The sequence below is a fragment of the Ambystoma mexicanum genome, chromosome 7q (assembly GCF_040938575.1).
Source record: "Ambystoma mexicanum isolate Mex_15411 chromosome 7q, UKY_AmexF1_1, whole genome shotgun sequence".
Lineage (NCBI taxonomy): Eukaryota > Metazoa > Chordata > Amphibia > Caudata > Ambystomatidae > Ambystoma > Ambystoma mexicanum.
This window is the reverse complement of record NC_090941.1, coordinates 25,420,651-25,492,739: the sequence shown is the minus strand read 5'-3', so window position 1 is coordinate 25,492,739 and position 72,089 is coordinate 25,420,651.

Below are 72,089 nucleotides of genomic sequence, written 5' to 3'. Positions count from 1 at the left end.
ATTCCTTGTGTCACCACCACTGTCGATAACACCATGTTGTCTTCAAGCCTCATGTCCAGCCCCATCCCTTTCCTGCCCATACTACGACTTCCTGCACCGCAATGCAGGACAATCCCAATGCAGACAACATCATGCAACTGGCTTCCACACATCTCTAACAGCCATAGCATCAAGGTACCCAAAGAGTTGCCTAACACACCTAAACCACCCCACAGACCCATTGCCACAACTAAGGCACGCACATCGCCATGCCCTATCACCACAACTAAGGCATGCACATCTGCAATGCCCATAGGACTCCCACTAACCTGGAGTGCATATCTACACAAGACCACCCACATGCAACTGACCCCCCTCCACAACTCCAAACTAACATTGAAAATCCAGGCACAAGACACTGACACCGAAGCCCACTGCACGCCTCAGAGCCATACGTTCCAAACATGCTTGCTCACCTCCCCTAACCAGCAGCCATCTGCAACCCTCAAATGAAGCCACAGCAAACCCTCAAACCAAGCTCAGCCCACAAATGTCAAGCTGCCTGATGATCTAGACACCAAATCACACTCAGACTCAGACCCACAACCCCTCCCGAGCCGCCTACCAACTTTTAACCTTGCACAGGCCTAAATAGACTACACAGGCTCTCCATTCGCACATTCGCACATCCACACATTCACCATGCCTTCCCACTGACACCCAGTGAACGTAGAATGCAGCTCAGAATGTACTTCTATGCACATACTGCTTCCCTAGATAATTCCCAGAATACAACTCCCTCACCACGCCAACTCACATGTGCACTCATTAACACACGGTCAGTCACAGCGCATGCTACTGACATTTGAGAACTGCTCCGCAGTGAGAATATTGACATACTCGCTATAACTGAAACATTGCTCCATCCAGCAGCTGGCCCATCACTCGTCATTGCCATCCACCAGGATACACCATTCTTCGATGCAACTCCCTTTCACACAAAGCAGGCGGGATTGAACTCATCCATAAGGAAACACTACCAATTCACATGCTACGCATACCACCTCCTCCTCCCACGAATCACTCACTGCCAAGCTCCGGACCACCTCCACATCCACCATAACCATCTACAAGGTCTATCGCCCTCCCACCTAGCCAGGCCAAATCATTTGAAGATGATCTCCTTCAACACATCCAGACTGTGATGCTGGAAATGCACGGAGGGACAGGGCCTCCGTATCCTTGTCCTTGACTGCTTTTTATCGTGTGTTCTGTCGTGTTTTCCACGCAGGAGTTCATGCGGGACTCCTGGCGGTGCAGCACTCTCCTTTGGTTTTGGTGAACAGACCCATGGGATACCCTTATGGCACCCATGGGTAGGGGTGCAACCCTGTGCCCCTAGTGTATGTATTTTGTCACCAGTGTGTGACCCACAGAGCAGGGTACGGGCTGGTGGCAGCTCCGTGTTGAATTGGCAGGTGCCCTGAGCGTCCTCCATTTGGGGATGCCCAGGCCCTGTCACTGGAATTGGTAGATTCCTGATGGAGACAAAATGGCCCCCATGGCCTCTTGCCTTCCATCACCTGTTACCTTGATCTTCCCGAAGTCCCAGGAAGCCCTGACTCTGTCCCTTCCCCCTGACTGGCTGTTGGGTGGAAGTTCCATATATGGTATATGGGGAAGTGCTGACCAGACTGGCTGGAGCCTTCTCAATGACCGTATGTTGTGGGTACGCCTGTGGGTGGGACCTGGGTGAATGGAGTGTGTGACGAATACGCATTCTGTGTTGTGGGTGTCTAGTATCTGGTGTTTGGCACAATGACTGAGACAGCCCTGCCCGAAACCGGTATCAATGCAGTGCAGAGTGTTGAATGGCTGGGTACTTGTCCCAATACACATAACTTGTTGTGAGTGTCTGGAGAGAAGTGAATGGCCAGAATGCACTGTGTGCCTGATTGGCTGCCTGCCTGAATGCCATTAGTCGTGATTGGATGCTTGAGTGTGCCCCAGCAGAATGAATGGGAGATCTACAGTATATCTGGGGACCTCTCACTGCTAGGAATCGTGTTGAGAAGCTGAAGTCCACTACGACGAGTAACTGGAGTAACTGAAGCTTGTCCTTGAGCCCTGCTGGACGAGAAGAATTGCTGTTGCTCTCCTTCACAATCTGAAAGCTGCTGTGTCTCCAAGGACTGACCCAGAGAGGACCTGGTAAGGCGCCCTCTTCCCGAGCTACGAGGGACCATCATGCACCAGAAGATCTTTGCAAAAGCTCCCTGGTAGACAGACCTTCGACAGGCTGCCGACCCGAGAAGGGGACCGCCGCGGAATCACAAGGAGAAACGCCCGGACTGTTGTCCGCCACTGTCGACGACCGCCGTCACCGACTGGAGCCTCTGTGCTCCCGTTGCCTAAGAACTTCATTGATCTAAGGACGCTCTCGTCTGCATCATCGCCGCTGTATCCTGCTGGAGAAGGCCTGACCGTCGACGCGCCGAGGAGTATCCACCAGTGGGTTTCCCGCCACCCAAAGACCACAGAGATGCAGATGACTCGACGTCCTTGCTGGGCCACAGTTCTTCAAACTCTTTGCAGTCCAGAACTATCGACACTGAGGTGCCCCGCACGCCTCTTCCTTGCGGGACATTTACGCTTCCCCGTCAAAGAGCGCCGCTAGGAACGACGCAGCCACTTCACCGTCGTAGCTCAACCTGTTCTCCGTCAGACGTTCGACAACCTGTGACTCCTGCCTTAAAGGGAGGGCACTCAAGAAGGGCAGTCGATTCCCCGACGAGGAACTGTACAGCGCCAGGTACTTTGGGGTTCCAGAACTATTGGGAAGTCTAGTGTGAACACTATATGGACTGGGCTTGTATCTTTATTCTGCAGGTTGCCCAGGTAGGGGGGATCTCCACACAGAGCTGTGTAACGGTAGTGACCAGCACTCTGCCAATTGTTCAACCATCTTGCTTTCCTTCCTCTCTCTACTGCTGGTTTCTCTTTATTGATCTGTGTGACATTTTGACCTTATAGTTGATGCACTTCAATGAGATCTAATAATCGTTGTGGTATCACTTTAGAACTGTACATATTTACCATTGTTGATTTTCCAAGCACACAGTATGTTATTGTGATATTGTATATACCTTTGAATAGTAATTATATAAAGACTGTGTTTTAACCAATGCAGTGTGCGGACATTCCTTTGTGGATGCTTGGGGACTACACTGTACTTAAGAACCAACCCGCATCACCTCCTGAGAAGCTAGGCCTTGATTGCTCATGCATTGCTACCACAATAGAGAATCTTGGCTGGGGTCCTCTGTGCCTCTCCTCTACCATATAGAGAGCAGAAGTACAGACACCCCCCTCCAGTCCTTTATACTGGTGGCAGCGGTGGGATGCTTATGGTTTTAAGAATCAGTGTATAACTGTGCCACTTACGGGGGATATCTGCACTTTGTTAAATTAAGGTTTAGTTGTGTACAAGATAACTGCATTACAAGCAATGGAATATATTGCAAATGGTGAATTGACTCGGATGACCTTAGAGGCTCTCCAGAGTGCTTGTGAAGCCAGGGAGTTAGACTTTGTGGATAAGTCTAGGGCTGAGCTGAAAGCTGCCCTGGTGGACTACCAGATTGATTGTGAAACTCTTGAAGGGGGGGATCCAACCAATGAGGACTGTACCCCGGGGTTTGACGCTGAATCTGATCCTGGGAATACCACCATTCCTGCTGCCTCTGTTCCTAACCGCAGCAGTTCCTTGGAGCTTGAGTTATTAAGGATGAAATTGGCCTTTGAATATCGCAAGTTGGAAATAGATGCTGAGCTTAAGAAAGAGGAGTTGGCACAGCAAGTGGAGGTCAAGAATCGAGATCTTCAACTCAAAAGTAGGGATCTTGAATTCAAAGACAAGGACACTGAATGTCAGCGAATCCAGTTAGAGAAAGCTGAAGTGGAGACTTCAGCGAAACCAGTTGAGAGTGTCAGGTCCCCAGCAACCAAGTTTATGAAAGATTTGGTTGGTGTGTATGCGGAGGGTTCTGATATCTTCCAATGGATTGAAGCTTTTGAAATGCCTAGTGTAATTCACAATGTTGATAAAAGAGATTGGGCTAAGTGTTTGTTAGCAGAGTGCCACAGACTGGATATGACTGTATTCTGAAACTGAATGTGGAAGAAAGGGGTCAGTATGAGTGCATGAAGTCTGCTTTAATTGCCAAGTTTGGAAAGACGCCTACCCAATATCTTAAACAGTTCAGGGATTTTGAAAGACAAGAGAATGTGTCTTGGATTGACTGGGTGGGTGCTGCGCACATGAACATGATGGGGTGGATTGATGGTTAGAAAGTGAAAACGTTTGTTGAATTGTCCAACCTCTTGTTTTTTGAGCATTTTTCGGAAGCCTGTTCACCAGAGCTGCGTCAGTATGTTGCTGACCAGAACATTTTGGACCCCTTTAAGCTGGCTAGGTTGGCTAACAAGTGGGTATCCCACCGGGTGTCTCCTAAGTACTCCAGTAGGAAGGACAAGGACAAAGAAAAGGGGGCCCCTCAGAAGGCTGAGGGGTTCCAAAAGCAGTCACAGTCAGATAAATCAAAACCTTCCTCTCCGAAGACACAAAACCTAGTGGGGATAAGTCTGTTGTGGGTGGGAGTAAGAGTAGTGGTCCGCCTGCTGCAAAGCAGGGCCCCATTGGTTCCAGTACCATACCCGAACTCCCGGCACATGTTGGGATTGTGGGGCTCTGGATCACCGAAGGGGTGACACCAAGTGTAAGGGTAAGGCACTTGGAGTCCAGGCTGTCAGCCTGACCTATCCCTACTCCATACCTGAGGTGGAGGCCACTGTCCTCCCCATCTCTACTGGGATCACCTTCAGTGCTCCCGTAGAGATTTCCTTAGTTTCCCTTGGGGCCTGGAACCAGTACGCAGAAGTACTGGCGACTATCCCACAGAACACTGGTAGGTTTTTGAGAAGTGTCCTCTTGAATGGCCAGCCTTCTACTGGTTTGAGAGACACTGGAGAAAGCATGACAGTGGTGGACAGGACCCTGCTCAAGCCAGAGATCCTCTGGTGCTCCTCTGAGAACCACCAGTTTAGCTGGTGGGCCTCCCAAATGATTCCCTGTAGCCTTAGTCAACATTACGATTGGAGACAAGACAGCAAAGCTTCCAGTGCTGGTTCAGGACAACGTGCCTGCGAACATTTTGTTGGGAAATGATTTAGTCAAGTTGGGGATGATCAAGGATGGTCTACCCATGGCTGCTGTGGTGGTCACCTGATCGTAGGTCACACAGGGTCCGGCTGCGAGCCCGGTACCCTCGCCGACGGGGAAACCCAAGGCGTGAAGGAAACGGAAAAGTAAGAAGGCTACCTCTGTGGAGGGGCCCCTGCTCTTCCTGCTGTTCCGACAGCACCCATTGGGATCCATGCTCTGGACGGGCTGGGTCCAGTGGTGAATCCCGTCTCAACTCCTATGGGAGAAGAGCCAGAATACTTTCCTGTGGGAGAGGCTCTTGACCCAGAGGATCATCCCGACCTTCAATGCTTGTTAGCTGAAGGGGGACTCTCCTGGGTAAACTTCTGTAAGGACAGAGAGAGTGCCACTCTCTTGAGGGTCTGAGGAAACAGGCCCTGTCCCAGGCACAAGAAGAAGTGCCTAGGACATTCCAGATTTATTGGGAGGGTGAGCTCCTTGTTAGTGAGCCCACTAAGCCTGAACCTGGTGCCCTCAAGAGGTTGGTGGTACCAAAGGTTTACAGGCCCTTCCTGCTTCAGTTGGTGCATGAGGTGTCCTTGGCTGGTCATCTTGTCACCAAGAAGACTAAGCAGAGGTTCTCTGCCCATTTCTACTGGCCCCGGATGGGAGTAGAAGTGGAGTCCCACTGCAGGATCTGGCAAGACTGGAGGCAGTGTCATTGCCCCACTGCAACCATTGCCAGTGGTTGGCACACCGTTTGAGAGGGTGGGCATCGACATTGTCGGTCCCCTTGACTCTCCCACATCAGGTGGACATCGGGTCATGCTGGTCTTGGTAGATCATGCCACCAGGTACCCTGAGGCTATACCCCTTTGGACTGCAACTCCCAAGGTGGTTGCCAGGGCTCTCCTGGGCATTATCACCCGTGTTGGATTCCCTAAGGAGGTTGTCTCTGACAGAGGATCCAACTTCATGTCGAGTTGCATGAAAACCATGTGGAAAGAGTGCGGGGTGACCTGTAAGTTCTCCACCTCTTACCACCCCAGACTAAGGGTCTGGTTGAGAGATTTAACAAAACTCTCAAGGGCATGCTAGGCGCTTTGGAAGAGCCCCTAAGGAAGAAGAGGGATCTTCTCCTGCCATGCCTAAGAGGTACCTCAAGAGGGTGTTGGTTTCAGCCCTTTTGAGTTACTCTTTGGACATCCCATGAGGGGGCCCCTTGCCTTAATCAGCGAAGGTTGGGAGGCCACCCCTCCAGGTCCCGCCAGGCAAGTGGGAGACTATGTGTTAGGCCTCAGACGGAGGATGGCACAGATGATGGGTCTGGCAACAGTGAATCTCAAGGCCAGCCAGGAATTGGACAAGTACTGGCATGACCTTAAGGCATTGCAAGTGGATTGGACTCCGGGTCAGGAGGTTCTCGTGATGGGGCCTAACAAGCCTCGGGCTTTGGAGGATAAGTGGACTAGACCCTTCAGGATAATCTCCAAGATGGGCGAGGTCAATTTGGTTGACATGGGAGCCTCGGGGGTAGCCCCTCAGGTATTCCATGTCAATAGGCTCAAGCCTTTCCACAGGTGAGCCGAAGTCTCATGTCTCTTGCTACCTTCAGAGCAAGAAGAGGGTGAGAGTGAGCCCATTCCTGATTTGATGCATAGCAACACTCAGGTTGGCTCAGTGGAGGGAGTACATCTCTCTCCCGATCAGATGGTCGAGCAGCAGAAGGCCTGCAGGACTTTGCTCCGGCAATACGCCTCTCTGTTCTCACTGACACCAGGCCTTACACCGTGGTGTAGGCACGAGATTGACACTGGTGACAGTGTGCCTGTCAAAAGCAGGTGCTACCGTATTGTAAGTGGTTTCAACCCAGCACTCCACCTAAGTCAATGCCTAGTATGGGATGCCCAATGGAAACCCTTATTTATATATTTTTATGTCAAAAGTTATTTTATTTCTGAATGATGTACCCTTATATAATGCCCCTCTCTTTGAATCCCCCCGGTCTCACTGAGCCAAGAAGAAGTTTTGTTTTGCAAATTAAAAGATTTATTTGAAGAATTGACCAATATATATATGGAGCACGCTTCTATAAATATGAATAATATCTGAATATCACACTTATGAATATTTATGCAATGATCAGCGATGGGTAATATTTCAATATCAACAATCTCTTTAATCAGTTAGGAGTAGGAATAGGAAAAATAATGTAGCAGAGAATAACTTTGTATGGTTCAAGGAAATGCAAAGATAGGAAAGAATGCAACACAGAAATAAACTTGATATGAATTCAACCAAAGACAATATAATCACTCTTTCCCCCTGTTATTACTCACTCCCCCCAATATGCAATATGAAGAGATGGAATGAGGGCACACAGGTATCAGGAATAACAATCAACAATTGCAGTTTCAATCCCGATTCCCCCCAGCAAGCTTAGAGAGATCAGTAATGATTTTAAAACAGGTCAATTGTTTTTAAATGTGGTTTGAATTGGATGGAAAAAATGCTAAAAATGATTTTAATTCGATAAATGAGATTCAGAACTAGTGAGAGTTGCTTTGGATAGGTTCAGGGAAATACTAGCAATGATTGTAGAATGATTAGCAGATGGAAAACGAAATTCAGAATTTGAAAGCAAGAAATAGCTGTTTTTACATGTGGTGAAATTGAGCCAAATGCAAATTCGCTGCAACTTTTCCGTGCACGAGAAATATGACTATGGAAAAACTATAAGGAGTTGGAATTGTTCTTAGTTTATTTGAATGCTGAGGATGTTAGCTTCATAATGACATTTAAATTTCGTTCCTAGCATGCACGGTTCAGAAGTTACAGAGGTTTTAGTAAAGGTTGATTTTTCTCAAAAGTGCCAAGATTTCAAAATGAAAGATGCGCTGTTGAAGATTTGGAACAAAGATTTCTTAACACTAGGGAGTCTATGGAGCCGCAAACTACACAGACAGCACAGCCACCGATCCGGAGGCGCCTCCGGATGGCTTCTATCTGCCTGAGACGATTGCCTTTCTCCAGAAAATATATATCAGCGCCAAGCTGATTATCACTACAATTATCACAGGATTATGTGAATGAGAGAAGAATTCAAGATAGACAAAATAGATTCAATAATGCAGTTATGGATGTGTGGGAATGGTTGGATGGGATTACTTAATACTAAGAGGTTACTATGGGCAGTTCTATGCTAAATACTCACTACTATGGTTTTGGAATGGAATGGACCCATGGGCTGCTCTTAGCAAGGCACTCTAGTCTGCACGGCCTCTTGGACTGGATCTGACGGGTTCTGGGTTACAGCTCTGCTAGACTGATCTGGATCTTGGGTTTTAGCAAGGGTTCTTGGCCAGAAGTAGCCAACACAGCACAGCCAGGCTGTTGAATTGGTTAGGCCCTGTGGATGCTTAGGGGTCAAAATCAGGTTGCAAGGTTTTTAAAGGCCTGCTGAAAAGGGTTCAGCTTTTTGGGTTGGGCCTCTGTTTCAGGGTTCTGGAGTCTGGTTCTGGAGTCTGGTTCTAGATATGGGGTCTTCCTGCAGAGCGGTTCGCCGGTAGATCAGTGATGAGTGAATGTGTGTGTCTCTGTGTCCTCAACAGTCCCTATTTATCCATCTTCCCAAGGGGTGGGGAGGCAGATTATACTATGCCCAACCCTCTAAGGATCTGATAGGTCAGAGAATTCCCTCTCTCCTGATTTGAGAAGGGATCAGTGTGTCATGATGTGTCATCATGTGTCAGAGTGACACTGTGTTTAGGGTCCAGAAAAAATCCCTCCCCTTTGTTCTTACCCAAAAATCTATTTTTCCCAAAAAACACATTTCCAATTTGCACAACTTGTTAAGAATACATAATTACATGACAGATTGACTAAGGTACGTTTCTGTCCAAGCCTCATCTTCCTACGAGTTTTGGTTCACAATGACAATTTTTTGTGCTTTTCGGCAGTTACTCAGTGTCAGTTCTGTACTAATTTTTACACATGCATACACATACCATCTGGGCATATTCCTAGAAATTCTCATGTTCCTGACATAACCACAATTGCTAGAATATGAACTTTTTCGTGGTTCAGTCTCTGAAAGTCGCAACATTTCCAGAGTAGTTTCTACTTGTTAACAATATTTTCATTTTAATAGACAGAACCACAGCAAGCTCCAGATTCTCACTAACACCCTGCGTGGAGCCCACATCACCCTGGTGCTAAGAAAATTGGACTGGCTGCCTATGAAGAAATGTGACACTCTCTACCTCATACACCACTTCAAGTGACATACATCATCATGGCCTCAAAGAACCTAGAAGGCCTCAAAGAACCTACAACAGAGGTGCAATGCACATAAATTAATTTGAACACGTAGGGCCTGATTTACAAAAACCCTATACAATGGTGCAGTTCCATTAGAAAACGTTTTGTAAATCAGGCCCCTACATGGTCTCAGGTGAATAGCTCAGGAGCAATGTGCTCGCCTTGGAAGCAAGACAACACAGAGCACCACGGGATCGATCCCCGGGTCCGTGCTTAGAAACCTCTGGGTATTAAGCACGTTATAAATAACCTATCATATCATATCATATTCTTTGAAATGGTGAGCTCGGTTTTGCTGCAAAACACTGGAAGACCATTCTAGAAGACATTTACCATACCATGCAATCCTGTTCTAATTTGTCAGACATACCCCTGTCCCGGGTGTTGAGTATGAGTACTTGTATACTCTTCAATTTGGAACATAAACAAGCATATCCTGTCATCACAAATAAGCACTACTAATGCTTTAGCAATTCCATCTGGGGAAGTTCCGCTTGCTGCCGCATTTTGGGGGACACTCAGCAAAAACAAGATGCTTGTTTTCATAATAAAGTGGTAGAAAATATATTTAATTGTGTGAATTTGGATTTTGAACACAAACCCCCTAGATACATTTTATTAGTGTGCCGTGCTACACCACTACCTGCCCACAGCAGGGGTGTTGCTAGGTCTGGAAAAGATCCGGGGCTACGCTAATGTTGAGGCTGTCAGAACTCGCGGCTAGCCAGCCTTCTGGTTGTAGCCCCTGAGCTTCTATCCGGGACTACAACCAAAAGACCTGGGGCTATAGCCCCTCAGCTCCCCCCCTAGCAACGCCTCTGGCCCACAGAACCATTCAGTAGCAGTATCCAATGGGTGGTAATGTATGTACAAACCTTCTTCAGACGTTTCCATTTTACCGTGGTTTGAGCTTTACTTGAAACTTGGTCAATTGCACTCAGAAATGTTTCACTGGGAAGAACGATGTACTAACATACATTTTCCTAAAAGGGCATGCACGTTTACCTTCAGACAAAATGTCACACTACTTACAATCAGCTCAATCATAATGAAAGCGTTCATACCTATACTATCCCAAGTAATGCTCACACGAAGTGGATAAGGCCCATTATGTGAACACATCAGTTAAGGGGGCTCTCTGGACTTTGATTTAGAATTTGTGCAGCATTGTTTGAGGCTGTGCTAATGAGAAAGTGAATGTCTGGAATACAGTATGGTGGCCTGCTCTGGACATCGAGGCAAGGTAAAGGAACAAGCATTGCCCATACCTTTCTTTCCATTGCAGTTACTCGCTGCACTGAAGAGGTTCACTCGTCATAACTTAAAGCAACAGATTTGTTTTGATCAATAAAGTAGAGAACTTAACATCTACGATCCACGAACAGAAAGCATCTGTACTGCATGCAGGATTTTTAGGGCCATTTTCGTTTTTGTCTACCCTACCAGTTGCACATGCTTGGAAATTGGAAGGTGCTGCTCGCAGTGTGGCAAAGTTTAACAGACCGAACTGCATGCTTATACTCAAAGTTGACTGTAGGTCTAGAGCATTGTATTGTATTGTATTGTATATTTATATAGCGCTCTTTCCCCACGTGTGTGGCCTCAATGTGCTATTTTCCTATGTTGAGCACCCTTGGTGACGATAGTCGATGTGGTTGGAAAGTTCTACGGGGTTTAGTTTGAGAGATTCATGTGTGCATGTTGTTGTTCTAGGACTTGGGTGGCTGGCAAGGAATGACTTAGCAGCCCAAGAGAGGTCAGACACGTGGTCAGGTGCTGGTGAGGGTTAAAGATAGCTTGCTGTTGGTGAGAGAGTCTATGTGAGATCAGCTACACCAAGTTCCTTTCGGGTGGTGGTCGCTGTATGCTAGTGGCAGAGGTGTTGAGGTACGTCAGATGTTTCAGTCTGGACGGCTATGTGTGCACTAGACCGGATGTACTTAGCCGTAGGCGTGTTCTATCATGCATGGATGCTTGGCCGATGCATTGCTAGAGCTTAATGTGGGGAGGTTGGGGGGAAAGCTTGCCAGGGCTCAACCCGGGCACTTATTTCTGAGCTCGGGCACTTATTTGTTAGCCCAGCTTGATTATGTTGTGGTGTTTTGGCAACATTTATTATTTTAACTGTCAATCAGTCATAGTAGCATAACAAACAACAACAGTGTGCACTGGCCAGGGTCTCTGCATCCTGGACTGGATTACTGTTTATTTTACAAACCTGATGACCCAGGTTTGCAAGCAAGACTATTTATTAATTTTCATGAAAAACAATGAGCTTCAAAGTGACACTCCTGGGCCCTGATGCTGGTCATGTCTACACACTGCTCCACTCAGCCTGTATGACATTGCTGCCAATTATCTAGTGTAATAACCAGCAGGTTGGGTTGACAACAACAGGACAGTCATCAGCCAAGAGCCCCAACACAGGGGCAAAGTCAGTGAAAAGACCCATACCGAACAGGAGAGCCAGTCATAAGTGGGTACCTATGCAAGATGATCTTGCTGCAGTGTTTGACAGGTGAATCATCAGTTCTGTAATGATTTTGCCTACATTTGTCCATCAATTTACCATAGGAAGAAAGCATTCTTGCTCTTGTTTCCTATGGTTAGATGGTTAACATGCTCCACTTGACAATAATAGGATTTGAACAAAATATTAATGATGATGTGTTTTAAAGAAACATTTATTTTATTTCAAGACATAACTAATATGTTACGTTGATTACACCCCCATTGAACCAGTGGGAGTTGGAGCTTTAACCCCAAATATGTTGACACTGTATGAAGAAGCCGTTTTACACTTTATGTGGCAACAGTGGGTGGTGTCAACAGTAGACACGTAACTGCCCCTCCCCCATACAAAAACATATTTGGACCCTTGTAACTACACTTTTATTGCAGGATCCTTGACCTGGCACCATAAGACCTTAGACTACACTAGGCACACACCATGTTTTGTAACACTGAGAACTGGATATGCAACACAATAAAGAATAAATACAATAAACACCACCACACACTTGTATAATTATGTCCTCGGGCACCTTTATGCACAGTCATCAGAGAAAACATGTATCATCAAAACATTGGTTTTACATTTGTATCGAACATATGCAATAAACAGGAAAAATACTTTGCAATGGATACTGTTTGCAGATCAGCAAAGTCTCAATTCCCATTTACCATCTCTTTCTTGCATACATTTAGCAGACGGGATGAAATTCGAAAATGCATTAGCATGCTATTACATTGTTCAATGAAGCAACTGAACTTTAGGAACAATCCCCATTTACTATCAACCCATTTTTACCTATAGCGTTAGGTCGGGTTAGTATGATTAGCAATGATGGATTTATTTGAAAGACATAGTTATTCACATAATAAGTTTTGATTTAGGCAGACTTCCTTGTTCTTTGGGTTCCGTAAAGAGAAAGGGAGTCGTCCTTGGGTCAGTTTGACCTTGCCAAAAACCCTTGCAACAAAATCCAAATCTTTTTGAACCCTAATAATACTCACTTGTGACTTTACTTGATACTCTTCTGACCCAGTCCGCCAGCCTGGCTGTGGCTGAGGCTCCCCTCATCAGTTACTCCCACATTCCAGCCCAGGACTCTTTGGGGACCCAAGCCTGTCATGATGCCAGCTACCCAGATATCCTCTGCTCATAGCCTTCAAAGCCCCAGCGATATATGGCCAGATTCCTTTGTCCCGGCATTCTCTCTCGATGTCACAGGAACTCACAAACGCTTCCTGATAAGCCCCAGGTCTTTTTCAAATTCAGAAATCAGAACCCATTACTTCCTAGAAGTCTGAGGATTGTTAAACCTCTGCAATGTTCAATCAGCCAACGCTGAGCCATAGACTCTGAAATGGCCCGCAACAGCCGAGACCCTGGCAGATCTCCTTCTGAATGAGAATCCAGGCCAAAGACCCCTCCTTCCTAAGACAGTCACTTATAACGAGCTCAGCCCAGGACCTATAGATCATATGGAATCTTCACATATTACTCACCTACTTTTGCTGATGTCACTTCCTTCTGTTCCAGCTGTAAGGAACTCATGGTGGCAACAGTAAAGACACAAGTGATCACAGTTCAAGGGTGTTTATTAAACTGTATATGTGGGTTGGAAAAACGCCTAATCTAAACCTAAATCTAAGATGGGAGCAAGCTACAACCATCAAATAATAATAATAAGGCAGTCCTAGTGGTGTCTTGTCAAATAAAAGGGCCTATACTAAGAAAAACCTACTGCCAATCCTTACGCTAAATACAAACAAACACTGTGGGATAGGATTCACAGGAAAGAAAGAAGTGCATTCAAATAATAAGTCAGGATGCACCAGTCAGGGTGTGCCTTCCCATGTTGTGAGCACGGGAAAAGGCGGGACTCCGGAGCACAGCCCATGCTCGAGCTTACCCAGCACGAGACTCCAGTTCCACTCTCAGCTATAAGGGCTTCGGTAGTTAAGTCTCTTTTCTACAAAATGTCTCCTGCATCAGAGGACCTGATGTATGCAAAATAATAAACATAAATGTCCTTTCTATATGCTTGCTAGGTGATGACTTCTTACCGCTGGATCTCCCTCTTCCGGGCTCATATCCCTAGAAAGTTCCAAGTGATATTCAGTGTTCAGTGTTTCATTCTCTTGTTTCCGAGGGCCTGATATATTCAAAATCACAAACACAAGTTCTTTTCTGCTTATCTTTGAGTGATAATGCTTCACCCCTGAGTCCCCCTCTTCCGGGATCAGACCCTTCTCACATATCAGCTTCCCTCTTTCGGGTCCAATACGGCCTCTTAACACAATCTCAGCTGTGAGATTCACGAATCTTGATGTCTTTTTAAACAGTTGACTGTGGACATCCCTCTGCCAGGTTAACTCTTGTCAATACACTATTTATCAGGACTTTTGGCTTCACCCCCTCATTATCGACATCCCTCAGGCGGGCTCACTCTTGCCAACTTTGTCACTCACACAATTCCTTGAACAGTTCTTATGATGCAGGATTCATCTGCCGGTCAAAGACTTTCAACTGTACAGAGGATTTTACAAGACCCCTGTATGACCACTTTGACCCCTTTCTCGCGCTGGTACCAAAGCCTTCTGGTAAGGTTGCTTTCAACAATACGGAAATCGCCCAGAGATTCTCAATTGAACACCCATGTGGTGCCTGACTCCTCTGTAGCTGGTTTTCCCCTGTCATATTGAACAGTTCTTTATACTTTATTTCTTCCAATGTATTTATTTATTTTTTTATTAACAAAACATTCTTCAGGGAAGCAGCTAAGCGGCAGCAGAAATCCGTAGGACTGGTGGAGCTTTTCTCTCAGGAGCTTTCTCAGGCTATCTTCTCCTGACGAGTTGATGGCGTGACCCTCCCGTGGAGCTTCTTTTATGAAAAAGTCTGTTTGGAATGTCTTAGAAATCCTTTTCTCACCCTTCTCCCTAGTTTTCTCTGAACTTAGGGAATATCACTTTGCATTAGTCTCTTAGAGGGTCTTGATGCTTTGTTTCAAGACCTTCACATTTTGCCACGCCACACAAATCATCCTTTAATTTCTCAGTTTTTATTTTCTGCTTATTCTGAATCTAATCCTTGCAAGCAAACTAGTTTACAAGCAAAGCTGTCATGCACATGGAATGTTAATGCTTCAACTCCTCATATCAACCCCCCTTTGTTTTACCCTCAATGCCACATATCAGTACTGGTATTCTAAATTACACACGTAGCACATGAAGCAACGTTAGCATAATTTGAAACAGTGCACACTGTCTCTGTTGACATGAGTGGCCCCACTGAAATTAGTGCACGGTTGAAATTAGTGCACTGCATTTTTCCAACACCTTGGCACTTATTTTCTTACAAATGAAGCACTTAGCATTGCGCCTTGTGTGACTATCTTAGTTGAAATATCTGGTTAGTAGCTGAAAGCCAAAGAACCCAGATGTAAACCTTTTTTTATAGAAGACAGGGGTGACACACTATGACATGCACCACTGAAAACTGTGATATTGATTGTATATTGCATAGCTCCAAACCTTGAAGTTTTCAAGTACAAGGAATAGGAAAATCCAAGTTAAACCCTCACTCATTATTTCAAAGAACACAAAATACCTCGAGGTCTTCGTATATTAATCATGCCGGATTTTGAATATCCTGCTGATAATGACCTTGCTACGGAATGGGAAGCAAATTTATCAGCTAGTTCTATTAACATGCTCAAACTCCTCATTGAACATGCGAGTAGGGAACACGAACGCATTGTCATTCAAATAGATGCATTAAAAGAAGAAATAGGACTCTTTGACGCTCCCAGTGCTACTATTGATAAAAACTACAAAAGTCCATACACCCATCTACGCAGACATCAAGACCAGGTTAAACTTCGCAAATCTCATAAATTCTCTCGTGACGATAGAGATTATCATGATAATAGGGTGTATACGCATCAACCAAAATATCACAAAGTCTCTCGGTCAAGAAACAGTAGCACACTGTCTACACCTGCCAGCTCTGAAGTAGATAGTGATGGTGAAAGACCGGACAATGACGGAGACCCCACCAATGCCTCAAATAGTACAGATTTTAATCTCTTTGATGACTCTGAGATCACATCAGGTGAACGTGCCACAATTACGCAACCCACTCCTTTTTTAGAGCAGATTCGAAGATACAAAAAAGGCATGAAAAAAGTCAGGTTCCAGACACCTCTAGTCACAAATACCACAACCCAGACCAAAGCCTCGGGGCACAAGGGGTGGTCAATCCCATCGGCGTAAACGCACCTCCCATGCAACGCAGAGTAACCAGGGCATCCTATCAGCAAACATTGAGGAATCAGACAAGATAGATCTGATACACAATTTGAGTAGCTATCCTCTCTCTCCTGATGAACGTTCTGTCCTGAACAAGGGATTGTCGTTCGCTCCAACTGGTTCCAATGAATATGTTCAGATCCAGATAGATCTGTTCAAATTCATTTGTAAAATAAAATTTAAAAAATACTTCTCAACCCAAGTTAAGTACTTCAAAACCAAGCCCCAACCACCTCTCCTTTCGGATGTTACACTGCAGACCATGCTCAGCACACATGTGCTCATGTCCCTTGACGAATGTGAGCATGATCCTAGTATTAATGTCATGGATCTATTTCAAGATTTGAACATTCAGCAGCAAAGTTTGAAAATAAAAGAGTTATCAACCAAATTGAAATTTGTACCTGTGTTTCCTAAAGACAACCTCATTGACACATTTCACCAAGCAGTCCTTAATGACATCCACAAAATGCAAGACACTTCCAACAGGAAGAATATATGCAAACATAATTTATCAAATCAAGAGCAAATGGCCTTGCGTAAGCTAGCATCCAATGATAACTTAATCATCAAGGAGGCAGACAAGGGGGGCAATGTAGTGATTATGGACAAAGTTGACTAAATTGCCATGGGAATCGAACATCTGAACTCCTTTGGATGCTATGAGACAATGGCATCCAACACCACACCTCACTTTTAAGTAATAGTGAACACACTTGTGTCCAAATGGCATATCAGAGGTCTGATAACCGATGTTGAGAAACAATTCCTAATTGTTGATGGCTCAGTAATGCCCACAGCCTACTTTCTACCCAAGATACACAAATCCTTCACGAACATACCTGAAGGGAGACCGGTCTTGAGTGGTGGCGGTGGCATTGTTGAGCCCATCTCAATCTACATCAGTGAATGTCTTGCACCCCTAGTAAATACCATTCCTACTTTCATTCGTGATACCATGCATATCTTACATACACTAGACCAGCTTTCTGTGTTGCCAAATCTGTTATTAGTGACGCTTGATGTGAAAGCGTTATACACCTCAATCGACCACCAGCAGGCAGTTGCCTGTGTTGATTGCATTTTCTTTGAACATATTTAATTGGTTAAAGAATTGTTATTATGCGCACTCTCTAATAATGTGTTTTTATTCAACAACACCTATTACAGACAACTAATAGGTCTAGCGATGGGATCTGGCTATGCTCCAGCTCTTGCAAATATCTTTATGCACCACTATGAGCAGCAGATTGTCTTCTCCAATGTTACATTTCTGCCGGATATTCATATGTGGAAAAGATACATAGACAATGTGATTCTGATTTGGAAAGGTTCCATTGATGGTCGTAATGAATTTGTGCTTTATCTTAATACCAACAAATGGGGCATACAATGTACACATACCTTCAGCCATACTAGCATTAATTTTGTGGATCCATCAATTGGCATCTCTGATAACAAATTTGCAACTAAGACTTACCGGAAGTCTACATCAGTTAATGCTGTACTGCTTGCGACTAGTTGTCACAAGAAATCAGTCTCAACCAACATACCCAAAGGTGAATTTGTCCGTGCCAGACGGAATTGCTCATTAAATGAGAATTTTATTACGAAATGGGCTTTAATCCGACACAGATTCCTGGCAAGAGGATATGACAAAAGCCTCATTGACAAAGCCGAACGGGAGGTTTAATGTATGAAGAGAAAGGATTTGCTTACTCCTAAAGTACGTTCACACAGTACACACAGTCACAAACTCAAATTTATCACTAGATACAATGCAGATAGTTCCAGTCTGTATAACACAGTCAAAAGACATTGGTACATTCTCCAGTTAGACAGAGATATCAGTCCATTGTTAGCACCTAGCTTCATTTACACCAAAGCTAACAACCTTAAGAACATCCTTTCACCCTCCTTTATGTCTATTCAAAAACACAAACACACTTGGCTACATCAACCACTTAATAAAGGTTTTCACACATGTGGGGGATGTTAGATGTGTGCATTTGCATATGAAACCTCTAAAATTGAATTTGGTCAATTGGGCACACATAAAATCAATGCTTTCATTGACTGCCACACTAAATTCTGTGTATACTGTATTTTATCTATATGTGGATAGCGCTATATTGGCAGTACCATCCGCCCATTGAAAATCAGAATAAGGGAGCATGTGTCATCCATTTCTCAGGTTGATTCCAAACCCCTTGTCTGTACATTGGCAACAAGTCCACCAAATGGACGACAAAGCACTGATCCAATTTGCTGGGATGGCTAAAGTCACCTTACCTCAACGAGGGGGAAACCTTGTCCTTAAACTAAGGCAATTGGAAGCCCTCCTTATCTGCCAATACTGTACTGTTGCACATGGCCTCAATACGGACCATGAACTATCTGTATTTCTGTGAACATGCATATCATGTTTTTTCAATAACCGGTTCCTTTTATCGTTTAAAATATGTAATTTTATTCTTTACTGAATGTTGGCCATCCATTTAGTTCATTTGATCACACTCAAAACTATGAATTCAGGAATGCAGATTGGAAACTGATCAGGCATGTATAATTAGCACTCAGACTATGGGCCTCATCACGAGTTGGGTGGTAATGCCGGCACTATTAGCGCCGGCGCTAATAGCCCTACCGGCAAACCCCCGGCGCTATTAGTGCCGGATCACGGGTTTGGCAGAAGGGTTATTGCCCATTCCCCATTGTGCCCATTCAGGAATTCCTCATTCCCCATTGGGCCCAATGGGGAAAATTTGCGCTATTACCGCTGGCGGATTTCCCGCCGGCGGTAATAGCGCCGAAAATTGGAAATCCGGCAAGGCCATGATCTGGCAGACCCTTAAATGTGGCGGTAATAGCGATACCGCCGCATTTAAGGGTTACCGCCAGACTCGTGATGAGGCTGTATGTTTAACACGCCTGTACCAGTTGGACACATCACTACCCCAGCAATGGGTATTGATTCATCCATTAGACAACCATATTTTTGGCAATCATGTATATATTGGCCAACTCAATTTGTCCAGATTCATCTAACTTTATGCCGTTTTGAAACCAACTCTAGGCTGGTAGACACTCAGCTTTTTTTATTTTCACACGAGCTAGAATTTATGTGTCTGGTCTTAAGTAATCCCTCGTATAATTGTATTTTTTCAAACCACAAATTGGTTTTCCCCTTCTGTTATTACGGCCTTTTCATTTCACATTTTTGACATTGGCGCCTGCTTTCCAGCACAATCCAATCAGGTACCATTCTTACTTCATTCCTGTGGCTCAATTCATTTTAGTCCTAAGTAAACGCACCCAAGATGGCGGATATGTTTGCACGCACAGCCGCTCAAGTCTCTGCGTCAATGCAATCCTGCTGTTATAATACACAGCCGGAGCCACGGACGGCCAGCTCCTGCTCCTCGTACGAAGCGGTGATGCTGGTAAGTGAAGCACTTTTGCGTAGACCCCTTGAGTGATCGGAGGGTCTACGCGTGTACACCTGACCGTCTAGACGGTCTTCAGATTAGCTAATTGGCATGTCTGTTTTCTTTTCCTTTCTGCCTGGAACGGCTGACCGCCTATCGATACTCACATCCAACTCTTACCCTTAGCGGGTCCGTTGAAACGTCTAAATTAATGGCTGCCTTGCAACTGCACAATATAGGTATGAGCTTATGAGTCTTCACAGCCTATAACAAAATCAAGTACCAATTTGGTTACACTACGCTGTCTTTCATATCTTAGTACACCGCTAATGTACACCATTTCTAATTGCAGTGGAGCCCACGTTATAATTAAATGAATCTCTTACCAATTAACGGGTAAGTGTGCTCAGTTTTGCTGTTTGCACTCTACTAAAATTCAAGTAACCTACCCCCTCCTCATGTTCTTTCTGCCACGTTTTACCTAATAGGTGCTTTCCAATTACATTGTTTCCCCTCTAGTGATTGCAAAGGGAAGTCCAGATTTCAGGTATCTTACAATGCTATTCTATTCATTTTGACTAACTGCAAGGCCTACATTGTCTCAAATGTTAATTGAGTTTTTCTCTACTTTCCCCATTTTTTGCCCTCAACTTCTGGCAATGCCCGAATTGGATAAATTCACACCATATGGGTCGTATATCCTTTTAACTAAAATGTTGTTTCACCTGTCAAAATGCATTTATCTGCACAACTTTGTTGACAACCCATGGTTTTAATGGTTTTTTGTATTGGTTGGATTCCACCACCTAACTGATTTTGTTTTGTGTTTGGGTCTGCTATACGTACCACGTTTATAATTTTGTACTGTATTACTTTACTATACATCTAACATGCAGCCTCAGTAGAAGAGCCAGTCGCTCGAAACACGTGTCAGGCTGCATCACCTTTTGATTAAACTACAAATCAACTGATTTTTATACTGTTTGTGTGCGCAGTGTGTTTGCAAAAGAACCCTTCTTTGTAACACTTACCTGGTGTACAACTTGGCAGGTTTCCTGCAGCACATCCAAACCATACAAATCTGCTTAGTCCTTGCGCGGAACCTTGCTGTCTTTTTCTGCCAATCTTCTGCCGTAAGTAGTAAGTAAGAGGACAGTCTTGTGTTTATTTCAGAATTTCCTCAGGTTGTATTGTATTCCAAGAACAAGTATGAGATCTATTTGCAGAAAGGCTTTTGCCAACACAGGCCTGTAGACTGAATGTATGAGCTAATAAAGTGCAAGTTCCAAGAGATAGAATTTGACATATGATGGAGGGTTTATTTGGAATATGATTCTGGAACTGTTGTTTCTCCAGATGTTTTGGACTACAACTTCCACCAGCCACTGCCAGCATAGTCAGTGGTGATGGATCACAAAGGTTGCAGACCAAAACAAAAGGAAAGGTTGCAAACTCCTGATTTTGAAAATCTTGTGTCTGGATAGTGAGGAAAAAGCAGTGATGGTGTGTAAGAACACAAGTTAATAGGTCAAACTGAATACTAGCTTGCTCTAATTAGTTGTCAGTGTTTGTTTCTAGGATTGTGGGATGACATGATTTCTTCTTCTTTGGGATCCAATACTGGGCTCTGGCATGCCTGTGGATAAAACAAATGTGGGAGTTGCTGAGTCCAAACAATTGCAGTAATTTCATCTGGAGGCAGTTATTGCACTATCAAGGAAGTAACTATTGATTTGTCTATTTATCTATTGGTTGATTTGGAATGCACCATAGTTAAGGGTACTTCAGAGCACATTAAAGGACATTAGGTGGGATTTGGCAGTTTGGGGAGTGGGATTGATGAAGGGTGGATAACCAACATGTCACAAGTGATTCTATGTGATTCCATCGACAATATTTATTTTATGGTCTTCTATGCTTTTCCTATTTTTTCTTTTAATGGGGCGTCCATCCATACACCTCCTCCTCTCTTCCCCACCCCACCACCATCATCCCCCTACTACTTCTGCACACACGCACACAAACACACACACATACATAGTTAAAATGAAATGAGGTCAATGGAATCACTGTGTACCGTTACAAAAATGTCCCCTGTTAGCAAGGAATATTAAATTGCTGATTCCCTACTTGGTTGGCAATATCATTGTTCTAAAGTTCAGACTAATGGAAGTTCAATTGTATTTTGTTTCCATAATTATCAGGTGGGAACAGCCTTCTTCAAAAGCAGAGTTTTTAAGGATATCTGGAATTTCATACAGTTGAACTCCACTTTTAGGTTTTTGGGTAAAGAGTTCCACAGATCTGGGCCTTCCACTCCCAATTTCCTTTTCCCATATTTATTTCTTCTGTATGATGCTAGGGATAGATTGTTACAGTACTCGCTTCCAATGTTCTTTGAGGCACATCTTTAGTGAAGCAGTTGGAAAATGACTTTGATGCGAGTTCCAGTCAGCTCTCCTGGTTATGCAAATTGCTTTGAACGTAGAGATAATGTTGGCTTTTTAGGGCTGCATTGACATGGTCATGATTTTCCGACGGAGAAGCCCAGTTGTGGTAGCCTGTTCTAGATTGCCTGGAGCCGTGCAATTTCTTTCTTGGGTTGGGCACTAACAAGTTATTGAGAGAAGCCAGTTTGGTCATGACCAGTGACTGGACAGGTTGGGCCCCAACATTATAATCTGGGAGGATCTTCGGTAGCAATCTAATGGTTAATTGTGTAAGTGATTTCAACCCGGCACTCCACCTAAGTCAATGCCTAGCGTGTGATGCACAGCTGGAACCCTTAATTATTTATTTATGTCTATAAGTTCTTTTATTTCTGAATGATGTACCCTTATATCACACCCCTCTCTTTGAATCCCCCCCGGTAACACTGAACCAGGAAGCAGGCTGTTTTGCAAAGTTAAAATATGTATCTATGAATTTATATATATATATATCACACTATTTGAATGGTTATACAAAGATCAATGGGGTGATGTCATAATAAATCTCTTTAATCAGAAGGAGTAATGATAGGAAAAATAATGCAGCATAGAATAATACTTTGTGTGGGTTCAATCAAAAAGGCAATGTGATTACTCTTTCCCCCTTCACACTACTCAATCCGCCCAATATGCAATATAAAGAGATGAAAGGAGAGAAAACAGGTTTCAGGAATACAGAATTCAACAAAGGAATTTCCCCCCCAGCAAACACAAAGAAAAACAGGAATGATTGGCAAACTTGTCAAGAATGGTTTTGAATGTGGCTTTGAATGGATGATAAAAACACTGAAAATGGATTGAATTCACTAAAATGGTTTCAATACTAGTGAGAGCCGCTTTGTATGGTTTCAGATAAATGCTAGCAATGATTATTGAGTAACTAGCAGGTTGAACACTTAATTCTGAGGTCGGATGCAAGGAACAGCTATTCCACACGTGAGAGATTTGAGCGATTGTGGAATAACTAGAAGGAGTACGGATCCAATTTTGGGTGCGTTGGAAAGCTGAGGATGTTGGCTTCAAGTAGACACTGAAATTCAGTAGACACTGAGAGTCAAAATAGCAAAATCAAGATGCCCTTTTTAAAATGACAAACAAGATTTCTTTACACTAGGAGTAGACTATGAAGCTGCAAACTACACGACAGCGCGGCCACCAGCCCAGGACTGGTTGATTTGGCCTGCCAAGACGCTCGCCTTTCTTCAGAAAATATATTAGCGCAAAGATGATTTTAACACACCTATTACAAAGGACTATAGGGATGAGATAAAGAGTTCAGGTAAGACAAAAGAATTTTAATAATGCAGTCTGGATATAAGAGAATGAGGTTGGATACGATTACTTATGGATAATGCATTTGCGAGTGACAATCCTATGCTATGGATACTCACTACCACTGTTTGGAATGAACCTGTCAGGAATCTGGTCAGAGAGACTTTCTGGACAGGAATTCAGCTAGCACACTCGACTGGACTGAAGGCGCTCTGGTTCTGCAATCAGCACGGCACTCTGGATACTGCATGGCGGGATTGGACTGGGTCTGACGGGTTGGTTCTGGTTCGCAGCTATCTGGTCGCAGCTCTGCTCTACTGGGTTGGATCTCTAGATTCTGGCAATAATTCTTAACAAGAAAGCAGCAACAGCACAGCCAGGCTGTTCTTTTGATCCCCTTAGAGGTCTGGGGTAAAATCTGGTTTCTGGATTTTTAAAGGCCAAGCTGAGAAGGGTTCAGCTTTGGAAATGGGCCTTCTGCTTCCAAAATTCTGGAGTCTGGAGTCTTGGATATGGATTTCTCTTGCAAAGTGCTCTGCCAGCAATCGGTTGGTGGGTGAATGTGTGTCTCCTTCTAGGTCCTAAGCTGTCTCTATTTATCTATTTCCTAAAGGGGTGGGTATGCTCGATTCTACTAGGCACACCCCTAGGTATTCTATTGGTTAGGGTATTTCCTTTCCCCTGATTTGAGAAGGAAATAGAGTGTCATGATGACGCTGTATTTTATGATCGAGGGAGAACCTCCCCTTTGTTTCTGCACAGAAAATCAATTTTTCATACAAGACATATTTACAATTTTACAAACATGCTAGCAATATCATATTTTTATCCCATATTTATTGGATGAAGTATTCATCCGAGCCCCATCGCGGTGAAAGCTTGGGTCTAGATTTGGCAATTTTTCACACTTTTGGTCTGGTACCCAATGTCAGATTTATCCCCAATTTTACACATATGTGCCCATGATATCTGGGCATAATCATATGAAGTTCCATGTTTCTGACATCACCACAATTGCTACAAAACTACAAATTCTGTAGTCATGTCCCTGAACATAGCACAGAGTTCTGAGTTTTAATACGTGACCAGAATTTTCATAATTTTCATATTAACAATACTGTCATTTTAAAATTTTTACAATTTCGCACAGTTCTGTGTCAGTCCTTTTCAAAAATATACTTTTCTGTCGTTTCAGAATATACAACACTGTCTGTCCCGCCCCCAAGGTTTTGGTGGGTCAAGAGCAATCCCCGCCTCTTTCCTCTGGCAGGAGTTTCTGTTGACACTTGTATCTGCATATTCGTTTTAGCCAAGGAAACCCTTTGTCTTCCCCAGGAGCAACAGACCAAAATCTCCTCCCCTCTCCATTAACACCTGAATGGGAGTTACTGGGGCAGAGAGCAGAAGGGAGGTGCCTTTTTTTGGGGCACGCTGTGGAATTTGCTTTGAAGTTCTGTGGCTGGCATCAGAGTTTACTTTAAAACTCAATTTGTAAAAATTGTCTTTGATAAAAAAAAAACTTACATTTTCAAAATAGGCAAACAGCTCTCTAATTCCAGTCTTTTTAAACAGAGATTAAATAGTTGTAACCTATATTTTTTTTATAGCAAGTCACTTAATTTCAACCATGTGATTTTAACTGCACAAGTTAAGCTTCCAATGTAATTAACTGACAGCTGTCACACAGGCAGCCAGTGGTACTGCACCCATTTCTGACAGATTTTACAGACCAGCACACATTTTAATGTGGATAGTCTTGTGATGGAATTTGCTTTTCCTGAGATTGTGTTGGATATTTTCTGATGCTTGGAATCATTATTTTGTAAATTCAGCAACCAAGGAAAAATGAACTTCAGAGCACTTCTGGGTTTCCTTGCAATGAAGCACTGCCTTTCAGGTAGTTTCCATTTCACTCTGTGGGCAGCCCAATGACAGGTTTCAGCAGTGTGGTCTCCTGTTCCACCACTGACACAGGCAAAGTAGATTGGCAGCCAACTTTCTGGTTTCCCTGCTCAAGGTTTAGCGCGCATGGGGCTTTTTGCAGCCATTTTGTTGGTTCTGGTGCCGCCAACACCCAGTGATGTCGCAGGGCAGAGCCTAGTGGGTCAATGCATCCCACAATTGGCAGCTAAACAACATGGATGAGATGTAGGGGAGGTGGATAACTGTTGATCAAAGGTGACCCCCAGGAACTTAAAATTGGTGACAGGGTGTGAGACACCATCTTCATACCACAACTTAGGTATGGCTGTTGTTGGCTCCTGTAAATTAGGAACTGACAAAACCTTGTCAGAAACTAATTCGAACACTATGGTAACCCCATTAATCAAAGGTTATATTAGCTCAGAGATGTATATACCATTTATATGCAAGTAACAAATACAGTGATTCAAAATCGCAGGCTGAGACAACAAAAAATGAAACTCAAATAAGAATCTTAGAATGGAACATTTGTCCTCATGTGACTATAAAAATATGAGCTCAAATCTGTCTTACCTGCCTGGACCTTGCCTTCACCCATGAATACTGACAAGATTTTTGAAATACAAAAGTGTGAACAAAGTACCCCGAAAACAACATTATCACTCATTATAAAAGATACATACATGAACCATTCAGAATAGAAAGCTAAACATACTTTAAATCTACCATAGTCCTAAATGTTGTTTAACATGGCATAGCCCACATGTAGTTAGTTGTAGGCATCTAAAATAAAAAGATGCACAGCCAACTTTCTGGTTTCACTGCTCAATTTTCATAGGTTTAATGGGATGCCATCAAAAAATCTGGAATGCATTAACAAAATGTGTAGATGTCAAGACTACAAAATGAATATATAAATGATTACCCAATGTGATGGGACAGATACATGACTCTAAAAAATTACCAGCTGGTGCTTGTGTGAGTAGATAGTGCTTGTGCATATGGTAACTCAGTAATACAATGTATGAAGCACTGTGCACAGTGGCGAGAATACGAGGTGATGTCACTCACATGATGATATCACCATCCATGGGTGCCGCAATGATATGTGTATGTTCTGTAAATAAAGAGGGGTGTGTGACACCATAAGAGGGTAAAAGCAACTCTGCGTACCTGCAGGAATGGAGTTTTGTGCTTCGGTCCTGAGACTCCTTCCAACCCACAACTGCCACCACAATAGAAATAGAAAAGGTACTAAGTCCCTTTTCTATTTACTATGATGTAGCCATCTTGGTTTATATTTTATTTTGTAATGGGAGATTGGGCCTGTGCAATACGTGCGGAGACCGTCTCCCAAATAAATAAAATGATTCTTCCCCCTGCCGAACTCTGGGGTGTGAATAGCAATCACCCCTGCTTAGTGAGTGTACTAGGCAGGTACTGGCTCTATGCCATTGGCAAGGCCCTAGCATCGCTCAGGCCTACCTAGGCATGTCTGCCAGGCCACCACTGGCACTGTACAACCCCCTAAGTTGGGTTAATTGCTCCATTAAATGATATGTAAAATAGATCAAAGCCACAAAGTTGACTGTGGCTTACTAATGATGGATAGTCTCCATCCTCCCCCAGCTACTAGTAACATCCTAATACTGAGAAACGAAACATAAGATGCAAGTGCAACAGTCAGCACTCTTGCCAATGAGGGTAGTCAGTCAAGAAAATTCCATAGTCCACAGTGTTGGAAACTCTATGCAGATCCATCATAAAATGCAGTATTTTTTCTCGCTTGTCTGTCTTCCACAGACAAACAGGTTTGGCCTTCTTTTACATCCTGGGGCATCATATTTATACATCCACTGGATGAAATCCCAGTTGCTTTCCCTAGACTTTGGGCTAAAAATGACTTTGAAGTTGCTGAATTACCATTTTTTCAATACTTCCATTGAGCGTATTGGCAATAAAGCAATAACTAGAAACTACATTTTCTTTACTCAAGTATGGCTCCATCTCCTGATTCGTAGACCTATGAACATTGCTTGAAACATTAGTGAAGAAATGGGCTATACATTCTGAGAGATAGCTTCTATGGCAAGAATAGCAATGCAAATAATTCTGTTGCTGATTCATTGGAGTGGGGTAGATGTTGGTAGTGAAAGATTATATGAGATGTTTTAAAGATCGATTTTTTGGATATCTCAGAACTTAGAATTAAAAATGTTGTGGAATGTTTCTGCCTTTTTTTGAGTAGCAGACATATGCTGCTGGCTCGTTCAGTTTTTTGTTTTCATTTGTTTCATAACTTTCTTAATTGCTTTGGAGAAATTACACTTATAAATGAGAGGAACAGCCAAAAATGTTTTAACAGTACATTCTAAAAAAAATGAATTTAAAAGAAAGGCTTGTGTCACATAAATTGCCATTATCTTATCAACCACAAGAAAGTGTTTCAATTAAAAATGAATCAGATATATAGACCTTACATTAAGGTGACCATGAAAAAAGGATCAGATGGAGGAACAGAATACAGTGTAAGACTAGACAATACAACATAAGGACTTGGCAAAGTGTACATTGATGTGTTTATTTGAACTCAACGTGTAAACCTGCTTTTGTTTTTCTAACATTCCTATTGCACAGTAGAATTCTCTGGATGAATTTTCAATATGTACAATACCTTGATACAATGATTTCTTTATCCATAATCACAGTGTATCTGTCCTCTTTGTGGGAGATAAATGTTGTTGTTTGAGTGTTTCACTTTCAACAAGCAATTTAAGGTCTCCTCATGATCCTCTGCAATAACTTTAGTGAAACAGGCCTGGTGTGGAATCTGTATGTGTTTGATGCAGCTATGAAGTGGATACCAGGTCTGTGTGGAGTTATACACTTGGGATAAACTATTGATGTAAAAAAGTTTTGTTAATTAAGACATCAGTGCTGCTTCTCAGATGTTGAAATGTGGCTTTCATCAAGGTGACATTTGTTGACATTTCTTATGTCCAGCATATTTATATCTGACTGTTATGCAAGTTGGTGATAGCTGCTTAAATGAAATGAATGGTAATGTGAACAAATGGGGGCTTCACTTAGATTCTTGCTTTCCTTGATATTGTTTTGGTGTGTATAAAACGATTTGCTTGCATATCGCTTTTTCAGTAAGTGCCAATCCCTGATCTAACATTCACTGGTATGCAATCCCACCCTCGATTCTGGGACAACAAACAGGCTGTGTTTATAATTAAAACTCAAATATATTGAAATGGAATCATATCAAAGGTGATCTCCTAGCTTTATGTAATTGATCTTCAGTATCATTCCTATGCAGATGATACCCATATCTAAGTTAGCTTAAACCAACCATTGGAAGCAACAGAGTGCATTTTACAGTGTGCAGAAGGAATCTGTCTTTTGATGGTTGAAAATAAACTTCAGTTGAATCCGAGTAAGACGGAAATCAATATATTTGGATCGAAAAACAAATTAGCTAATATCTGTCCAATACTCCCCTGTCCAACTCTTTTTGGAATTGTCTCCAGATTTACTAACTCTGTGAAGAATTTCGGATGCATCTGGCAATACAATTTGGATAGAAAAATACAAGTTAATCAGATCATTAAATCTGTAAACTTTCAATTAAATACTTTAAAACCAATTCTCCCCTTGATAACTGAGCATGACTGAGGGTTGGTGGTGGGCACCCTTGTTAATGTGAGGCTGGACTACTGCAATGCGCTCCTGGTAGGTAGCCCTAAATATCAGCTAAAGTGCCTTGCAGTGGCCCAGAATTCAGCAATACGTCAGATTTTTTGACCTGCCCTGGTAATCACCAGTGTCCGAATTTTATAGAAGTCTTCACTGGCTCCCGGGTTGAGCAGCAGATTCAATTTAAACTACTGTGCATTCATAAACTTGCACCCTCCTACTTGTCATAAAAAATGAAGACCTATAAACCTACACGTTGTTTACAATCCATGGATCAGTGTCTGCTTATGGTTCCTTCATCTAAAACCAATTGGGGCAACAGATGCTTCTCGGTGGCTGCTCCTCGGGCTTGGAATCTACTTCCATCATATCTACAACAGATCGAATCTATGGACATTTTAGGAAGAACCTAAAATCCTATCTGTTTATATAAATCGATAGTAACTACATAACACTGTTGTGCCTCTCTGATATGATCTGTGCCTAGATGCAGCTTGCTGCTTGGTTGCTATGCATATGCGCAATACACATTTCTAACATAACATAACATATGCGGCAGAAGACACCACAATCAGACACATGAATCCTAACATTTCTAATCCTAAATAATACAATGCTGCCTCTAAGTGGCACACTTAATTCTATGAATATAATGCTGTTTAATGACCAGTGGTATTTTATTTTTTAGATTTATAAAGTGCACTAACAACCCGTAGGCATCAAGGTGTTGTTACAGTAAGTGTCTTAGTTACAGCTGGTGTCTTAGTTGCATACAGGTATCACAGTTAAAATCCAATGACTTAGTTACAACAAGTGTCTTAGTTACAGAGCATCTCATTACAGCATTTATCTTAGTTACAAGCAGGTATATTAGTTACAGCCTGTGGTATTAAAACTCTCTTCAGTAAAGATTAAAATAATACAAGCTTCCTTAATAAATAGCATATTACAACTTTTATTTTCTCTACTATCAAAAAAACATATTGGTATAACAGAAAATATGCATAGAAAAATAACATTTATGTAAGCACATGTACATGAATGTGCCCCCTATGTGAATGTGTGGTTGTGGTTTTCTAGCATATGCATGGAAGCACTATAGACACTATGATAGGTTACATTAGGATCCAGAGAAATGTGTTTAGGAAAACTGAAATATATATTTAGAACATACAGGATTGATGTATCTACTCTATGTTTCTACCTCAGATTTTGACTATGTGACCATATCACCCCGTCCCCTTAATTTACTTGGCTATATTTAGTTAGGGGTCCTCTTACTCCAGCACAAAATCATTGGTGAAATAAAATTGTGTTTACTTGGAATTGTTTCTTTTCAATAGGAATAACAATGCTAAACTCATTTACATTCCAATATGCCTTTTAAAATATCTATCGCTTTCACAGGTGTTGATTACCAGCCTAAGGTGGTTGACTGCTTCTGTAAAACACTATAGGTACAATTTGATTGGGTTTTCTCCAAAAAGAACTATACTTTATCTGTACAGGAATGTTATCAGTTCTAAACTGTGCACAAAGCACAGATAATGCTATTAGTTTTCTTTTAAGTTAAAACTCACCTGGCTTTAAATACAGTAAAAAAGCATTTCACCCTATAATATTAAAGTACACTATTGGAAATGGGCACCCAAGTGGCATCACCTTCTCAGGTCCCTCTCACATCAGGGACTGAGCAGGACAATGATTCTAGAGAACATAGCTAATCATATTTGGGGGACTTTTTAAACTCACTTAATTTCAAATATTTATTTAAGACACTGGACCAGGATGATCCTTCAAGACTTTTCAAGACATTCCCTGTCAAACGCTCCTCCCATTTGGAACGGAGGTCTGCTCCATCTAATAGTCTCCTCATATATAGGGCCTAATACTGCAGGAAATATACAGGCTCAGCTCTCATCCATTCTGAATAGGTGCTATCCATTCTATGAAGCTTTTGATTTCAGAGTGAAATCCCTGTTGCCTGTGTGTTTCCCTTTTTTATGGGTGATAATCCCATGCTTTGTCATTGATGACATTGTACCTTTTGATTGGTCAAATCTTTCCATTGGGTTGCCTAATAGTCAGGCACTCCCAGAGAATACACTCCCTTAAACTGCATAGGAATATCATAATTATGACATGTAAATATGGGGATAATATGATTTTAGCATGTTGACTGCAAAATAATGTTATTGAGTATTTCATCATAGCAACATCAATGAAATGGAGATTTCTGGGATCCTCCAGCACTCACAAACATTGGGATATGTGGCATGAGTTTGCACGATAATGTCTCATGAAGTGATTACTATACATAATTGTTTTGATTATTAAAAATTTAGGCAATTCAGAGTTAGACTCATTTGATAGAAGAAAATATCATAGTCATAATGCTCCGCTCTTGTTTTCTATGTGTTGTATGATTGTGGTTTTATAAGAAAATAGTTTTTCAATTTGAAATTTAAAGCTGCAAAATATGATGTGCTTTCAAATTATGAGCAGGCTGACATGACAAAGCTTGTCCTCTGCTAATGATTAGCCTGTATCCAACGGAAATTGACTCTTTTGTTTGAGTCTCCATTAGGCTGACCATTTGGCAGATTTGATGTGGAGCACAGGTTCACAGGTGGCACTCTATGTACAATAAGGTTTCTTTGAAGCCAAGAATTATGCGAACAGTCTAGGTTGTCATGTGAGAAGTTCTGATTCTTAACAGCTATGGACCCCATAGATTCAGCCTTGGTGGACTTTTAAAATGTATTTATCAAAATATCTGTTTGAAATGGACTCAAAAGGATGGTATCACACCATTAACACACTGATCATTGTGCAGATGGAGATTTTTCTGGGAACCCAATGCATTTTCATGATTAAAGGCAAACACACTTTATTCACTCCATATGGGCCAACCAAATCACCTGGAACACTTAAGACTCCCCATGTGAACATGTAGACAGAGCTTAAGTAGAGTGCAACCTCTGGCAAAGTCAGCAAGAAAACAGTATTAGTCAGGCCAACATAGAGCATCACATGATTTTGTATATCAGAAAGGTTCTTTTCTCTTCTATTGTATTGATGCGGTATAAGCCATTCTTTATAAATACCTTACAATGAAAGCACTACTTTATGTTCAACATATTCCCAAGAAGAATCATACTGCAATTTAAATGCTGTCAATAAAATTAAAAGCCTGAACAATGTGATGCCTCATTTTGAAACACATACCAACATTTCAGTTTGTAACATCAAAATAGGATTTGCTTTTACAATTGCAATTACACTTGCAGTTAGATGGTGAACCCTTTTAATAATGAAAGCTAACATTTCTTATGTGCTTGTCACCATTTCCCACATATTTATTTTTGCAATGAAGTATTAATGTTCTGATCTGCATTTTCCTTTCTTCGTGTGTAGCAGGAAGCAGACACTTATATTTACTAAAACCCCAGTATTTGTGCTTTGTACACATTTTCACCTTACAGTTCAGTAATGTTCCTTATATCTGCATTGTTTAAGGATGATGGCTGCAACAAGCCCGAACACTCTTCATATTGGCATGCTGCCCTGACAAAAGTCTGTTGGCCAGCTCGGGCACCAATACCAAAGGTTTGCTACATCACAAATGCATTTTGTACATGTGCACACCACATTCTCCCATTCCCAATTATATTGGCACTATTGCAAATTAATCTGGACTGCACTCACAAATCCACTAAGGCAATTGTGTATGCATACATTTAATGTGCACTACTGCTAATTGGAAATAATGGTCCCTTTGTCATATATATGATCCAGTCATGGTTTACGTGAAGTGCAATTTGAAGATTTTTTTTGCAAGTCATTTTCACATTTGCTTTGACATAGAATGTGGTAAAATAACAGAGGATGATACCCTCAGAAGTTGCATGAAATGCATAAGCAATGATGTGAGTAATATAAGAAATATAAATGTCAAGGAAATGAGAAAGCAACGTGTGGAAGAAATCATATTTTTAAGGTATATTATGACAAAACACCATTAGAGTTGTGGCCCTATATAAATGAAAAAAAGCTGGCAGCTTGAAAGAATAATATAAGTGGAAGAGCCAGCAAATTCAACACACAAGGATTTCATTGTAGTCCACCCGGCAGCCACTCAGAATGCTTAGAATGCAGTCTATTATCTCTTGTTTAGACCTCATTCCAAATGTGCTGACGAGCTGCAGCCGGACAGCAGCCTGACAAGCAGCACAGAACAAATCGCCAGCTGTGTATAGGTGGAGAGAAGCATGATCAATCCCCCACACTACAAAAACACCAATGAATCACAAAATGCCTAACATTCATTGTTACTAGTTCCATGTTCATACAATTAGCTCTAAAAGTTACGTGTGTGTGCTCATACCTTCCTTTTCAGTTGCATAACTCCACATGCTAATAGCATTACAGGCCTTTAGATGGGCCATTATTACATGGGTAAATGACCCTTCGCCAACCTATAGTCCTCAGTTTCATCTCCAACAATAACATGGGTGCAGGTCATTATCCCACAACAATGATCCCACCTTTGGTGTGTAAAATGTAAAAGAAAAGGTAAAGAAATAAACTGTTGTAAGGAAATATCTGATTGAGTGCAATGTGTCTATTAAAAACACAAAGGATAACATGTTTGGATACTGAAATATTATGTAAAGTAATGTCAAATATGTGATATGAGAAAGGGGAACCTGCAGATGTACATAACTTTTAGTTTTGTATTTTGCAGGGAAATCATAATCAGAACAGCACAAATAACATCAAAGTTTAGGATTTGTATGAACAGAACCATTTATTCTCGAAGTAGTATTATAAATATAGACAAGATAAAAAGAAAATTTCCATTACAACGGACAACATATTTCAAATAACGTTTAAGTACTATGAACCTAAACGTGGGAACTCTGGTTAATTTAAAATGTATGTTTATGCAGAGCTCACCATAACACAAGGAAGGTGTGGCCCACTTACCCATCAATGTGACTAAGCCAACAAAGAGGAGAATAGACAAGCTGTGTTTATCCAGAACAAGGTCCTGTGTGTAAAGTAATAAAAAGCTCCAATTCATTCTCAATCCAGATTTTTCATGGTCTTATTTGTTTAAAACTGATTGGAATATCAACAAGTTCAGTGTCTGGTCAATCAGTAATGACACCTTCAAATAGCAGTTGCCTTAAGCAGACCCTTACCTCTCACTTGGCAGAGCAATAAGGCCTCATCCAAAATACATGACTGCTCAATTAAAATCGGCTTATTAAATTGGCCTTTTGTTCCTGGCAGCAAGTGTTTCTGATGATACCAGTAGTTTAAGCTGTATGGTACAGAAATGTGCAACATTAAAAATGATCTGTTTTAAAGTGACAAATAGGAAATATCTGCACATCTCTAGTTTTTTAACCCTTTGTCCAGTTTGAAAACCAAAAAAAGACATAAATGTGTGACGAGGAGGAGATCAACAACCATAAAAATATATGTTAACATGGGTAAAGGATTAATTAATTTGCATATTTTAATAACTATGTTATGCATGAATTCATATAGCTATGACGAATGTCTCTAAATTCAGCATTTCCTTGTAAGTCAAAATATGTAATGTGCATTCATAGCACAGATCAATGCAGAGAATTACACTGGAAAAATAAATTTTAGTCCAATTGTTTCAGAATTCCTAATTGGAGGGTTAACTCGCAGCTAATACCTTATGAAATTAAAATGAAATTTGCCAATCAAAGCAAAGAGGAGGTTACAAGTCCGAGTACGTAAAGGAAACCTATCACAGGGCCTGTCCAATCCAAAATTGCAATGTCAAGTGATGTTTCTGAGGTGACATTTGCTGGGTATTTAAACTCAAACAAATAGTAACAGAAGAGTTTTGGGAAAGTAACAAAGGAAGAAACCCTGTCCAACAGGAGTTAAAGCAGATTGTGGTTCCAAGAAAACAAAGCTGGTGGAAAATATCTAGAAGAGGGCCTTTTCAGAGGGAGCTGAATGATGAGGCCTTTCCCAAGACAAGCCAGATTCCAAGAGAGGGATTTTGGGAGTAGATGGATAGACTGAGAGAAGGGGCTGTCTGGTACTGATTTCGTGAGCCATTTGATATGCCTACCAGTCTTGGGCATTTGAAAGACAAACTAGAAGCTAGCACAATACTACCAGAACATTTAGATAAATGTCCCAATAATTAAGCTAAGTCACTCATTGTCACTGAGATTGGGCCTGTAAATTAAATCTTTTGGAAGTATATTTAAAATATATTTAAAATAGATTGTCCTAGAATCTCAAATTGTACAGGGCATATTACACTTTGACAGTAACCAATTAGTAATGTATTACCTTGGTTATCAGAGGAGCAAAGTTTATCTGGGATTGCGAGCGTACAATGTGTCTCACAAATTTGCAGGGACTAATAAACATATTGACCTGTGAAAACTGTAGTTTACATAAAAGAAGAATCCTGAATAGAGATCTCTACTCCTCACAGTGGAGTAGGCAGGAGGTTAGTTTATCCTTCTCCTTTTTATTCCCAAAAAATAATGTAATTTTAAATAACCATGATTCCCAAGTACCATTGTGCAAAGATAGAATCATGCTGCCTTACCTGGAACTCTTTGCCAATACAAATGTCCTTCCTGATTCCATTTTGATTTAAATGAAAATAGGTTGCTCTTCAAAATTAAAGATTGTACCAGCTAGAGATTTCAAGATAGTTCGACAGGGAAACTTGAGTCACTTCCTCAAGCCTTGCTTAAGGCACTAATTTTCAAAAATGTGTGCTTGGATTACCATACACTTGCAACACAACGTATTATTTGTAATATAAATTATTTAGACATTACTTTATGAAATTTCAGGAACTTATGTCTTTCTTATTAGGCACCATAGGTTGCAAACATCATTGAATACGTGCACGGCAGAATCATTTTCCTAATATTATTGAACTGTTTTTTGTTTTTTCAAACCGTGAATAAAGTTTTTAGTATCAAGTATCCACAGATATTAGTAGATTCATTTTCTGTCTAGAAAATAGTCATTCATGTTTGGATAATGTTTGTGCGGAGTGGAATAAGACCATTAACAAGACAATAGCAGGCAGTTTGTGTTTCTTTACTGCAGATAAGCTACCTGTATTTCTGCAGAATATTGTGGGTGTCTTCCCCATTATTGAAAGTTAGGGGACCACTTTTAATTTCCTGATTCACTATCATAAAATAAAATAAAATATATAGATTTAAAACTGCCTGTTTTTGTGATAGATTTTGTGGTGGGATTGTTGTGGTGGTGGTAATTGATATGTGATATTTTGCTGTAAAATGCAGCAGTGAATAAAAAGAAAATGTATAGTTCACAGATAGAAATAATTAAACTCTGCAGTCCTTCTCTAAGGGCTTTCTACAGCATAAATGTAAAGTCTGAAGGCATCATGCCTAACCTTTTTCAAAACATCCTGACATATAAAGGCCCATCCACTGACCACAATAAAAAAGATGTGTTTCTATGTAAAGGTCTGACAGCCAAATGCCTAATAGAAATTGAATTCAATTGGCATGCTTGTCCATTCCTAGTTCATTCATATGAAGCAAATTCCTTCCCATATAAGCAAGTCATATCAATGATATGTGTGATGTCATATTTGATGTCCTGGGTGTTAGTCTTAGCAATGACGTAGATGCTGCGAGTTATGGTTGCTGAGCTTACCATAATGGGGGAATGTGCAGTGTTTTTTGGTTTCACTGTGAAGTCTAACATCCCTTTAACAAAGTTTTTTTACTGAATGTACATATATATATGTGGCAGGGAACGAAAATATAGGGGCTAAACATGTGATGTCTTCAGTGATGTCATCAATAACATTTGTGATGCCATCTTTCATGTTCTGGGTGTTAGTGTTAGCAGTGCACAGTGGTGATGGCAAGTATGGGGGCTTAGTTTACCATAACTGGCGAATTTCAGGGGGTTTTGAGTTTGAATTTGAACCATAATGGGGAGGGCGAACATTTTTTTTGTGTGAAGTGCACAGATTTTTGGTAGGGCAACTTAACCATAACGTCCCCTCAACAAAGTTTTTTTTGTAGTGAATTTTACAGGTTTTTGGGAGAGCAACGTAAGCATAACGTCCCTTTAACAAAATGTTTTTAACTGAATGCCATAGGTTTTTAGTAGTGTAAGTACATCAAAAATGTTGTACTATATTTATCAGGGTTCTAATAGTAACACATACGCATACTACTGTAAAGGAACATTTGAAGTAACTGCCCACCTTTCGAAGAATTCCACATTATCATATGCTGGTGCACAGCATGGGGGCGTGTTCGAAAAGTCATACGCACTTCACAATGACATGTGTAACTGGGTGATAGTGGAGAAGTACATTGTATATTCTTGTACGAACTTGAAAATGAAAAATTTCCAGCACAGAACTCCACAAGGCAAGCGTGCAACACAATATAAGCAAGAGTGCATACCGACGTATCTGGATCATTAAGCCCCATTCCCCCCCAAAGAGTGGGGGATGAATGCCATAAGCAATCGAGATTTTACAGCAGTAACCCGTGCTACCAAGAAAGAGGAGTTTTTGTCTTTGACCGGAATGCCTCCAGCGTTCCCGGATGAAGAAAACAAATCCTTCTTTAAGATGGCCACCATAGAAAGGGAAGAGGGGTGTTGGATAAAACCCCTTCTTCGCTTTCCATTGCAGGCTACAGAAAGCAAAAATGAAACTGTGTGACCGTAAAGGCAGCACCACATTTGTGTTCCTTGAGAAATGTATGGTTATAAGCAACACCTTCACCAGAAAGGCATTCCCTGGTGGACATGGCACCACATTTGTGTTCCTTGAGAAATGTATGGTTATAAGCAACACCTTCACCAGAAAGGCATTCCCTGGTGGACATGGCAACCTCAATGCAATGTTTTGTCCCTTCCAGTAATAGCCAGTAGCCACATCCCTGACATTGTGGGCACTAACCATACATATATGTTACCCCTCAGAGATGGAAGCTGTACCGTTGATTTTTTATGTACATGAGTACACTTGTTAAACATCAAAACACTATAACAAACACACATAAACCTTTTCGGATGTTGGCAATGACCTTTACTTACATGTGTAGTAAATGTACTCATTTTCTTCTGTAAAAATGTGCTTACAAAACGCAAAAGAGTACTCTACTTACGGTTACATAAAATCTGAAACAAACTCTGTGATGGGAAGCACAATGACTTTAGAAGTACTGGAAGCAACACCATCACCACTCACCCTTCGACACATAATTTCGTAAGTGGCACAGGTCGAAAGGTGTGAAGATATGTGTATTGGGAGGGTGTAACCATGTATTATTTTACAAACATTTCTGTGCACCAAACACTTTCAGTGCACCTTACCTAATTTTCCCGCTTTTAAGAAGATAGTAAGTATTCTGAACCAATATTGGTTAATAGCACATCTGGGTGATAAAAATTGGTCTGACGTTGACAAAAATTGGCCTGACAGCACTAAAGCATATGATATGGGCCTGAGCCTCCCATAGCCAAAGCAGATGGGGTATGCAGTACCTTTCTCCATAACGTTCCTTGGCAGCTTCAACAAATGCATCCATATTGACGTACGTGCTGTGATGTAGCACCTACAAAAGAATACATTACAACATACAATGTAGCATGCCACAATGTGAAAGCAGAAAGTAAATTTGTAAAAAAAACACTGACATTTTAAAATGAGTACAGTAGTTTTATTTCACAATAAACAAAGCGAAATCATCGCCCTAAGCAATTAGTATAGTAGTTGTGTTTCACAATGAACTGTGCAAAATGATTTCCCTATGCACATTTCCATACAAGTAGTAAGTTTCTGTCTTTCGTCGACAATGAAAATGTTAATGGGCACGTTGATTTCTTTCACACACAGAAAGTGAGCGTTGTCGCCACAATAGTCGTTTTCCTCCCACATTGATGTGCAAGACGACATCAACCGCTGTGATCTACACCACCAGAAAGGATGGAATGTTACTTCTTATTGCGAAAGCAGCGTACACACAGATAGGTCCAACACGATCATCCCACTCAATTATAACGCACAGACAACCAGTAATGAACAGTTGCATTTGAAGGTTAAAAAAGGCATCACTCGGCAGCTGTAATCCGTGACATTCACAATAGGGAAATGTACTGGCACCATACAAACGGCGACAATGTGCAATATGACGCACAGACAAGTGGCAATTAACAGTTGCATTTGACGGTCCGGTTAAAAAAGGTGTCACTCGCCAGCTGCAATCCGTGACAATCACAATAGGAAAGGAAGTATCTCAGGGGAGAAGCGTGAATTAAATGTATATCAATACGCAACTTCTGCACAAAACAAAGTTGTAACACATACTTTTACTACTAAATAATAATTTAATTTCGGTATATGTACAGGCACCCTGCAAACGGCAACAATGTGCAATGTCCATAATGGGGAAAAAAATGTGAAAGGCACTTCAACGTTGTAATACAGTAGGAAAAAATATGTTTTTTTCCTCCAAAGTAAAAATGTACTGTCAATTTCGTATAAAGGCAGGAAAAATACACTTACATGATGTGGACCGGCTCCATTGCGTTAGCTGCAGTCAGACAGTAGTGTAACCAATACTTCATGGTTGGTGCAAACATTTTTGAAGCATAACCTTATCAAATGATATGTTTTTCTGACTGTTAATCCCTACAGTCTTTCTGCTCTTTCCCTGGACCTCAAGGTTAAAAAACAACTGCCCCTTATGGCAGTCGACAAATTTGTGGCTGTACCAAGCTTGTATTTCAAACGGAAAATGAAGTGACCTTCACTGCGAATGCAAATGCATTCTCATTTTGCAACAACATATCAATGGCTATTCATGAGAACCGCTACTCCCGTACACGGGCGGAACTGCTGTGTGTAGGAAATAGAGCATGTGGCTACCTCAGACTCCCGCCAGTCTGACCGCAGTAATGTTGTTTATGTATTGTAAAATGGACGCAGTAAATTCATTTCGTACAATGAGTATTAAGTATTTAAGTACGACAATGCTAACAAGAATACTTCAATGGTTCACTTTCTACTATCAAATCTCATTAACGCTCACCCTTCGAAACAGTGTTCCATAAGTGTAACAAGTGCATTGGTGTCTTCTTCGTTTAGGTATATTAGCGGCGATGGCCGCGTTCAAAAGAAAACAAAGTAAACATGGCGGACGTATCGAAAGATTAAGACGCACTTTGCGCTGTGCCACAACCAATCGGTGAAAGCACAACATGGTCACGGCCAGCAGGCCACTGAATAGCCAATTGCAATCTTCTCCACAGAGCGAAAAGGGAAGTGTGACCGCGGAGCAGACATAGATATCATTAATTTGTAAACACATACTTTTTGATTGTTTTTGAGGAAACTACTGGACTGATTGTCACCAAATTTTCAAAAGCACGCTTTTGGGACCAAGCCCCTGCCGCAAATTTGGTGAAAATCCGTCCAGCGGTTTCGCCTGTAGCCGTGCGCAAAGTTTTTGACCTATGCAGTCTAGGGGAAAAAGAGACATTTTGGGACCCCCTATAACTTCCCCCCGCAGACGAATCCTCACCTAACTTTGCAAGAAAATTCAGAGTGCCCCACATACTTTTTTTGCAAAGTTTGGTGAGGATTCGTCCCGGGGGAGCGGAGTTATATGCCACCCAAAAAGTGCTCTTCCTATGGAAACACAAACTTAACCATAACTACACGGCCACTAGCGTGGCTGTGTAATACAGTTCTAGCTTCCCTTTTTTCCCCCGAATAGCTCATTATAATTTTCAATCAGTGATATTGCAGCAAGGATAGCTGACTATTTTCATCATTTAATTGAAACAAAATAAACCTGCAGATTTGTAAATGTTTTTTTCTCTGATCATGACAATGTCAGGTGATTTTAATTAGTTGTCACTACCTTACAGCGTTCTTCAGAAAAGCAGTTGTCACACATGGATGTTAACTTAGAAATACGAGATCATGGTGATGGTGCAGTATTTACAGTTAGAGAAGCACTTCGATATATATATATACAGGTATTATTGTGTTCTCATTAACGGATGGTATTCTTGAAAGGTCAACGTTTTATGTTTTTGTGACTTTCCGATCTGAAAATAGGCAGTACCTGTTCTATTGATAGCATAGTGTTTAAAATACAAAATTTTAAATTGGAATCTAAATGTTCTGGCAGCCAGTAACATTGGTTAAGTTCTCAAGTGATGTGTTGTCTCTATCTAATCTTCGATCAATATATTGATTAGCTATAGGCGGAAAAATAATGAAATATAATTTACCTGACCCTTCTGGGACACAAAAGTATGCTTTCACCCCCACTTGTGTCAAAAGTAGGATCAAACCTAACTTCCCACAACACCCTATTCATCAATTCCACAAATCATTTAGCTGTCTCCACATTGACACAGTACTTAATAGTCCCCTTTTGGCAAGAATGTTAAACTGTGAGGATCTACTGGAAAGGATAAATACATGTTAAAGGTGACCCCGTGAAAAAAGACCAAGGGACAAGAGACCATGTCCAACTCTAGTACATAAATCAAACATTTGGGAAATCTGAAAATAACCATGTGATAAAATAGTTGTGTTTATGTTAAAGTGATGTAAAATGTCTTCCTTAAATCCTTGACTTTACAAATCCCCATCACTTTTTACAATTCGTTTCTTTGTTCAAAGGACGCCAGGTTGGACAGCCCATAGCTTTCCATACTTGATGGTGTGGAGAGAGATCTTCAAATGTGGACACTTGTGCTCGTCCTTGGCAGATTGTACCTCCTGGAGATTATCCCCTTGCTGTGTTTGGTTGATAACATGCACAAATACACCATGTGATGATGTGTGTTGCATCACAATGCAAAAAGTCTTACACTGGCCTCCAATGCCACATGGAGCAGTGGAATTCCAGCTGACATTGATGGTGTATTTCCTTTCACCATTCTGTCTGCCACCAAATGTGCACATCACCTCGCACATCAGACCTGTACTCTGCAATATAAAACACAACTTGTTCATGCTTTGTTTAGTTGAGTTGGGACAGGTTGATTGTCCCTGGCAGTGTCTCTGTGTATATCATTCCTTTTTGTAGCATTGCTGCCTGATCGCCTACGAGTTAAGTCCAATAAAAATCATTGCCCACACGCCACCGTCGCAAAGGCAGCCTGCTTAAAATGATGCATCCTTTTGACGTGAAGAAGAGTTGGCAAAATAGCTAATTTCCCTTCATCAGTGCTGATTTCCATAATAGATACTGAGTTCATTAAACATGTTCTCGGCCGCGCATGTATTATTAAAGAACTTGAACTGATTGATTGATTTGATTGATTGTTTATTTCTATCGTGCTCATACACAAGTGTTTCAGAGCGCAACAAGGCAAGGAAACGGGAACAGGGGAGAACAAAAAAACAACGATCTTACTAGGCCCAGTGACAATGAGAACGTGCAAGTGAATGGGAGAGGGGCAGGGGGAGTAGTGCATGGAAGGGCGGAGAAAATGAGAGTGCAGAGCAAGGAGAAAAACAGATAAATAATAATAAATTAATAAATAAAAACAGTCAAGAAACAATGGTAGTGCAGCCAGCGAGTTGCAAGTGCTGGGTTTAAGGCAGAAGGCTGGGTAGGTCTGATAAGTGCAGAAAGAAAAATGGGGGGGGGGGGACAGTATGGAACTGTAAGTGTACAGATGCAGACCCCAGTGCAAGGGGTGGCCATGAGGCAGTGCGTGAGGGTGGCAGGGTGAGCAGGTACCTGGGCCCGGAGGTGATATGATAATACCCTATTATATAACTGCACGTTATATAATAGCGTATATAGCTTGGCTGGTCGCAGAGAACCATGTTCATTAAAAGGATTCTAACCAAAGTAGTAATGGAACATATGCAATACAGATCGCTGGTCTAGTGACAATTGGGCATCATTACAAGGTTGGAGGTAGCCTTGCCGGTTTTACCAGCACGGCGACCTCGAAACTTGCATCCGGGTCCGGCACCCGCAGATGGGCTATTACCGGGCTATTCCGGCCCAGCCGGACCCGGTAATTGCCTTTTCGTGGGCACCGGGCCCGATACATCCCCATTACCATAGGGCTCAATGGGAATGGGAGGGTGGTAGCACTGGTACCATTAATAATGGTACCTGTGCTACCATCATGTTCTGCTTGCGGGTACCGGTACGACCACCAGGTCAGACCTGGTGGCTGCAAGGGCACCCGCAAGCAGAACTCCTAGTATGGCGGTACAGTAGCAAGGGTGCCGGTAGCGATACCAGCACCATTGTTGCCTTCCCGCCATACTTTTAATGAGGCTCAAAGTCTCTGATTTTGCAAATAATTGCATATTTAGATCCAACAACCTGAAAAACGTTGTCCTAGGAAATATATCAGTAACATGAGAAAGGGAGCAGAGGGGAAAAGATTACGTAAAAAAAAGAAATGGTATAGATGGGGGGAAGCAGTGGTTATGGTGACACCGTCTCTTACATGAAAAGAGTTTTAAAAATATAAGGGGCCAAAATACAAAAATTGTCAGATTCAGTCAGTCAAAAATAGACGTTGAACAAACAGGGTCAGATTGGCTCATCAGCCACTCGGACCGTGGCCAGGCTGAAATCATGATTAGTCCATGGGGGCCGGTTTTTGCCCACGCCTGGACCGGTTTGAAAAAATATATATATAATTGAAAGAAAAAAATGTGAAAGCATGTTTTTTTTTCTGCCGTTGTCTCTGTTACGATCATCACAAGACATTCCATCTCGGTGTCCTTGATCACTTGACAAAATCCAGACTTCTGTACAGTGTAGAAATATTTTACCATAGCACATGAAGTGGCCATTGACTTCATTGTGCCACAATGAATGCGTTGTTGTAATGTGTCTATCTTTCCCATTTCCCTGGCATGCTGTTCAGGATGTTTGTTTGCATACTCTGAGCACTCCTTACCTCATACACTATGAGATAACAAGTGCTCAGAGTATGGGATGTCCTGTGAGTGCGCTGCTTTCCCTATTTTGCCAGCCTCTGAAGCCTGAAAGTAGATGCACGCAGGCTTGACATGCGGCCAACTTTGCACCAGACATGCAGATGAACTTAACTTGTCTGCTGTTAAATCTCAGTTACCAGTTTAATGGTATCCACTACAGAATAATTGCTCATTTTACTATAGCTGATACGATAGCTCAGTGGGTTGAGCAGTCGCTGCAATGTGTGTGTGCTCTGCAGGTTGCAGGTTCGAATACCAGCAAGGCCATCTCAGCTCTTCGTCCTTTTGAGGTTGATAAATGAGTACCAAGACAGGTTGGGTGATATTGTATGCATATTTGTTCTATAAAAAAGAGTTTAAGCGTAAGTGCTATACAATAGCATATTATCATTCAGGCCTTGGACGTCTGCTTGCATTCACAGTAATTTGACAATGTGATCTATATACACACAGATATTAATGATAAATACGGTGATCCATTCTTGTTTGAAATGTATATCACAGTAGTGAACTCATAACCATTTTTTTCGTAGTGTACTTAGGAACAATGCTATTTGATGGCACTTCCTGTTTTGCCAAGGGGTGAAAGGTCATGTTTCATTGCTTCCCAGGATGTCACTTTCGGGTGGGTTCAAAGAACATCACTTCCGGTGATGTCATCAGAGGTCAAGGATCGTGAGGCGAGAGGTGGGCCACTTTTTCTTGGTTGTCCGGGCCTTTTTCTTGTCCCAGTCCAACCCTGGTTACAAATGTTCTTGCCACAACGAACAAACATGCACGCTTGTATTCAATTCTTGCAATAGACCAAAGTTGTGCTTTAAACTGTAAATGTGTAAAAACATATTTTAAAAACGAACAGTAAAGTAAGCTGTACGTTGTCCAGTATTGTTCGAGAGACACATACTGAGACACATACTGGTTTCTGTGATCCACTCTCAACTACAACCCACACATCACACTTTTTTTATGGACAACACCTCATGATCGAGCTGCAGCTGCTCTTGTCGGGGAAGAAAGCTCTGATTTTGCTAGCTTTGTCCGTCATAATTTTGAGCACCTGCACACTCCAGGAATTCCGCTGAAGAATACATCAATTTACTCGTGTGCTAATGCTTTCTTGCTCGTCCTCGCATAGCATTATCAGGGTTTCAAATTAAAATGAATTACAACTGTGAAAAACATAGCATGTTGAGATAAAATGTTAAGCTGACAGAAGGTAAGGCACGATTAACATGAGGTACACAGTGTCGCCATGGGCCATAAATCACGTCGCTAAATTGGAGAATTCAGCAAATTAATGGGTAGGGACTGCTGTTTAAAGCATAAAAACTGAAGTGTTCCTTTTTGAGAGCATCAAAAACAGGCAAGTATGAGGAGATTACACCGAAAATACCTGGCTGTGGGGAAGCAAATCTAAGACATTCTTCTTATAATGTAGTACACGTTTGCTTTCTATAAGGTACTACAAAAAGATGTGGAAGCCAGCCAATAGCAATTATATGTTTCCATTTTAACTGTACTTATGCCAATGCACGAAAAGAAGTCAGTATGAACTGTGTCGAATTGAAACTCATTTAGATATGATTGTAAAAAGTGTATACACCATACACATAGCATAAAACAGTTCATTATTTGAATAAGACATAAGGAATAATACCTATGTAGAGTCGATGACCGAATAATGAATATTCAATTTTGCATCATAAGTTTAAAATGTAATTAGCACATGGTTTCCATTAAAGATCTCCTTTCAGCCAATCAGAATGCAGTCTATAATCACTGACGTAGACTTCTTTATATAAAAAAAAGGCCTGACTTCAGCAGCAGCCAGAAAAAAACAGCACATAAATATTTTTTTGTGGCTGTGTAAAGGTAGTGCAGCGCATGTGCATCCCAATTCACCAATTCACAAACAGCAGAAGAAAAACAAAACATGCAAAGTTTGTTATTTGTTTATTTTAATTGTTCATTTATAACGCACCTAAGCGTGGATTGGTATTCGAACCTGTGTGGCGCTGCGTTGTCTTGGTTGCAAGACAAATGTGTTGCCCCTGGGCTATCCTTCCTCCCCATTATTGCTGGTTGCATTTTCTTTAAATGAACATGACAAGTATTTTTGTGTGTGCTATTTTTCTAACAGTAAAATGCTTTCCTTTTTATTTGCACAGCTCCATATGTTAATAGCCGTGTATGCCTCAGAAGGGGTTGTTATCATTTAAGATAATGATACTTCTGTATCTTATAGCCCACGACTTTGCCTTAGGCATTAAACTATGTGAGGGTCACTATCCTGTGATAATGACCCCTCTGCAATCTATAAGGGACAAAGTCCAGAAGACTAAGAAGATGATTTAACAAAGGCATATTTACACTGGGCCATGTGTACTCTGAAGCCAATGAACTCCCTTCAACAATGTCATCAATAAAGTTATTTGAGCATGTCGTTCTTTTACTCCATGAATATTTAAAGAGATGTCTCAATTCAATACTCAATACAATAATCTGTGTCTCTAGTGTGAGGTAGAGGATACAAAATAAAATTCAAGTGACCAAAAATGTAATTTACACCGAAGTGAATCTAATTGGTCCTGTTGTAAATCTGTTCATGGTTTCTATGTATTCTCTATTCCGACTATTTCCAATGCATGTTTATGTAGGGTGGGGACCTAAACATGTAATTGAAAGGTTATCATACGGAAACGCACTTTGTTTGAATTACCAGGCAGGAAAGCATGTAAGCATCCTTAGCAGTCAAATAATGGTCGAAATGTATGGGGCTACATAAAAAAGAGTTCTAGACACAACCAAAATGTAAAATTTGATTTAGCCAATTCTAGTTTTTCAAACCTCACCCTACACTCTTTCCATACTTTTAAGGCTCATTGGTTTAGAAAAGAATCTATAAATGTATTTGTTACATTTCAAATTATCCGATAGCCAACAATGTAAAAACACATTGATCAATGTTTCGTATCCCATTCTTTTCACACACATTCAAAAGTTTTTTTTTTTTTAAATAAAGAGGACAATACACAATTACAAAATAAATTAAGAAAGAAAGAAAAAATAATTACAAAACGAATAAACTAATCTTATAAACAACACCAAATTAGTTTGATGTGTTTTATATTGAATTCGTATTAGACTAATGTGTACATAATTAGCATAATTTGTTTTATTACCCGAAAACAGGAAAATCATCTGGGTTTATTATAAAGCAAATTAATACATGAATCACCAAGCATCTAGGTTTATTACAGTGCACATTGTTACAGGTTTAACTATACAATTTAAAGTTAATGCTTTACTGATTCAAATTCAGAATTTAGCATCATTTTCTTCTAGTTACCTTCAAGTTGTCACATGCTTTTTAGCTCATCTCCCCACGCTGGCAGCAATATTTTTTCCAAGGAATTTTTCACTGGCCTAATAAGATAGGTTAAAACTGGTCCTTCATTTAAGTGCACTGTTGTACACTTGTGTCTGGTCTCCTACAAGAGGATTTCACAAGTACAGTTTAGTTGGGTTGGTCCTTATCCCATATCACCCACATTTTGAAGAGAGAATAGGGAGTTTGTATGGGCCAAATCACACACCCTGCTCCAAGCATTTTAAAGCATTCATCATCATAGATGTATACGTTCTGTAATGTGAAGCAGGACATTGAGGTGGCATGTTCAAGATGTCTAGTTCACTAGCATGCATGATGATAATACTCAAATGCCATGTGCACGATGAGAAATTAGAGAAAGAGAATAAAGCAGTCTATATGGTTGTGCTGTTACTAATTTGTCATCTAGGTCTTTGCTTTGGCCATGGTGGATAGTCTAGTTCCAATCCAATAGCATGCATTGGGGAGAAATGTAGCCCTAAAGGTCCTTTCTACAAGATGACCTTCAATGTATACAGGGTAATTTTGAAAAGGAATTCCAGGTTGCACTTCCTTACTTAGTTGATCACAGTGTAGAACTTAAGAGTGTAATTACTGGTAAGTAGCTCCATGCAGCCTGCTTCCGGTAAACAGCACAGGCCTTCCATGGTCACTCAAGCTTTGTGTTTACTGTGCTTTGGTGCTATTGCCAGGTCAAATCAGATGAGATGTTTCACCAAGATACAGCAAGGTTGAACTGGCTTAAAACTGCAACCATTAATAAACCATGCTATTTACTTTCGATTTGGTTAAAAGATCATAGTTTGATTTTCTTTGTATTTATTAGAGTGGTGCACTTTGCCATAGGTCGTAAATGATGTGAAGGCTTGTTGCAGACGTATTGGTTGGAATCCATATAAACACAATGTTGTCTGCATGCATGCACATCAAAGGATAAGGACACCTAAGGCACGCACCCAGGAAGATCTATCCACCTCCACCCTAAAATCCCCACCCTTCCTAATCTGCTAGCTATCAGACCGTAAGACCCCCCCATCCCCATCAATCATGCCCTCATGTCCATAACCACAGGCCACTAAAAACCACAACGAAGTTGAAGGACAACTACAACCCCAACATAACTCAGGAAAGTGCTGCCGGTGGGCAATAGCCCCTGCCACCCAAACACAATATTGTAAACTCATTAAACTAGAAGACTCCAAAGGACGACAATATGCCACGACACAGAATTGGAACCACACCATGACACCATGCCAACAAACACAGGCACGTCAGAGGAACACAAGCATGACAGAAAATAGAACAAACTCTAAAAGAAGGGAAACATCTTTATACCTGACACCATACCCCGCAAAGGACCACCCACCAGAACAATTCATGACCGCCAACGATGCTAGACACTCCAGCAAGATACCAGGCCCACACATAAAAATACCAGAAACTTCCAGAAGGAACAAGAGGGAAAACAACAACCTCACTCCATATTTCACCAAAACCCTATGGCACCAACAGCAATGGCAATGAGATACAGAAGAGGAACCAGAAGAATTCAGGAATCCAATACGAAAGCTTGCCTATCTGCTCAATCATGAAACAGACCCTACAGAGCACACCTCACATCCTGAGAGTAATGAGGAAACTCGCCAACAAGACCACCATAAAACGAAACAAAGAACAAAACAATGCACTGCTAAAAAAATACATTGAAATCTAATCAATGCAGGATCAATGTCCAAACACGTTACAGAGATCTACGATCTACTCTAAGATGGTGGAATAGGCATCTTATTCATCACAGAAACCTGGTTAGTTAAATGACAACTACAAAGTCACACTACACACCTGACCTGTCTACCCGACAACTTCAAATGCACACAGGTAAACAGAAATGGAAAAGGAGGAGGGGGACTTCCAATAGACTACAAAGAACCCCTGAAAATAAAAACAAATGACCCACTGAACTTCAGAAACTGTGAATCCCTCGACCTTCACCTGACAGGGAACTCAAAAATAAACCTCACATTCATACTCATCTATAGACCACCGGCCTATGATGCAAACTTTGTAGACACTTTCATAGAAGCCATCATGACCCTGGCCATCAAACACGATCACCTAATAATCCTCAGGGACTTCAACATATGGTTTGAAGAAGAGATTGCAGACTCACAAAATTCACTTATAAAGCAGTCTGAGAGGAAATAAAACAGCAGGACATATTCTCGATATAATCTTCGCCAACAAAAAACTGATCTCAACTGCGCCGCCAGTACAAATACTATGGAGCAACCACCTCATCATACTATGCGTGAACCAACTACCAACTAAAACACCCAAACAGCCCCAAAAACAGCCCGCAATCTGGTAAAGAAACTGGAATGCAAACTTAAAAGAACAACTGGAATCCTCAAACCATCAACCGCAACCCTGGAAGAAGCAGACCTAATCCAGAAATGGATTCCCGAAAACAATAGACAGCATCTCCCTGGAAAAACCCTTCATCCCATGACAAAAGAAAGCAGTGGAAAGCTGGTTTACACCCCACCTCAATTCAATTATAGGAACAAACTGGAAACTTGAACTAGAATGGAGGAAAAACTACAACCAGGCAAAAAGAATAAACTATCAAAAACAAATCCGAGCATACAAAAAAGAAATTCTCAAAGCCAAAAAGAAATCACCAAAACGAATCACAAAACTCACCAACACCCAGAAATAACTATTCAACATCGTAAATGAGATGAGAAATCCGTCTGGATGCAATAACACACCAGTACCTTCACAAAATCGATGCGATCACGCTGACCACTTTAAGAATAAAATCACTGACATACATATCAGGAGATACATTCCTCAAGTTGGTGAAAAAAGCAACAAAGCAGGCTCCCCAATGGACCCCTGCTCACCAGACATCTATAAATCATCCTCACACAAGGCACACCATTGCAATGCCACAGAAACATATTCAACCAATCACTCTCAATGGGGAGAGTACCGCAGGTTTTCAAATCTGTGTACATCAAACCACTCGTCAAGGATACAACGGGTGATGTGGAAGACCTTTATAACTACAGACCGATAACAAACATTCCCTATCCGGCAACACTACTTGAGACCTATGTCTACGAACAAACACTGGAACACATAGAAAACCACCAACTATTGGACCAGGCACAAGTCAGCTTCAGACCCATGAGAGGGACAGAGGTGGCACTTTCCTCTATCTGGGATGACATAAAGTGCAATGCAGATTCCAACGCAAACTCACCACTGATACTACTCTACCTCTTTGCAGCGCTCGACACAGTCAGCCACACATCGTCATCAAAAGACTGGAAGAAATAGAGATCATCGAAACAGCGCTGCTGTGGATTATATCTTTCCTATCTGAAAGAATAGAAACAGTATGGATAAGACCATTCAAATCCGCCCCGCGGGAAACCACCCGTGGAGAACCACAAGGATCCTCCCTATCCCAACTCCTCTTCAACATCTGCATGACTCCACTTATCAACCTCATCAAAATGCACAGCCTCACCTGCTACAACTACACAGATGACTCCCAAATCATCGACAAAATTGAAGATGTACAAGAGGAGAACGCAACGCTAATAGACTGTCTCAAAGAACTCTACAAATGGATGCAATCAATAGATCCCATGACCCACAGAACTAGGAACAGCACCCACGCCATCCAAAATTGTCAAAAACCTTGGAATCCTAATGGACAACGAGCTCTCCCTAGAACCACAAGTAAACGCAATAATCAAGAAATGCTTCTTCCACATGCACACAATCAAAAAAATTCTACCATTCCTCTCCTTCACTTACAAAACACTGACCATCATCTCCCTCATCATGTCCAGGATAGACCATGCCAACAGCCTATACTTCGAATGTTGGATTATCTACTGAAGAAACTGCAACGCATGCAGAATGCAGTGGCCAGACTTCTCTTCAAACTCTCACAAAGGCACCACATCACTCCAGCACTAAAGATGCTAAATTGGGTGCAAGTCAAAAAACTAATTACCTTAAAAACAATATACATAACACACAGAGCAATCCACAATTGGGTCCAACTAGTGTACACTAGACCAATGGCTAGGGTCAAAATGGGCAGGTGCATTTCAGAGGCATGGGAATTAGGAAAAAGCACGAGGCAGGGTTGCCCATTATCACTGCTGCTCTATGTCCTTACTATGGAGTCAATTGCCCAGTACCTCAGTACGTGATAAAAAGACACAGGTATTGAAATAGATGGGGCCAGAAATGTGATATCCTTATACGCGGATGACACATTCGTATATATTCAGAATCCTGAGGATAACCTGGAGCTGCTACTAGAGGCTATGCGCTTTTTGCGAAACTCTCAGCGATTACAATCAGCATGGACAAATCAGCATTATTCCCAATAGAGGGACTGGGCAAGATAGAGCGCAGTGTGCTGACTGTGCTTGCCCTGCAGTGGAAGGTGCACATGTTGAGATATTTGGGGATAAATATGTATCACAACCTAGTGGAGGAATGCATGCACAGCACACTACATGCCCTGGAAAGCATTACGGGCTCTATGAAGTTCTGGACAAAATTGCCCCTTTCAAATGAATGGAGGGCGGCATTGTTGAAGATGGTGGTATTGCCCAGACTATTACACTTTTTCGTTAATGTCCCGTTTTATATATCTAGGCCCTTTTTTAAGACCTTGGAAGGTATCTGCAGAAGCTTCCTGTGGCAAAATGGGTGGAATAGAATAGCGTTATCAACATTGTACAGGCCGCACGCAGAGGGTGGCATCAGGATCCCGCACTTCGAATTATTTAACATAGCAGGCTTGCTGAAGACCCTATTCCGGACACACTGATGTTGCAATCTACTGGCGTTATTACCTAAAGGAGATATTGTGGCTCAGGAAACCTCACGGTGACCGATGGTCACAACTAGTGTCCCTAGGGGTGAATGTTTGGGGCAAGGCCCTGGCTGCGATGGGGCTGACACACCCAGTGTCAGCAGAGGTTCCTTTGGTCTCGATAGTGGCATCCTAGTCCCAGGCGGGAAAGGGTATACGCATGTACTGGGAAGCCAGCGGGGTGGCCACCATGGGGGATTTGTTGCAAGATACTGTTTTCATACCCTTTTTAGAGTTGGCAAAGCAGACGGACATGTACACAGGTCAATATATACTAAATGCACTATTAAGCGAGTGATTATACGTAGGTGGCCCGCATATGGTGAGCTAATGGAGACACATTCGATAGTGGACATCCTACATGACATAGCTGAGGGTGGACATACTACATCGCGAATATATGACCTCCTATTGACTGATGGGTCTGCTTCCCCTCTGTAGATAAAAGGAAAATGGGAAGGGGATCTAGGGGTGACCTTATGATATGATATGATATGATATGATATGATATGATATGATATTTTATTTGTATCGCGCTCGTACTCAAGTGTTTCAGAGCACGATTAGGCAAGGAAGAGGAACAGGGGAGAACACAACACAACAACAACGATCTTACTAGACCCAGTGACATTGAGAACGCGCAAGTGCATGGGAAAGGGAAAAGGGAAAAAGTGCATGGAAGGGGGAGAGTAGAAAGTGCGGAGCAGAGGAGTGCAGATATATAATAATTAATACAAATAAATAGAAAATGGAGGCAATAAACAGTGGTAGTGCAGCCAGCAAATGGCAAGTGCTGTGTTTAAGGTTGCAGACTGATAAGTGCAGAAAAATAAAAAATATGGTGGGGTGTATGGGTACAGAAACAGTCCCCAGTGCAAGGAGTGGCCAGGAGGCAGTGCTGGAGGGCGGCAGGGTGAGCAGGTACCTGGGCCCAGGGGACAGAGGGTGGCCGGTGCTCAGTGCCAAGAGAGAGCAGATCAGCAGGGGAGAGGGGGAGCAAAGGCAGAAGCAAAGAGGAAGGTCTTGAGGTTCTTCCGGAACCAGAGATGGTTCTCCTCAAGTTTTAGATTGGCAGGGAGGCTGTTCCAGAGAGAGGCCCCAGCTGAAGATAGAGATCTACCACCAGCTCGTTTCTTTGAAAAACGATTGACCCGGGGGGAGTTTCAGGTAGAGGAGCAAGAGCTCGAGAGGGGAGGTATTTGCGGATGGATAGCTGAAGGTATTTTGGACCCGGACACGGAAAGCTTTGTGGACAATGCAGAGGGTTTTGAATTTAATCCTTGCATCCACTGGGAAACAATGAAGAGATTTCAGGGCTGGAGAGATACAATCCCTGGGCTTGAGGCCAAGGACAAGTCTCACAGTCCTGTTCTGGATAAGTTGCAGAGGGCGGAGTTGCAGAGGGCGGAGAGTAGAGGCAGATAGATTTAGAAAGAGGCTGTTACAATAGTCCAACCTAGAGAGAACCAGATCTTGGGAGACAGTGAGCTTCTAAGGGAAGGAGAGGAAAGGCAGAGTACCTCTGAGGAGGTGCAGTAGGTAGTTTGACTTTTTAGAGACCTCAGAAATATGGGCGGAGAAGGAAAGTGTTGAGTCAAAGATGACCCCAGGGTTCTTTGCCTCACAGGTAGGTGTAGGAGGAGAGCCAAGGGAGGCCGGCCAGAGGGTGAGGTAGAATGATGGAGATGGCGTGCCGATGAGGAGGATCTCAGTCTTGCTGGCATTCAGACAAAGATCATTGGCAGCATACCAATCTTGAATGGCACTTAAGCAGTCAGAGGTGAGAGAGGGAGAAGAGGTGGCCGAGGGCAGCTGCAAAATTGAGTTGAGTGTCATCTGCGTAGCACTGGAAATTTGAGAAGAAAATGGCAATGCAGTGGGTGAGAGTTGCCAGGTATTGCTTGAAGAGCCAAGGTGAGAGGTTAAACCCCTGGGGAACCCCACAGGTAGAGAGGAAGATAGATGATAGGAAGGACCCCAGTTGGACCTGGGAGGGTCGATCAGAGAGGAAAGAGGTCAGCCAGGCCAGAGCCTGATCAGTGATGCCCAGGTTATCACAGAGACGGTTGCGTAAGAGGGTGTGGTTGACTGTTTCGAAGGCAGAGGAGAGATCAAGAAGGGTGAGGGCAGAGGGAATGTGAGTCCAGGTTGGAGAGCAGATCTTCACGGATATTCAAGAGAGCAGTTTCCATGCTTCTGGCCACTCTGAAGCCAGGCTGGTGGTCATGGAGACAGCCAACAGGATCTGAATGAAGGTTAAGCTGAGAGATGGCCAGCTTTTCCAGGAGTTTGCCCAGAAAGGGGTTAATGGAAATAGGGCGAAAGTTAGTTGGGCAGGAAGGATCAGCTGTGGTTTCTTGAGAAGAGGATGCACAAGGGAGTGCTTCAGAGAGGAGGGGAAAGATCCTGAGGCAAAGGAGTGGTTGCAAAAATCGGCAAGGGCTGGAGCGAGGGTGTCAATGTGGTCCTTGATGGTTTTAGAGGAACAGGGATGAACCTGTTTTGATGAGGCTTTCATAGATTAGACTTGTCTAGTGACCTCATCAGGAGAGAACATAGGATAGGAAGAGAAGGAAGGTGTGGGTGTGTTTAAAGGGGGGTCTGCAAGCACAGACTGAGAGGGAAGGGGAGGGTAAGGGGAGGAGAGGGTGGACAGAATGTCCTGGGGTTTTGAGATAAAGTGCAAGGCAAGGGCATTGCAGAGAGTCTGGGAGGCAAGAAGAGGGTAGATACTGCGGCAGGGTTGGCAAGCTCCTTGCAGATTTTAAAGAGTTTTGTCGAGTTGTTAGATGCCGCAGAGACACAGCCTTGAATGTGGGCTCTCTTCTTAGTATGGACAGACAGTCGGTATTGCCTTTGGAGCAGGCAACAGGCCAGTTTGTCAGAGGATGAACAAGAATCCCTCAATTTCCTCTCAGCCACCCTACACCTACGTTTAAGTGTAGCTAGGTCGGAGTCATACCAGGAATTGCACTTGGCTTTGGACTTCAAGCGGATCCTCATGACAGGGGCAGGAGCATCAAGAGTATCAGAGATAGAAGAGTAGAGAAGGGACAGGGTTGTGTCGGGGTGTGAGTCAGCCAGAGGAGGAACGCAATGGGAAAGGATACTGGAATACCACAAGAAAGTGTCAAGTAATGTGAGACTGCAGTTTATACAATTGCTAGTGACGCACAGAGCATACTTGACGCCTCAGCGGATCTCTAGGTTTCCGTGGGCAAAAGCACAAGGTTGCCCCAGTTGCAATGCGATGGATGCAGGACTGCTTCATATGTTGTGAGCATGTCCAGTGGTGGGGCTATTTTGGCTGTTGGTGGCGAATAGATTACAAAAAGCAGGGGTGGAATTGGATGTGCTCGCCCCAGGTGCATGTCTGCTGGGCTGCTTCACACGCCCTAAGGGCCAGAGACATGTTACTGAACTGAAGGATCTGGCATGCATCTTGGCCAAACGTAGAATAGCTATTGCATGGAAATCGTTCAGAGGCCCTGGAATAGAGGAATGGTGGAGGGATCTGTATAGGTGGGGAGTTGCCGAAACTGCGGCATGGGAACGGGCGGTGCAGTGAGACCATGAGTATACCTTTCAGGGAATTGGGGAATGGAAAGTCCTTCGACAAACCCTGTTTGCCAAGGCAGCCACCGAAGATGCAGAGGCAGACTGACCCTATAAAGAATACATGTGGCTCCTAACTGTTGGAAATGTAATGTGCTTATAGTATAAATGGGATGCAGGCAAGCTTGGCGGGTGGGAGTTGGAAGGGGGTAATGGGATGGAAACATTGGGATAGAGTTTAGGAGAGGCCTTAAGTTGATGACTGTTGATATTGTATCTGATTATGTTGTGTGAAGTTTCTATTTGTTTGTGGATAAAACTAATAAAACAAATTAATAAAAATAATAAGGAGGCCAAGGAGCAGAATTTTTACAAAAGAAAAATCACCATTTACCAGCTGACCAGAACACTAAGATCCAGCAACGACATCCGCCTCGAACCTAAACCATACACAAAGAAAAATCTTGGAGGATCAGCATTCTCTTGTCTAGTCACTAACATCTGGAACTCCCTCCAGAGTGAAATATGAAACATGAAGGAGCATCTAAAATTCAGAAAACTCCTAAAAACCTGGCTCTTCAAATCAGAACCATATGAAAACGAATGAGCAACACCCACGGAATGAACACACAAATGGCAAGACTGGGGACTAGGCCAAACCACAACAAAGTGCAGGGAAATAGAGAGACATCCAAATCGGAGGGAGACCCAGGTGCGCCCGTTCCCACAGAGGGCCCTATCGGGAACTAAGGAGAGGGAACTTCTTAAGTTGAACCACAGACAGAGGGCATTAGAATTGAAAGGGAAAAAGTGGCGACTGAACAGATAAACCACGGGGCCCAGGGAGCTCAAGGGCACTGGGAAGAGGTTCCCCCTCCAGGGAGGTGAAGGTGGATGCTCACCAGGATATGCCACAGTACAAAGCAGTGCAGCCATCCATTAGTCTGAACATGGGGGTGGAGATATCACTACTAAAAAGCCCTGCCCTGCTAACAACTCACAGCTCTGCACAGAATATAGGAGGGCGAATCCTTAGCACACCACAATGCACAACACTGTCAGGGATGTGTGCCACAGGTGGCAAAACTGAGGGTGTATGATAAACTAGCACCACTAACAAACCCCACTAAAAACTCATCCCCTGCTTATACCTCTCAAACTCTAAACAAAACACAACCATACCTCTACAGCACAACAAACCGCATGCACTTCACTACAGCACAACAATGATAAATGCCATACAGCCTCGCACAAGAGCACATGACAACTACCGACTGAAAATTCACACCTATGTTCAGCGAGCAGTGTAAACCATACTGAAGCTGATCTCTTGTGCTTTATTCACGCTTAGTCTAACTAACAGGCCTTTCACACTTGCTTTTCAGATCCACTAAAGCGTCAGAGAACCACTTAGGTTTTGAAAGCGTGTAGTATAAATATCCTTTAACATAACATAACATAAAAGAAAAGCGCCGCATAGATTTGCATCATCTTTGGAAGGGAACATCTAACCTTCCATAGTGACACTGGCAAGTTGGATAGGGAGAGTTCTAATAGGAGTAGTGCCTTAAGAAAAACCTGTTTTAGTATGTTACTGGCATAGATTTAAGGAGTTCAATAATCATCTTGGCCAGTGCGGGCCCTCACTCAGGTTCCACCATGGAGAACAATATAAAGATTCAAAACTCAGGTTTGTCCAATTTTGTCCAGAGTTAAAACCATCAAATGAATTTAAAAAGTCAACAAATCTTGCATATAACATGTTTTTACCCTGTTCTTCCTGTTCGCTAGATTGTATAATACCAGACCATTGTGTGTAGTTACAAGTGCTTTCAAGAGGATTTGTAGTGAAATATTTCTAATTGTGTATTTGTTTTTAGTGGTTTATTTAAGGGAGAAATGCTGCCAATGTAATGCTCTCCCAATGCAACAATCCCATCCCACAAGCTTAGACAATAAATATCATGTTTTGATCTGAATATGTTTGTTTTATTTAAAATGATAAATCAAGGAATTAAAGGTGGTCCACTAACGTATAATGCTGGGAAGTCACCAACAATACTACAAATGAGTAGAGGCCGCTCACCTATAGAAATAAAAACAAAACATGCCTCAGTAATGTTTCCATTGAAAATGCAACATCAAACTTATTTTCCATAATCAAACAAAAATCTCTGAATATCTATAAACAAATATAAATGACTATTGTAGACAATGTGTTTAAATGTTTTACTAGATAGAGACAGAAAATCTGACATCAATGGTTTTACAAAAATCAAAAAATCCACAGTGGAGAATCATATGTGTCTTAAACCCACTACCCCCTCAGTATCAAAAGCTAAATGTGACAGGGCCGCTTATCTATCCCTGTCAATGTAGGGAGAGCGTCCGACCCCAACAGCCTTGAGTGCCATAGAATGTGCAGGCAGGCCCCCTCCCAGCACCTACCTACCTACTAATACAGCACCATGGCAGGGTGCCATAGTGAAGAGGGTGGCCACGCCGCAAAGTGATACAGAGGAAAAGAGGCCACAGAAGCTGGCTCAAAACTGCAGGCAGCTTGCCCCAGCGTCACGCCTCAAGACATCCCAGCAACAAAGACAGCGGATCAGCAAAGGATAGGAGCCTGCGCCCCAGGAGAAACTAATCAATGCTGAAGGGCTGCATAGGAAAGGGGCGTGGCTTAAAGCCCCCCTCCTCAATACCCCTTGAGAGCAAGGTAAGTCATTGGTAGAGTAAGTTGGCCAATCCAGAGAGGGGGAGGGGTATTTAGTTGGGCGAGGACAGGAGGTGTAGGAGGACGTCCAAGGGACCAGAGGAGGCTAGTGCAACAGGAGTGCAGAGGCTATTCGATGGAGGTGGTTTGAAAGGGGTCTGAAGAGTGTTTCTGAGTGAGGAGTGAGTGCATTAGTGATAGAACAGAAGTATAGATGAGGGAGTAGTAGTTTGGAGCAGAGAAAGTGGTAGTAGGTAGTAGAGATACTGGTAGTGGGAGTAGCAGGGAGCGGCAGTAAGTAGTATTAGACTGGCATTATAGGAGGTAGTAGAACGGTAGTGCTAGTAACGAAGTGGTAGTAGCAGTAGAGTGGGAGCAGCAGTAGTGAGAGGTATGAGTGGTAATAGAGAAGGGGAGTAGAGAAGTAAGGACTAGGGATAGGGACAGATATATAATAGTAGAACCAACATAGCTAGCAGTATTGACAGTAACGAGTGGAGGAATTAGGAAGGAGGAGGAGTGGTAACATGAAAGGGTGGAGGTAGGAAGGAAGAGTGTGAGATCAGAGGGACAGTAGTATGGTGAGAGGGGAACATCTTGAGTCATAGAGTAAGGACGGGACAGGTTACACCGTGTGTGCAAGAAGAAGTGTAATTGCGTGGAAGGAGGCCCCATGCCATAACACCCGCAGAGTACTAAGCAGGTTAGGTCAAGGGCATCTAGAAGACCCCCATGTAGAAAAGTAGCCATCATTTTAGGGAAAACATCATTAGTGCCAGACAGAAGACTAGACAGACAGGTGGCACCGTTCAATAGAACTAACAGACATGTTACGGATGCCTGGGCTAGGGAGGAGTGAAAGGCTGGGGAAGTCAAGCTTAAGAGGGTCGACCCTAGCGCCCAAATCCCCAAGACTGAAGATCCCCAAAGAACACCCATATTCAGCATTCAGTCTGTCTTTTGAAGGTCAATAAACACCCTTGGACTTACATCCTGAGTCAGATTGGTTATCTGTGGCAGGCCACCCCATCACATAATGCAGTTTTCAGAATAAAGTTTAAAAGTAAATTGTTTAATCAGTTTTCTCTGAAACCATTAACAAGTATTGGCATCAGAGAAATGTGTTTACTTTACAATATATTTACATTCTCGGACTACTCTAAAATGTTGGACACTTTCTATGACAAACTATGGCATCTTAGTTTGGGCAGAGGCATTCTTTAGTATAATCTTTTATGATGTTAGATTTGTTACAAATGATTGCAAAGACTTAGATTTCGGAAGTTTTGTGTTGCTCTTGGAATGCTTGAACAGCAGATCCTAACTCTCTCACTATTTTCAAGGAATCAGGATCACACTCACAACACCCCAGTTCCATGTGGATCTTAAGGAATACATTTCAATGTATTTTTAGACCCTGGCAGACACCAATCAAATGATCTGTTCTTCCACAGCTCAATTTGAGATGTATAAAGCTATCAGACACCACAAATTTCAGGAGAGAACCCCATTACGATGATGTGATCAATGGTTTACATTTTATTTCTAAATGACAAAGCACATATATTGTGCACTATATTTCTCCTGCCAGTGATATAACTATTAAACATGGCTCTGGTTAAATTTATATCTGGAATGTAATTATTTCTCAGGAAACATTTCTAACTAATTTGGGGCTTGATTACTCACTTTTTGCATGTCTTTCAAATGCCCTCTGCAGGTAAAGACAACAATGGCCTGCAGGCAGCTCCAACAGGTAAATTCTCCCTTCCACCAGTGCACCTGCCCCAAAATTCCCGCTGAGGCAATCTGGTCTTGCTTTGGGAAAGGCCTCTGCATTCACTCCAGTCAGGATATGGCCCCTCTTGTAAAGAGATAGTGGCATCACCTATATCCTGCTGAAATCCAAATGCACTTTTTTCCTGTCAGACATGCTGTCCTGCTCCTCTGCATGCCCAAAAACACTTTCGTGTTACTGTGTATTTGAGCTTAAATGCCCAGAAAACTCCACCAAACAGCATCGCTTAACACAATGTTTTGGATTGGACAGAATCTGTGATAGCTTCCCTTCACCTTCTCACACGCAACAGGGCCTTCCACCTTGCTTCTGTTTGCCAATTGAATTTTTATGTGTCATCAGGGGTTGTTACAAACTAGTCCATTCCTTAGGAGTAAAGCTAATATTATTTTTTTAGATAATTCTCTATACACACTTACGATATTGGTAAAATAATATAGTCAGATTTGTATACATGATGGTTGTTGTGTTACTTGATATGATATGATATGACATGTTATTCATAACACGCCTGGAGTTAAAATTGAAGGCTTGGACATTTTAAGACAATCTTAAGGTGTCTTCAATAAGTGTGTAGGTTTCCTAACCATGGAATATAAATGTTAAGGGATATATCATAGTGTATACTTTCCTTTACCGGATGAATAGCAAACTTCTGTGTTCCCCAATCTAGCAAGTGATGTTTCTAAAGCTACAAGCCTTGTTTTTTCCTTTGCCAGAGAAGTATAAGGTTCTGTTCATTTGTCTTCAGTAATTAACTCTAAATCACAGTAATCTAGCTTTTCGTTGTGTCATGATATTATTGACTATTTATAAAATAAGGAAATTCCATTTCACTTCTAAATTGGCAATGCAGACTTAGACCAATTATCACACATGTCCTGAGAGTGGGGCCCCTCAGACTAAAAATTATTTCTGTTACTGCATAACAGAAATAATTTCTTTATATAAGCAGAGTCACTAAAAAAGATACTATTTCTTTATGAAGTCCAAGGGCTCCACCACCCCATGACATGGACGCCTACAGGCTGGAGGCCTCCATGTCATGGGTCAGCGTGAGTCCTAAGACTTCAAAAAGAAATAGCTTCTGCTTGAAGTCACTCTGGCTTCATAAAGAAATAATTTCTGTTCTGGTTCTGTCCTTTAACGGAAATAATGTCTTTATGAACTCAGAGTGACTTAAAAAAGAAACCATTTCTTTTTGAAGTTATGGGGCTGCGGCCCACCCCATGACACGGAGGCCTCCAGACCCTCTGCAGATAACAGGAACAAACATTCCTGGCTGCTGCAGGGAGCCGAATGTCTCGTTCCGTGGACCAACAGATTAAAGGTAAGAAAATGTATTTTCTTTAAATGTGTGTGCATGCATGTACATGTGTAAATATATATGTATATAATGTAATGTGTATTAATGTGTGAGTGTATGGTGAAAGGGTGCACACTTAAATGTATGGATGGCTACCTGGGTGTGTCTGTATGGTGAAAGGGTGCATACTTAAATGTATGGATGGCTGCCTGGGTGCCCCTGTATGGTCAAAGGGTGCACATTTAAATGTATGGGTGGGTGCCTGTGTGTGCGTGTATGGTGAAAGGGTACACACATAAATGTATGGGTCGCTGGGTGTGCGTACATTTATGTGTATGGTGAATGGTTTGTGTGCTTGTGTTCAGGGACTCAACAAAACCTAATTTTCGTGGGGCTAACCCTTCAAATGTTGGAAGAAACGCTAACTTCACGGGCATTTGGGAGGGGTGAACCTATTTGTGTGGGGACATCTAACTTCTTTACTCATTCTAATGAGACAATTCTATTGCAGCTATAATGTTACAAGCAGTTAACTCTCCCCTCTAAGTATGAAATCACCCACTTATGGACTGCTGTGAGCATGAGTGGTATCCTGTCCTCTCTCTCTACCCTTCCAATCACTCCCCTGGCATGCAAGTACAAAACCAACATCACAATTTCAACTGCCTAATAACTAACAGTGAAATTATTTACGTTAGTCATTTTCTGGCCTTTGTTAGCGGCAAAACTCAGGCACCGTTTAACATCTGCATCCTGTTCTGTCTGGCAGTGGCTTTCTAGGTCAGCCAGGTTGCGTCAACATAGCCCTACATTTCAGGGGGTGGCGGAGATTACTGAATGCCAGTCAGATCAACGGTGTTGTGCCAATGCTTGTGTTTAATACTGATATGATTGTTTTACTGGTCTCCAATTGTGGTTGTTTGCTTTTTTTTAATATGTTTATTTACTGTGCTTGTATGTGTAAGATGCCGAAATAAAGCTGTTTCTGACTCTGACTCTAGTACTGTTCTGCCATATACAGCCCACATCTCCCTGCCACCACTAATGGCATGTACCTATGTGGGGCACACAAAACAATAGTTGTGGCACTGACTTTCAACAGTAGTCTAAACATTTGTTGGATGAGGTTTAGAACAGGACTCCCAAATGTATTAGTTAATGACCGCCATATGTATACCATAGCTTACCATTACCACAGGCAGTTGTTCACAATTAATGATCTTACAAATGTGTAAAGTAATTATGAAAGTGTGGAAGACTAAAAAGAAGCCTCAGATAGAGAATTGGTTAATGGATATGCAAACACTTTCAGGCTTTGAAAAAACTCAATCAATAAGACACAATTGGGAGGGAGAATACTTGGAACGATGGGGGCCTTTTAATGATCTGTATGGTAAGTGTAGGTTGGGGTACTGAAATATAAATATGTAGTAGTTACTTAGGGGTCAGATGTTAAGGTTGTGGGGTATTGTGTGGTCTGTGTTAGGTCTTGTGTTTTTTGTTGTCCTGTGTTATTATTTTCATTGGGCTTCATGGGCGGGTATCAATTGTTTTTGTTCTTTAAAAACTCTTACAATATGTATGAGAAATAGAATTCATGATTTGTTAATTATACCTGCTCAGCTTTATGTTATTATTGTAATGTTTATTGAATAAATCAAAAGAAAGAGTTTAAAAAAAACAAAAAACAAATGTGAAATGAAGATATGTTTAGCTTTTGTTCCGTATTGCCCTCAAAGGGAGCCAAATGCATTGCTATATAGAGATGTGAGCAAAGGCAAGAATTGGCAGTTATTGTGTTCCCATCTGCAGTATGTCTCTCAGCAGAAAGAATTGTAATTGTAATTGTAATTGTTTATTTGTAGAGCACTTATACACAAGTGAAGTGCTTCAACACGCTTCAAGGTGGGAAGGGAATAAGGGAATACAGTCGTCATTCTTAGGCCTTGAAGATTCCAAACGATCTAACAACAATAAGTAGCATACTAGGCCAGAGACATATCTACTAATGAAGTGCTAATGAAGAACACTAAAATGCTTATCAGTGTTAGTGTTGTATTGCAATGGAACAGACCTGGAGTCTGCATGCCTACCCTTTCCATGATGTAATTGAAAGTGAAGACAACAACAAGCATCACACATTGCAAGGATTTGTTCTGCAGACTGTTTTCTCCCCATGACTCATGTGCTAAAAAGAGCTCCCCCTAAGAATGACAGCAAGAACAGGGAGGTGGGTGGGGCCAGGAGTGACCCTACACTCTTTTTCTTCACACTGGCACTGAATAGGTCCTGGGTGCTGGAAAATAGTACCCACTGGTATTTAAGAAGAAACAGCAATGAAGTAGAAGGGAGAGGGGCACAGGAGGCTGCTTAGGGCAAGTACCTGGGTGGCTGAGGCAATCCTTAGCAACAGGAAGGTAGCTGGGTATTCAAAAGTGTTTTTTGGCAAAGGAGGAGGTACCTGACTGTCGTGTCCTGCACGGACATGGTTAACCTGATATGAAGAGGAGCCTCGTCATGCCGAAAGGAACCAATGAGGGGCTTTGCCGTGTATGCAGCAGAATGTCAAATAAAGAGAAAAGGCACTCGTTATTCCGGGATCCCTGTCCCTCGTTCCAGCGCGGCACGTGCAGGGGCCTAGATGCCCATCCTAAGGGGCACCACAGAGTGAGACAGGATAACTGGCGACAAGGATGGGATTGCTGCACCCCATTTAAAAACGAAAAACAAAAATATATATAAAATAATAAAATCAGAGGCAAAGAGACAAGAAAGACTGATGAACACTCTGCACACTTCAACAATTGTGCACAGCTGAGAAGCACCTGCTTGCAGCATGATGCCTGGGGATGGAGAGAGAGACAGCCAGGGGCAGGCAATTGATGCTTTCGAGGATGAAGGGCCCAGTGCCGCTGCCTTCCGGGAACCATGCCCATTTGAAATGGGCGATCAACAAGCCCTAGGACAAAGATGGGAGAGATTTCTATGAAAACTACATGGCTGCGTATGATGAAAAGGCCCTCGACAAGTTTGCCAAAAGACTGCTCATCAACCTTGTTGGGGATGAAGTTGAGGATCTCATCCCGACATTCCCGCCTGAAGAGATTAAGACATATAAAGGACTTAAAGAGGCAATGTGTACGTACTTCGAGCCCCAGCGCAACATAGACTATGTGAAACACACTTTCAACACAGCCTGTCAAATGACTGGTGATTCCATAGATGCCTTTGCTAACTCGTCAGTGCGAGTTAGTGGCTCACTGTGACTCACAAATTCGTGAATGATGAGGCCATTCAACTAAGGATCATTGGAGGGTGTTTGTCATCCACCTTCAGAAAGAAACTACCTCGGGAACCGCTCTGTCTGGCCACCATTCTCCAGATGGCATGGACGGAAGTGAGAGCAGACACGCAAGCTACGCAGATAGAGACTGGCAAAGGACAGGTGAAAGAGCAAGTGTACTACGTCAGTCAAGGCGGGAAAAGTGGCGGCTGTGGTCACGCCCCGTCAAGAAGGTATGGCAGAACTGGAAAGTGTTACAGGTGTAGTCTGCCTTTTCCCCATGAAGAAGGGACACAGTGGGCCGCTGATGGTTCAGTTCAGAATCATGCAACGTTTTTGACACTCCTGAACTACAAAGGGAGAAGAGCCATGGCAGAACTGCACATTCTTCAAGGAGAAGTGCCGGGAAGTAATCTGTTAGGTCGACCAACGGCCCTTGAAATGAAGATTGCAGCCGTGACATACTCCATTCAGCACAAAGTGTCAGTGGTTCAACGATTCCCAGAATTATTCAAAGGACTAGGGTGTTTGAAAGGGGACCCAGTCACCTTACACATAGACGAGTCAATACCTCCAGTGACACAACAGCCCCGGCAGATACCCATCCACCTGTATCCGCAGGTAGAGAAAGAGATCCAGAGTCTGCTGAGGGAAGACATCATAGAACATGCTCAGGTTCCAACCCTGTGGGTCTCGCATGTGGTGGCGGTACCCAAGCGAGGGTCTTTTTAAAAGATCAGGCTCTGTGTGGACATGCGCCAGGCCAACAAAGCAATTCAACGAGACACCCCGGCATGCACCTGGACGACATGATTGGCATGCTAAATGGAGCCAAGGTATTCACAAAGCTTGAACATACAAGGGGTATCACCAGATCCAGCTATATGAGCAGTCGCGGTACATAACCCCCTTAGCAATGAACAAAGTCCTATTCAGATATAAGAGACTGAGTATATTGTGATATCGTGATATTGTGAGGATATCGTGAGTTGCTGAGATTTTCCAAGAGAGCATCCGGAGAGTCATTGTGCATATAAAAAAGATTTTCAACTATACCAATGACATCTTGGTTTTCGGAGCAAACTTCGACCAACATGATGAGGCACTGCACCAGGTATGCTTAGCTCCCAGGTGGGGCTGACGCTGAATGCAGAGAAGTGTGCATTTCACAAAATGAATCTCAATTTTTTTGGACACGTGTTCTCACAAGAAGGAATGAACCCTGACCCGGGGATAATCACAGCGATCGAAAAATGTCCCCCCCGAAAAATGTGAACGATGTACGGTCATTTCTGGGGATGTTAAGCAACTGCAGCAGGTATCTGAGAGACTTCACCGCCACTAGTACACCTCTAAGACAAATCACCAAGCAGGGGAACACTTTTTAGTGGGACCAAACCTGCGGGAGGGCTTTCTGCCAGATCTAGAGAGACATCGAATCGGTTGAGTGTATGGCCTATTTCGACCAAGCAAAATGCACTGAGTTGGCAGTGGATGCCATCCAAGCACATCATAGACCTGGCATAGACAGTCCAAGGGCCAGACGCCAAAAATAAATGTTCACAGCCGGAAAAGGAGGGACTGGTAGTTGTCTGGGCGTGTGAGCACTTACAGATGTTCCTCCTGGGAAAACCGTTCACAGTGGTGACTGACCATCAGGCATTGGTCACAATCTACAGAAACCCATGGTGCAAAATGCCTCTGAGTATTGAAAGATGGGGACTAAGACTGCAAGATTTCAACTTCACCATCATGCACAAGCCTGGCAAGGAATTCAATCTGGTGGACTTCATGTCAAGGCACCCGCTTGTGAAACACAATTGAGGCTCATCCATGGCGGAGGAATACATAAACGTCCTCGCTCAGCGGGGACCACCGAAGCCATTCACAACGGGCAAGGTGAGAAACCACGCCATGAGCGATCGGATATTGCAGAAAGTGAAAGCGCTCATTATGTCGCAAAGAAGGAGAGACATCGAGTTAAAACACATACAAAGAGACAAAGAGGCTGTGAGGCAAGAAATGCTGGCTTTCAAGCAAGTGAAAGATGAGTTGTCAATCACTGCCCAGGGTCTTGTGATGCGTGGAAGGTGGATCCTTATACCCACAGACCTACGACAGCAAGTAGTGAAACTGGCACATGAAGGGCATCATGGCATGGTGGCCACCAAGCGTCACATAAGAGACACAATGTGGTTCTCAGGGATTGACTCCATGGTGGAAGACCCTGTGAAAGGACGCCATCTGTGTCAGTGCACATCCAAGCCCAGTAATCCAGAGTCACTCAGGATAGCCTGAGCTGCCCGAGGCTGCATGGACACATGTCGCTATCGACTTCTTTGGACTGTTTGGTGGAGGGAAATACTGGATGGTGATCATGGACGAATTATCTCAATTCCCTCGGGTACAAAATATCTCATCCACAGCAGCCAGCACAGTCATTCCTGAGTTAGATGACATATTCTCAGCGTGGGGCATTCCTGAGACGCCACATGGGCATACATCCCAGAAAAATTACACCCATGTAGCCACAAGCCAATGTTTATGGGATTATCGGAACTCACCACATGGAGCAACGGGAAAGTGCCAGTCGGAACTGGTGTTTCAGAGTAAAGTGAAGATGGGATTGCCCCACAGTGGGGACTTCCGAGTAATAGACATGATGGTGCTCCAGAACGAAGATGCAACAAAGAAACAGGAGATGAAAAGGTATGCTGATGAGAAGAGGGGAGCAAAGTTAGCGACACTGCAAACGGGAGACAAGGTTCTCGTGCATCGGAAGCAACTAACGGTAGTCAGAGTTCAGATTTAATCCTGATCCCTGTGTCATCACAGAGATCAAAGGGTCTATGGTGACTGCCCTGTCACCGGGGCAAGTGATCACATGAAACGTGTCACAATTCCAACTCTACCGGGAGGGAGAGAAAGAGTGCAAGAATGAGGAGAGTGCTGTGGAAGATGTTAAAGTGAGGTCAGGGAAGGAGAATGTGGCCTCGACAGAGACTGGGCAGCCCATGTAGGTGTTGGTGAGGCCCAAGTGATGCATCAGAAGACCCATAAGACTTATCCAAGAAATGTGAAGCCACGTGTGAGTAAAGGGGTTTCTGTTGGGCCAAGAGGGGGAGATGTCATGTCCCGCACGGACATGGTTAAGCTGGCATGACGAGGAGCCTAGTCACCCGGAGGGATCAAATAAGACTTGGGCATGCGCGAAAGGGGATTTGCTGCATTTGCGGCAGAATGTAAAGAAATAAAGAGAAAAGGCACACGTTATTCCCGGCTCTGTGTCTTTCTTTCCATTACGGCCTAGAGACCCATCCTAAGGGGCACCACAGAGTGAGGCAGGATACTGAGCAATCCTTTGTAATTCTTGTAAATGGGGGAAAATACCTGGGTAAGTAATGGCCATCCTTGCAATGAAGCAGGTTCCTGTGCGTCTTATAGTAAACATTGCTAATTGGTCAACCAACCCAACTGGGTAACTGATGGCAATGAGAAAGTCATCTGGGGAACTGATGTCAATCCATGGTTATGGAGGAAAGATTCTTGTCCTTTCATGGCCATCCTTAGAAGGAGGCACATACCTGGACAGTCCATCGAGTCTTTGTCAATGGGACAAACAGCTAGACAACTGTTGGCAATTCTTGACAATGGGAAAGGTTATGGCCATTTGATGCAAACATTGGCAATCTTACAGGTACCTGAACAGTTGCTGGAAAACCTTGGCAAAGCTGAATTCCTTCTTCTGCCATGTTGGCCACCTGGCAAGCCCCCTGTCAGAGACATGAGAGGGAACCTACATTACCAAACGTGTTTGCTTTGGCATGTCCTTTTGGCATTGTTCCTGTTACATTTCCCAAAAAAGTGTTTAATTTTGATTCCTGACAATGTTCTTTGGGGTATTATTTCTATCAGAAGCATATTACACACAAAATAGCACTATTTGTCCTGACATTGATAAATTGTCTTGAATCAATATCCAGGCGAAGTATGGTATTAAGAATCACTTTGGGCTCAACAGCTTTGGAGAATGTGTGTTTCCTTAACTGTATGCAAACTAGCTGACTCTCGACTGGTCACTGAAAGGGATTTTCTATTGCAGAATTACGTTTTACATTGTTAAGCTTCAACATGTTAAAATGGAATTATTAAGTACTGAAACTAGGAGTCACATATTTCAGGATTTCAAAATGGCTTACAACAACTACAAGGATCCCCCTCTCTTGCCTTCCACCCAGTGATATGACAGATATCACCTCTAATAGTAATGCCACCATTTATTCATGCTTTAAGTCTTGCGGTGTCACCTCCTGGCGGCATGACCATAAAAGTGTGGGAACACCTGAAGGCTTCAGTCAGTGCTATGTTTGGGTTGGCATTTCTGCCACGAACCTCACCTACTGGAACTATGGTGATATTGTAACAAAAAATACTAACACTTTTGTAATGTTGGTCAGCTAGATAACATAGCTCTATCATTCCATGTTGACCTACGACCCACAAAGTAGTTACAACATCAAACACATCGCTTTGTCTTGACTCAACACAGTATATCTTGACCAGATACTGAAGAGTCCTCTCGGAATTCCGGCAGCCAAAGAAGTATCAGAAAGGAGCATGCCTGCCTCCCCCTCTTATCACTTGGAAAGGCACAATCCCTATGACCAAGATGGGTGTGAGTCTATGGGCTGCTACAGCGTGCATGGCTGTACAGAAAGTTTCTCTGCACAAAGTGGCTTAAGATGCTGCTTACTTTTTGATAAATCTGTTTGCTACATCTACGTCCCGCATAATTATGAGGTTGTCTTGTAAAAACTCTTTTCTTTTGCTAGAGACAAGTTGCACATTACCATTTGTTTCCGTAAGCCTTCTCTCCTGAATATGCTACTTAGCATTGATACCAGAGTTGCAGTAGATATACTGGGGACCAAGTGGCTATCCATCCTCTTGGAAAGGTATTCAGCCATTACTACACCCAATATGTATTCTGGGCCCATATTGTTGAGTGTACTAATGACGTGTAATCGTATTTGTTCACTTGGAGCTAAGAGTGCTTATTTGTTCTGTAATGGTACTTGCCTCACCTACAGTCGGCTGTTGCTAATGCAACACTTGTGGCAGTGTTCCATGGGTTTTGCGACTTCACTGTCGATCTGGACCCACCAATAACCTTTGCGGATTTTCCTCTTAGTAAATGTGGTTCTCAAGTGTTCATGGTGGGCCTTCCCTATCACTATGCATCTTGTTTCAGCAGCTTTGTCCTCCTTCAACAATATTGAGACCGTTACCATTATAGCTGGGGCTACCTCTAATATGGTTCGCAAGAGAGTGGGATATGCTTTTCATTTGGCTGGCCATTGAAGATGTAATGTTCTCCTTTTACATGACTACATTATTTACCGTATACATTTTCCATTCTTTTTCACTCACAGCCTTTGGGCCCTCTCCACAGATATTGCTGTGTGTCTCTACAGTGCATCAATCTTGTAAAAATGTGGCAAGCATAGATTGGGAGGGAGATGTGACATGCAGACCTTGACTGGTCTTCAAACCCGGAACATGTTGAATTGAAAATGTCTATCTTGTAGCTTGACCACTACTCTGGGCAATGTGGGTGTGGAGGACTTGGTGGGATCCATGAACAGGTACCCCAAATCTATTTTCTGAAGTACTCTATGGGCCAGGCATATTGCAATATTACCTTTTCGATCACTAAGTATCTTCAAGACAAAGGCCATCATGTTTATGTGTCATACTACCTTTGAGTCAGCATGACATCTAGTGCATAACCTCTAGGTTCTATAAAGATGAATGTACACAGGCCTAGGCTGAATGGCTGCAAACAAGTGCATCAGAAATGAAGGATTTTGCTCCGTAGAATGTCTCCTTCTGCAATGGTATGCACCCAAAATATGTCCCTTTCTTACTAATAACCTTCATATTTCCATTTGTTCGGAGAACACAGGGAACAACATGGTATAGTTCTCTGTAAGCCAACGGAACAATTTAAGAATGCCTTTGTTGAAGGGCGCAGGGAAGTCTACCTTATCTGTGAATAATATCATTTTAGGTTTGATGCCTTCTGTGGCAATGGTATACCTACGTTATTCTTCTGCATATGTCTGGAAATAAGCATTTGTCGTCCCTCAGCTGTCACATTACGACTTTCCTTGACTGTCCATAGATAAGCATGATGTCTTGCAAATGTGCGTAATTCCTGATATTTGCTCATAATTCACTAGAAAACACATGCCACCATGGCCATTCCGAAGGACATGGAAGTGTATTTAAATGTGATGAATTGGTCAATTGGGTGATGCACACCATTAATCATTTTGATTGCTCTTGTGGCTTCATTTGGTGGTAGGCATCCATAATATTCATCTTAGTGAAGATCTTGGCATCTTCAAGCATGAGCACCAACTCCGAAATGCTGGGCATTGGATAGTTGTCCATAACTATATTACGGTAGGGGCTTTTGCATGTCTACGCACAAACAAAACTTGTTTCATGAGGGTTTTTTTTAAAAATGTCATAAATGGCTCAAGAAATACTCCAAGTATCAGATATGGCTCCGTTTTTTGTTTGTTTGAATGTCACTACTCGATCCAGTGGTTAGTTATCTAAAAGCGGTATTGGACACTCTGCCTGACCTGATCTCCCTTCTGTCATGCTCATGTATATCTCCCCTGCTCACTTTCTGATGTTCTTGTCTCACTACTCTTCTTCGTCTACTCAATCCACCTACAACTCCCTACATCTTCCACCTCTGTCCCTCTGATGTCTCTCACTCCTTGTAATTCACACTGGCACCTTGTGATGTTACAACATTCTATGCAACAGTGCTAACACTCTTTCCTCCAACCTAGTCCTCCCTCGACTAGACCACTCCACTTCCTACACAAACACCCTCATTTCACTCACACAATCCCTTCACATGCACTCCCTACATTTCCTCTCTTAAACACACTTGC